The following is a 72,089-nucleotide window of genomic DNA, read 5'->3' as shown; positions in this document are numbered from 1 at the left end:
AATGCCGGAAATTCATATCTGGCTTACAAGTGGCAATCAGCATCCAATTGGTAGTCAACATCAGGTAGTATGAAAGGGGAGGGGTATTGAACATTAACGATCAAATCCCAAGCCCTATTTGTACTCTTTTGGACAACTTTTTTTTGCAATTCATCTAATTTGTTAGGGATTCAAGTGACCTGGAATGTACTGGATCTTGGTTTTTGGGTCTGAAAGTGACGTATATCTTACTCGATCTCGTTATGTAGGTCTACAAGTGACCTGGATCTTACTGGATCACTTTCTGTGGTTCTGGAAGTGAACTGGATTCTCCTGGATCTCGTTTTGCAGATCGAAAACTGACTTATTAATCAATTACTGATCGCTGGAAGGAAAATGCGCTTAAGTCCCTCAATCAATAAAACGAGGAATTTTGTAATTTTTTGGGAAGGAGTGAGGAGGTTGAGATATTGTTACGGCAAAAAATGGACATTTTGTTACTGAGAGGGATCAAAAGTCAATTTTTTGCGATACTTAATAAGTGAATTGCTCCTTGGTACATGACTTTCTTTCATAATATGTCATGCAAAGGATGAATCATCCCCAAAAGACATTAAACTTGTTTGTTTTGCTTTAAATAAAATTTCTCCTTTTGATGAAAAGGATGAAGCGCAAGAAAAAAAAAGGTTTAATCGTCTTTCAATCATTTTTCACGTCTTTCATTTCCTTTTTTAATTTGAAAAAAAGTTCATAAAAATCCATCATCATCGTCATCGCATTTATCTTTTACGCTGTGACATTTTAACTTTTTGCCACCTCATATTCAGCACCATTATACCATCATCTCAATTAAAAATTGTATAGTAAAGCTCACTGACCCGAGAGAATTAATTTAATTAATTGTATCAAAGCTTACCTGGGCATGAAATCATGAACGAGCTTAAAATATTCACTGTATGTGCTCTCAGCATGAAGAGTTGGGTATATTGGCAATAGTTTTGTATAGCTGTACCAATTACAATCCAATCTTGATGATTTATGCTAGTTTGATGAAATTGGAAATTGTTTTTGTTGATTAAGAAATAAAATCTTTAGAGATGGGCATTGTAGTCATCATAACCTCCACAATGCCCATCTCGATTTTGAATTTTAAATTTTTTAATGAAATGCATCATAATTGCATCGACTGGCATTTTTATTTCATTTTAAATTAATATTAATTGGAGCATAATAAATCAATAGATGAATGTGAGGAAAATAACATCCGGAAAGATTGAACAGGAATAAAAAAATTTTATTCCTGCGAACTTCGATAAAATTTTTATATTTTTGGAAGTAACTAGTGTTATTGAAGGACTTGAGCGCATTTATGACCAGGGATCAAAATTTGGCTAGCAAAAAGTATCCAACCTGGTAGGATCCACAGTAGAAATTTCAAGAAAAAAAACGGACAAATTTATTTTGAAAATTAACGGTCAAAAAAAATTCAAATTATTGTCGAGGGGAAAATTTCCAAGCGGTTTTGTAAATAAAGCAGAAAAATCATTAATTAAAGCATTTAGCAATAGTTTTAAGCTAGTAAACCAAGCGATAAGCCAGTAACACGATAATGCTGATCTAATGCTTCAAATCCGAGCTTTCAACGATGTCTGGTTGTTGAGATCTCACATTTTTTCCAGCTATCGGGCCAGCTAGCCCAACCAACCAGCCAGCCAGCCATATAATAAGCCAGACAGTCAGTGAACCAACCAGCCAGTTAGCCGTTCAGTCTGTCAGCTATTCAACCAGTCATTAAAAGTGAAATTATAAGCGCAAATTTAATTCAGAAATTTTTTAAAATTTTTTGCATTTAATCGCATCGAGTTGATTGTAAAATGGATGGAGAGATTAAAAATATGTTATGTTATGACGCAAATTCAGCAACACAAAAGTGAGATTAATTTAATTCACCCACATGAAATTCAATGGAATAAAATTTTCATCAATAAGCCAATATTAAATGAGGTGTAGAATGGACTAAATTGAGAAAATTAATGCAATTGTTGGATGGATGATTTGTGGAAAATATTGATGGTAAAACTAGCTTGAGATGCTCAGGGTATTCAAATGTGAATAAAGTTGAGATCCATAACTCTATCTTCTGAGGCAGTGTTGGGTAACCTGTGTGCTGCGGAACTGTTAGGTGGTAAGTCATGGCATTTCTAAAAAGACCGTGACACACAGTTTGGACAACACTGTTCTAAATCAGTGGTGGGCAACCTGTGTGCCTCGGCACATTGGTGCAGCTGAATTTTTTGGTGATTGCCGTGTGCGACTTCGGTCGAAACTTATCATCAATGTGTGTCGCAGCACACAGGTTGTCCACCTGAGCTGTCCACTGCTCTATCTTCTAAACTATAAAATTCCAATTTCAAGAATTTTCCCACAGATAATAAAATTTCAATCCACAAAATTTTATACTTCAAGTCAAGCAATTCCTTTGTTAAATGGTTCATTAATTTCAATCATCTTCCTCTTATCATTCCATACTTCCCAAAAGTAATAGTTTAAGCTATTTCAGTAAATTCCAAATCAATAAAATGAAAATTTTACAAGAAAATGGATATAGCATACGTAAAAGTTAGTCCGTTTCATTCCGAAAAATGGATCAAAGGCTTCACATGCAATCTTGACTTGAAATCCCCTTTCGATTATAATAATTGAACTGACCATTCACCATTCACCAAATTGCCATCATTTTCAATTACTTTAAACTTTTATTTATTCTTCTCTCTTTCACTTCCTTCCTTTATTATTTCCATCTCTTACTGATAATATAAGAACAACATGAGCGAATATTGCGGATAATGGCTGTCAAAAAGGATATTCTTTCCTTCCTCGATGTCGATAGTGAATGGATAGGATATAAACATTTTATTTATCAGGAATAAAAAGGAAAGAAAAGAAATTTGCACGATTATCCTTTTTTCATTTCCAATTCATGCTTTAGGGGTTGGAGTTAAAATTGCAATTTAAAATTCTGTTTCCGAACGCTTCTGTTTTTTTTTGTACCATTCAATATTTTATACTGTACATCTCGCAAAAGAAGAACACACAAAGAGATGAGGTCGATGGATGCTACGAAATGTTGAATTATCTTTATTTGGGTCAGCACATTGGTAAGAAATTTTTCACGTCGGAGTTGTGCTTTAATGATGTCCAGAATCATTGATTAGGACAACCTTTGAAGTTACAGCTCGGTAGACTCTTGCAGATTGTGGGCAAATGGTTGACAGTTTTTTGTGCCACGGCACATCTTGGTGGTAAGGCTCGACCAAAATTACATATGGCATTGAGTTAATGGCAATTCCAAAAAAATTTGGTGGCATATTTTTGTGCAGCACACAGGTTGCCCACCACTATTCTAGACCGCAAATGACTTTTCTAGACCCATGGACTATTCTAGACCCCAGACCTTAGATTGAAACATCTACCCCAATAGCACAAATCAGTTAATCGATCAAAAATCCGGCTTCAGAAAGACGTGACTCTGACTTCTTGCTAAATTGGATTTAAATGCCAGAGTTAAACAAGTCTGGGGCCAGAGACTTTTAAGCTGACATGGTGTCAGAATTAAACCGAATTCGGCATCAAGTTAGAGTCAAGCCAGTGTGGTTCTGGATTTTAGATCGATTAGTTAACTAGTGATGTTCGGCCTAGCCACACCTGAGTCTACTGCAATTAGTCGATTGTTCTAATAAACGTGTATAACTTGCCATTAAAACCAGACACAAAGTCGACAAATTACAACCTGTTTAACTCGGGTAAGTAACCCCTAACAGGTAAAGAGAGGGTCTTTTAGGTACCGTAGTGGCATTTCTGTCCCATGAAATGATGCTTCATGCCAGTTAGGGAACTCGAATATAACAACATGTTCACTAAAGGTTCGACATATTAACGGTAAGACGCGAAGTTGCCCTATCACTCGGGTAAGTTGCTGACATTTGGCCTAAGGATTGTCTGTCTGAGATATGATAAGGTCAGGACCGGTCAGGAATGAAGTTTGATTGATTTTGAATATTCAAGACAAAAATGACATCAGAGCATTCATCATCATCTATAACTCCAATATTCAATAAACATCATTTATGAACGACCACAACTCTCTTTTGTCTAGTAGAAAATGAAGAATAAAAAAAAAGTTTTGAATGTTGATTTAGGCATTTTGCTTCATCTTTTATTTCAAGCACTCACTTTTGTTAAAATAAAATATAAAAAAAAGTCAAGAACAGGAAAAAACCTTTTTTTTTATCTAAAAGCCATTTGCCTCTATCCAATGTTTTATTGGCCATAAAGTTGAGAATGAGAAATTTGTCGTATCAGTCTACGTATGATATGAAGGAAGATGAATCATATAAAAGGGGGGAGATCAACAAAAGGGCCATAAAGTTAAGGCTTTCTTTCTCCTTTTTTATTGACAATTGAGATATCCAAAAAGTCATTTTCTTTAGTCTGAGAATACATTTCAGTAATTTTTAATTCAGGTACATGCCTCGACATATGATTGTAGATGGATAGATTGGCAAATAATAAAAAAGAAGGATAATGAAGTTACAACTTATGGTTTTGATGGGTTTTAAAAAAGTTTTTTTTTATGTGCATGCTCCATGAAAAGCTACACAGTTCATTATACCATTTCAAATCTGAATAATTTAAGGATGAATGACTTCACAAGTGCTCATTTATCATTTTTTTATAAAGAAGCATAAGAAGCAGAAAATGGCATTTCATCGTTTAATTTAATGAAAACTTTTCTTCTCGATTCTCTTTTACTTCCTCATTTTAAAATGATTTCTTTACACTCCTTAAGTGTGCATACTTAAGGAAATCGCCACATAATGAAAATTATGAGTTTAAAATGAATGAGTAGATTTGAGGATATAACAGAGTTGGTTGTCCTGGTTCTACCGGCCTCCATTGGAAGAGCCTTATTGAGCTTTTTGGAGCTTATGCTCCCATGAAGTGATGAAATGGCATCAGTAGCCTAAATGGTAGAGCGTTGGCCTTACGTTCCAACTTTTTCCAACCTTTTTCCAAGTTTCACCGTTAGGTAGTTGAAGCTCGGTTCGTGTGTTGGGTGCAGTTTTGAGGTCTTTGGCAAATGATGTGTTTATAATGCTAGGTATACAATGATACACTAGTATCTGTATGATTTTCTTTACAAAATCTTGCATTGATGTGGTACATTGCATAGGTCTTATGACGTGTTCGTGTCCTTTCAATGTGCAGAGTTTGCAATTGGTTCGGATCCCACTATAAACTGTAGGTCTAAAGGGTGTGGTACAACAGATTTAAAATCGCAGTGCCTCCAGCTCATAAGGCTGGGCCCTTCAGTCATTATTATTATAGATTGTGGTGCGATTCGTTATGTTAAAGACACACCTATCTATTGGCAATGGTATGCAAAACCCATCACACCACATTACCCCAAGCGACACAAATGAAGAAGGCTCCGAGCCAAATGGACGCCAAACAGAGGCTGCTTCCTTTTTAATAGTAAAAGTCCGTGTATTAGGGTACAGCACCACCGGTTCACCATTGCACCATCAGAGAAATCGACTAGTCTTAGTAAATAAAAGAAGCATGTAAAATTGTTCAAAATAAAGAGCATATTAAGCTGTTCATGGATGTCAACTAGACTCTGAGTTCAACAACTTTTAAAGTTAATATTGTACAATTTTACCTAAATCTTGGATCAAAATTTGAAATGTGTGCTTTTTCAAATCATTCTCCAAAATTGGTTTTGAACGGTATTTTGCCTGAGGCATCCAAAGTATACAAAGATTCATGCAGTCTTCAGAAACTTCTCAAACTCTGACTAAAACAGTATTTTCTTAAATTTTTGTTTCAAAATTGGTTTGAAAAAAAATGAATAAATTCAAGTTTAAATTGAAGAATAGACGATATTAAAATATAATGTGGGTAGGTATACATACATACAAGACATACTGACATAGATATGTCAAGAACAGACAACTTTAATACAAAGCCAGAAAATTTACAATTTCGAAGATTTAATGTTTATCCGAAACTTACACGGCGTAAAAACGACAGAAAATCAAGGCATTGACACACGTTTCATCCGAATGAAAGGATTCTTCATCTCAATAAAAAAAATTCATCCGGATGAAAGCTGATGAAGAATGTCAATGCCTTGGGAAAGGCTCAGAAAAGTTTTCAGCGGTTTGGATTGTTCAGGAATGGCACAGAAAAGTTTTTAGCAGTTTGGATTGTTCAGGAATGGCACAGAAAAGTTTTTAGCAGTTTGGATTGTTCAGGAATGGCACAGAAAAGTTTTTAGCAGTTTGAATTGTTCAGGAATGGCACAGAAAAGTTTTTAGCAGTTTGGATTGTTCAGGAATGGCACAGAAAAGTTTTTAGCAGTTTGGATTGTTCAGGAATGGCACAGAAAAGTTTTTAGCAGTTTGGATTGTTCAGGAATGGCACAGAAAAGTTTTTAGCAGTTTGGATTGTTCAGGAATGGCACAGAAAAGTTTTTAGCAGTTTGGATTGTTCAGGAATGGCACAGAAAATTTTTTAGCGGTTTGGATTGTTCAGGAATGGCATAGAAAAGTTTTTAGCAGTTTGGATTGTTCAGGAATGGCACAGAAAAGTTTTTAGCAGTTTGGATTGTTCAGGAATGGCACAGAAAAGTTTTTAGCAGTTTGGATTGTTCAGGAATGGCACAGAAAAGTTTTTAGCAGTTTGGATTGTTCAGGAATGGCACAGAAAAGTCTTTAGCAGTTTGGATTGTTCAGGAATGGCACAGAAAAGTTTTTAGCAGTTTGGATTGTTCAGGAATGGCACAGAAAAGTTTTTAGCAGTTTGGATTGTTCAGGAATGGCACAGAAAAGTTTTTAGCAGTTTGGATTGTTCAGGAATGGCACAGAAAAGTTTTTAGCGGTTTGGATTGTTCAGGAATGGCACAGAAAAGTTTTTAGCGGTTTGGATTGTTCAGGAATGGCACAGAAAAGTTTTTAGTGGTTTGGATTGTTCAGAAATGGCACAGAAAAGTTTTTAGCGGTTTGGATTGTTCAGGAATGGCACAGAAAAGTTTTTAGTGGTTTGGATTGTTCAGAAATGGCACAGAAAAGTTTTTAGCGGTTTGGATTGTTCAGGAATGGCACAGAAAAGTTTTTAGCGGTTTGGATTGTTCAGGAATGGCACAGAAAAGTTTTTAGCGCTTTGGATTGTTCAGGAATGGCACAGAAAAGTTTTTAGCGGTTTGGATTGTTCAGGAATGGCACAGAAAAGTTTTTAGCAGTTTGGATTGTTCAGGAATGGCACAGAAAAGTTTTTAGCGGTTTGGATTGTTCAGGAATGGCACAGAAAAGTTTTTAGCGTTTTGGATTGTTCAGGAATGGCACAGAAAAGTTTTTAGCATTTTGGATTGTTCAGGAATGGCACAGAAAAGTTTTTAGCGCTTTGGATTGTTCAGGAATGGCACAGAAAAGTTTTTAGCGGTTTGGATTGTTCAGGAATGGCACAGAAAAGTTTTTAGCATTTTGGATTGTTCAGGAATGGCACAGAAAAGTTTTTAGCGTTTTGGATTGTTCAGGAATGGCACAGAAAAGTTTTTAGCATTTTGGATTGTTCAGGAATGGCACAGAAAAGTTTTTAGCGTTTTGGATTGTTCAGGAATGGCACAGAAAAGTTTTTAGCATTTTGGATTGTTCAGGAATGGCACAGAAAAGTTTTTAGCGTTTTGGATTGTTCAGGAATGGCACAGAAAAGTTTTTAGCATTTTGGATTGTTCAGGAATGGCACAGAAAAGTTTTTAGCATTTTGGATTGTTCAGGAATGGCACAGAAAAGTTTTTAGCGCTTTGGATTGTTCAGGAATGGCACAGAAAAGTTTTTAGCGCTTTGGATTGTTCAGGAATGGCACAGAAAAGTTTTTAGCAGTTTGGATTGTTCAGGAATGGCACAGAAAAGTTTTTAGCGGTTTGGATTGTTCAGGAATGGCACAGAAAAGTTTTTAGCAGTTTGGATTGTTCAGGAATGGCACAGAAAAGTTTTTAGCAGTTTGGATTGTTCAGGAATGGCACAGAAAAGTTTTTAGTGGTTTGGATTGTTCAGGAATGGCACAGAAAAGTTTTTAGCGGTTTGGATTGTTCAGGAATGGCACAGAAAAGTTTTTAGAGGTTTGGATTGTTCAGGAATGGCACAGAAAAGTTTTTAGCGGTTTGGATTGTTCAGGAATGGCACAGAAAAGTTTTTAGCGGTTTGGATTGTTCAGGAATGGCACAGAAAAGTTTTTAGCGTTTTGGATTGTTCAGGAATGGCACAGAAAAGTTTTTAGCGGTTTGGATTGTTCAGGAATGGCACAGAAAAGTTTTTAGCGGTTTGGATTGTTCAGGAATGGCACAGAAAAGTTTTTAGCGGTTTGGATTGTTCAGGAATGGCACAGAAAAGTTTTTAGCGGTTTGGATTGTTCAGGAATGGCACAGAAAAGTTTTTAGCGGTTTGGATTGTTCAGGAATGGCACAGAAAAGTTTTTAGCGGTTTGGATTGTTCAGGAATGGCACAGAAAAGTTTTTAGCGGTTTGGATTGTTCAGGAATGGCACAGAAAAGTTTTTAGCGGTTTGGATTGTTCAGGAATGGCACAGAAAAGTTTTTAGCGGTTTGGATTGTTCAGGAATGGCACAGAAAAGTTTTTAGCGTTTTGGATTGTTCAGGAATGGCACAGAAAAGTTTTTAGCAGTTTGGATTGTTCAGGAATGGCACAGAAAAGTTTTTAGCGGTTTGGATTGTTCAGGAATGGCACAGAAAAGTTTTTAGCGGTTTGGATTGTTCAGGAATGGCACAGAAAAGTTTTTAGCGGTTTGGATTGTTCAGGAATGGCACAGAAAAGTTTTTAGCGTTTTGGATTGTTCAGGAATGGCACAGAAAAGTTTTTAGCGGTTTGGATTGTTCAGGAATGGCACAGAAAAGTTTTTAGCAGTTTGGATTGTTCAGGAATGGCACAGAAAAGTTTTTAGCGGTTTGGATTGTTCAGGAATGGCACAGAAAAGTTTTTAGCAGTTTGGATTGTTCAGGAATGGCACAGAAAAGTTTTTAGCGGTTTGGATTGTTCAGGAATGGCACAGAAAAGTTTTTAGCGGTTTGGATTGTTCAAGAATGGCACAGAAAAGTTTTTAGCGGTTTGGATTGTTCAGGAATGGCACAGAAAAGTTTTTAGCGGTTTGGATTGTTCAGAAATGGCACAGAAAAGTTTTTAGCGTTTTGGATTGTTCAGGAATGGCACAGAAAAGTTTTTAGCGGTTTGGATTGTTCAGGAATGGCACAGAAAAGTTTTTAGCAGTTTGGATTGTTCAGGAATGGCACAGAAAAGTTTTTAGCGGTTTGGATTGTTCAGGAATGGCACAGAAAAGTTTTTAGCGTTTTGGATTGTTCAGGAATGGCACAGAAAAGTTTTTAGCGGTTTGGATTGTTCAGGAATGGCACAGAAAAGTTTTTAGCGTTTGGATTGTTCAGGAATGGCACAGAAAAGTTTTTAGCGGTTTGGATTGTTCAGGAATGGCACAGAAAAGTTTTTAGCGTTTTGGATTGTTCAGGAATGGCACAGAAAAGTTTTTAGCGGTTTGGATTGTTCAGGAATGGCACAGAAAAGTTTTTAGCGTTTTGGATTGTTCAGGAATGGCACAGAAAAGTTTTTAGCGGTTTGGATTGTTCAGGAATGGCACAGAAAAGTTTTTAGCGTTTTGGATTGTTCAGGAATGGCACAGAAAAGTTTTTAGCGGTTTGGATTGTTCAGGAATGGCACAGAAAAGTTTTTAGCAGTTTGGATTGTTCAGGAATGGCACAGAAAAGTTTTTAGCGGTTTGGATTGTTCAGGAATGGCACAGAAAAGTTTTTAGCGGTTTGGATTGTTCAGGAATGGCACAGAAAAGTTTTTAGCGTTTTGGATTGTTCAGGAATGGCACAGAAAAGTTTTTAGCGTTTTGGATTGTTCAGGAATGGCACAGAAAAGTTTTTAGCGGTTTGGATTGTTCAGAATGGCAGAGAAAAGTTTTTAGCAGTTTGGATTGTTCAGGAATGGCACAGAAAAGTTTTTAGCGGTTTGGATTGTTCAGGAATTATTATTATTATTATTATTTATTATTTTTCTTCTTTTCTAAGGAAAAAGCCTTCTTATAAGGTACCTAAACTTTATAAGCAGGCATAAAAAACCTTATTCAATTACATATACATAGAATAAGTTAATTAGAAGAGTTTGGATGTTCAATGACCTTTAAGAAATCCCTTCGTTGATTTAAGTACTTAAAAAAGAAATCCTCCTTACTTTCTAACCGCTATTCACAATTTGAATTAATACAGTAATTAAGTTTTTACAATAAACAAATCTATACAAGAATGGCAAAGAAAAGTGTCTTCTCGGTAGTTTTTTTTTTTTACAAACATAAGAAATTTTTAGTGAGAAATTAATGTTATTACTGAGTGATTTTCTGTAGTGAAGTGAGTTACTTAAGGTTCTATTTGGATAACTTGCTGCACATAACATCATCATTATCAATTTTCCGGTAAGTCATTCTCTTTTTTTTTCATTTCTAGACAATTTTTTCTATTTATGTTTGTTCACAATAAAAAAAAATATGCTTTTTAGCTTTTCAGCTATTCTTAAGTATATCTCGCCAGAAAATCTCCACTAAAGCATGTTTCAACCAATTTTTCTTGACAACAATGTTGATTAATAAGTCATTTGTGCCATTCCTGATCAATCTAAACTGCTAAAAAGTTTTTGTGCCATTCCTGAATAATCCAAACCGCTAAAAACTTTTCTGTGCCATTACTGAACAATCCAAAACGCTGAAAAGTTTTTGTGTCATTTGAACAATCCAAACCGCTAAAAACTTTTTGTGCCATTCCTGAATAATCCAAACCGCTAAAAACTTTTCTGTCTTTCAGGAATGGCACAGAAAAGTTTTTAGCGGTTTGGATTGTTCAGGAATGGCACAGAAAAGTTTTTAGCGGTTTGGATTGTTCAGGAATGGCACAGAAAAGTTTTTAGCAGTTTGGATTGTTCAGGAATGGCACAGAAAAGTTTTTAGCGGTTTGGATTGTTCAGGAATGGCACAGAAAAGTTTTTAGCGTTTTGGATTGTTCAGGAATGGCACAGAAAAGTTTTTAGCGGTTTGGATTGTTCAGGAATGGCACAGAAAAGTTTTTAGCAGTTTGGATTGTTCAGGAATGGCACAGAAAAGTTTTTAGCGGTTTGGATTGTTCAGGAATGGCACAGAAAAGTTTTTAGCGTTTTGGATTGTTCAGTAATGGCACAGAAAAGTTTTTAGCGGTTTGGATTGTTCAGGAATGGCACAGAAAAGTTTTTAGCAGTTTGGATTGTTCAGGAATGGCACAGAAAAGTTTTTAGCGGTTTGGATTGTTCAGGAATGGCACAGAAAAGTTTTTAGCGTTTTGGATTGTTCAGGAATGGCACAGAAAAGTTTTTAGCGGTTTGGATTGTTCAGGAATGGCACAGAAAAGTTTTTAGCAGTTTGGATTGTTCAGGAATGGCACAGAAAAGTTTTTAGCGGTTTGGATTGTTCAGGAATGGCACAGAAAAGTTTTTAGCAGTTTGGATTGTTCAGGAATGGCACAGAAAAGTTTTTAGCGTTTTGGATTGTTCAGGAATGGCACAGAAAAGTTTTTAGCGGTTTGGATTGTTCAGGAATGGCACAGAAAAGTTTTTAGCAGTTTGGATTGTTCAGGAATGGCACAGAAAAGTTTTTAGCGGTTTGGATTGTTCAGGAATGGCACAGAAAAGTTTTTAGCATTTTGGATTGTTCAGGAATGGCACAGAAAAGTTTTTAGCGTTTTGGATTGTTCAGGAATGGCACAGAAAAGTTTTTAGCGGTTTGGATTGTTCAGGAATGGCACAGAAAAGTTTTTAGCGGTTTGGATTGTTCAGGAATGGCACAGAAAAGTTTTTAGCGTTTTGGATTGTTCAGGAATGGCACAGAAAAGTTTTTAGCGGTTTGGATTGTTCAGGAATGGCACAGAAAAGTTTTTAGCAGTTTGGATTGTTCAGGAATGGCACAGAAAAGTTTTTAGCGGTTTGGATTGTTCAGGAATGGCACAGAAAAGTTTTTAGCAGTTTGGATTGTTCAGGAATGGCACAGAAAAGTTTTTAGCGGTTTGGATTGTTCAGGAATGGCACAGAAAAGTTTTTAGCGGTTTGGATTGTTCAGGAATGGCACAGAAAAGTTTTTAGCGTTTTGGATTGTTCAGGAATGGCACAGAAAAGTTTTTAGCGGTTTGGATTGTTCAGGAATGGCACAGAAAAGTTTTTAGCGGTTTGGATTGTTCAGGAATGGCACAGAAAAGTTTTTAGCGGTTTGGATTATTCAGGAATGGCACAGAAAAGTTTTTAGCGGTTTGGATTGTTCAGGAATGGCACAGAAAAGTTTTTAGCGGTTTGGATTGTTCAGGAATGGCACAGAAAAGTTTTTAGCGGTTTGGATTGTTCAGGAATGGCACAGAAAAGTTTTTAGCGTTTTGGATTGTTCAGGAATGGCACAGAAAAGTTTTTAGCGGTTTGGATTGTTCAAAAATGGCACAGAAAAGTTTTTAGCGTTTTGGATTGTTCAGGAATGGCACAGAAAAGTTTTTAGCGGTTTGGATTGTTCAGGAATGGCACAGAAAAGTTTTTAGCGTTTTGGATTGTTCAGGAATGGCACAGAAAAGTTTTTAGCGGTTTGGATTGTTCAGGAATGGCACAGAAAAGTTTTTAGCGTTTTGGATTGTTCAGGAATGGCACAGAAAAGTTTTTAGCGGTTTGGATTGTTCAGGAATGGCACAGAAAAGTTTTTAGCGTTTTGGATTGTTCAGGAATGGCACAGAAAAGTTTTTAGCGGTTTGGATTGTTCAGGAATGGCACAGAAAAGTTTTTAGCGTTTTGGATTGTTCAGGAATGGCACAGAAAAGTTTTTAGCGGTTTGGATTGTTCAGGAATGGCACAGAAAAGTTTTTAGCGGTTTGGATTGTTCAGGAATGGCACAGAAAAGTTTTTAGCGGTTTGGATTGTTCAGGAATGGCACAGAAAAGTTTTTAGCGGTTTGGATTATTCAGAAATGGCACAGAAAAGTTTTTAGCGTTTTGGATTGTTCAGGAATGGCACAGAAAAGTTTTTAGCGGTTTGGATTGTTCAGAAATGGCACAGAAAAGTTTTTAGCGGTTTGGATTGTTCAAGAATGGCACAGAAAAGTTTTTAGCGGTTTGGATTGTTCAGGAATGGCACAGAAAAGTTTTTAGCGGTTTGGATTGTTCAGGAATTATTATTATTATTATTATTTATTATTTTTCTTCTTTTCTAAGGAAAAAGCCTTCTTATAAGGTACCTAAACTTTATAAGCAGGCATAAAAAACCTTATTCAATTACATATACATATAATAAGTTAATTAGAAGAGTTTCAATGTCAATGACCTTTAAGAAATCCCTTCGTTGATTTAAGTACTTAAAAAAGAAATCCTCCTTACTTTCTAACCGCTATTCACAATTTGAATTAATACAGTAATTAAGTCTCTACAATAAACAAATCTATACAAGACAACAACAAAAAAAAATGTGTCTTCTCGGTAGTTTTTTTTTTTTTTCAAACATAAGACATTTTTAGTGAGAAATTAATGTTATTACTGAGTGATTTTCTGTAGTGAAGTGAGTTACTTAAGGTTCTATTTGGATAACTTGCTGCACATAACAGTCATCATTATCAATTTTCCGGTAAGTCATTCTCTTTTTTTTTTTCATTTCTAACAATTTTTTCTATTTATGTTTTTCACATAAAAAAAACCATATGCTTTTTTCTCTTTTCAGCTATTCTTAAGTATATCTCGCCAGAAAATCTCCACTAAAGCATGTTTCAACCAATTTTTCTTGACAACAATGTTGATTAATAAGTCATTCTGTGTCATTCCTGAACAATCCAAACCGCTAAAAACTTTTCTGTGCCATTCTTGAATAATCCAAACCGCTAAAAACTTTTCTGTGCCATTCCTGAACAATCCAAACTGCTAAAAACTTTTCTGTGTCATTCCTGAACAATCCAAACCGCTAAAAACTTTTCTGTGCCATTCTTGAATAATCCAAACCGCTAAAAACTTTTCTGTCTTTCAGGAATGACACAGAAAAGTTTTCAGCGGTTTGGATTGTTCAGGAATGGCACAGAAAAGTTTTTAGCGGTTTGGATTGTTCAGGAATGGCACAGAAAAGTTTTTAGCGTTTTGGATTGTTCAGGAATGGCACAGAAAAGTTTTTAGCGGTTTGGATTGTTCAAGAATGGCATAGAAAAGTTTTTAGCGGTTTGGATTGTTCAGGAATGGCACAGAAAAGTTTTTAGCGGTTTGGATTGTTCAAAATGGCACAGAAAAGTTTTTAGCGTTTTGGATTGTTCAGTAATGGCACAGAAAAGTTTTTAGCGGTTTGGATTATTCAGGAATGGCACAGAAAAGTTTTTAGCGGTTTGGATTGATCAGGAATGGCACAGAAAAGTTTTTAGCGGTTTGGATTGTTCAGGAATGGCACAGAAAAGTTTTTAGCGGTTTGGATTATTCAGGAATGGCACAGAAAAGTTTTTAGCGTTTTGGATTGTTCAGGAATGGCACAGAAAAGTTTTTAGCGGTTTGGATTGTTCAGGAATGGCACAGAAAAGTTTTTAGCGTTTTGGATTGTTCAGAAATGGCACAGAAAAGTTTTCAGCGGTTTGGATTGTTCAAGAATGGCACAGAAAAGTTTTTAGCAGTTTGGATTGTTCAGTAATGGCACAGAAAAGTTTTTAGCGGTTTGGATTGTTCAGGAATTATTATTATTATTATTATTTATTATTTTTCTTCTTTTCTAAGGAAAAAGCCTTCTTATAAGGTACCTAAACTTTATAAGCAGGCATAAAAAACCTTATTCAATTACATATACATATAATAAGTTAATTAGAAGAGTTTCAATGTCAATGACCTTTAAGAAATCCCTTCGTTGATTTAAGTACTTAAAAAAGAAATCCTCCTTACTTTCTAACCGCTATTCACAATTTGAATTAATACAGTAATTAAGTCTCTACAATAAACAAATCTATACAAGACAACAACAAAAAAAATGTGTCTTCTCGGTAGTTTTTTTTTTTTTACAAACATAAGACATTTTTAGTGAGAAATTAATGTTATTACTGAGTGATTTTCTGTAGTGAAGTGAGTTACTTAAGGTTCTATTTGGATAACTTGCTGCACATAACATCATCATTATCAATTTTCCGGTAAGTCATTCTCTTTTTTTTTCATTTCTAACAATTTTTTCTATTTATGTTTTTCACATAAAAAAAACCATATGCTTTTTTCTCTTTTCAGCTATTCTTAAGTATATCTCGCCAGAAAATCTCCACTAAAGCATGTTTCAACCAATTTTTCTTGACAACAATGTTGATTAATAAGTCATTCTGTGCCATTCCTGATCAATCTAAACTGCTAAAAACTTTTCTGTGCCATTCCTGAATAATCCAAACCGCTAAAAACTTTTTCTGTGCCATTACTGAACAATCCAAACCGCTAAAAACTTTTCTGTGCCATTCTTGAACAATCCAAACCGCTAAAAACTTTTCTGTGCCATTCCTGAACAATCCAAACCGCTAAAAACTTTTCTGTGCCATTCCTGAATAATCCAAACCGCTAAAAACTTTTCTGTCTTTCAGGAATGACACAGAAAAGTTTTTAGCGGTTTGGATTGTTCAAGAATGGCACAGAAAAGTTTTTAGCGGTTTGGATTGTTCAGGAATGGCACAGAAAAGTTTTTAGCAGTTTGGATTGTTCAGGAATGGCACAGAAAAGTTTTTAGCGGTTTGGATTGTTCAGGAATGGCACAGAAAAGTTTTTAGCGTTTTGGATTGTTCAGTAATGGCACAGAAAAGTTTTTAGCGGTTTGGATTATTCAGGAATGGCACAGAAAAGTTTTTAGCGGTTTGGATTGTTCAGGAATGGCACAGAAAAGTTTTTAGCGGTTTGGATTGTTCAGGAATGGCACAGAAAAGTTTTTAGCGGTTTGGATTGTTCAGTAATGGCACAGAAAAGTTTTTAGCGGTTTGGATTATTCAGGAATGGCACAGAAAAGTTTTTAGCGGTTTGGATTGTTCAGGAATGGCACAGAAAAGTTTTTAGCGGTTTGGATTATTCAGGAATGGCACAGAAAAGTTTTTAGCGGTTTGGATTGTTCAGTAATGGCACAGAAAAGTTTTTAGCGGTTTGGATTATTCAGGAATGGCACAGAAAAGTTTTTAGCAGTTTGGATTATTCAGGAATGGCACAGAAAAGTTTTTAGCAGTTTGGATTATTCAGGAATGGCACAGAAAAGTTTTTAGCAGTTTGGATTGTTCAGGAATGGCACAGAAAAGTTTTTAGCGGTTTGGATTGTTCAGGAATGGCACAGAAAAGTTTTTAGCGGTTTGGATTATTCAGGAATGGCACAGAAAAGTTTTTAGCAGTTTGGATTATTCAGGAATGGCACAGAAAAGTTTTTAGCAGTTTGGATTATTCAGGAATGGCACAGAAAAGTTTTTAGCAGTTTGGATTGTTCAGGAATGGCACAGAAAAGTTTTTAGCGGTTTGGATTGTTCAGGAATGGCACAGAAAAGTTTTTAGCGGTTTGGATTATTCAGGAATGGCACAGAAAAGTTTTTAGCGGTTTGAAGTGTTCAGGAATGGCACAGAAAAGTTTTTAGCGGTTTGGATTGTTCAGGAATGGCACAGAAAAGTTTTTAGCAGTTTGGATATGATCTGACCTGAGGAGGAGGACCTGAAGTGGAGTCCTGAGAACTCTAGTGCAGAATTAACCTCTGATACTAGCTTTAACTGTAATTTTTATGTAATTATCCTCATAATATGAAATTCATTACTGCTTGTAGCTTCCTTTATAAGCTTATTCAAAAATTTCTTTACAAATTGTATTATCCTTCAAGTAAGCCATTAATAACTTAAGTAAACTTGTCAATCTACTTAAGAAAGTTTATCCAACACTCAAAATCATAACAGTTCATCAGACAAATTAACACCATAATTGGACTTGAGTGACACTTTACAAATCACTGCATTCACACTTAGCATTTAAGTATACCAACCACAACATCTGCAGTTTTAAAAAAAATGCGCTAAAACGAATATCCACTCCTTTTCAATAAATTTTAACACTAATTTCTCGTCATATCTCATTTCGTTCCATTTGACTCCTTGCAGTATTATTTCAACTGCAACGATAAAGAATTAATTTCCATTTAATTATGCATGAATGAAAAGAAAAACAAGAAAAAAATGAATGAAAAAGAAAAGAAAAAATTAATTATGAATATTTCTGCATAGTTCGTTGCTTCTTTCAAGACACAAAAAAATGAGGGGGGACGTATCAAAAGAAGAAGAAGGAAAAAGAGCATTTAAAAAATGCACAAGTGATTAAATTGAAAAGAAGCTCGAAGAAAAATTTCTTTTATTTTTCCTCAAAAGCATGAAAAACAACAGAAAAATGAAAAGTTCTTGTTATCAAACAAACAACAAGAAGCCAAAGAAGTAGAATACATTAAAAAAGTACTTGTGACATAACGAGTGACTTAAGCGCATTTTTTCCCATCAATCAGTATTCGATTGGGTTCAGGTCATGTCTTGGCTTACAATAGAAGATCCAAGTCACTTCCCAGACATAAAAAACACAATCCAGTAAAATCCAAGTCACTTCTCCGAGCTGAAAACACGCTCCAGTAAGGTCCAAGTCACTTCCGGGACTTACAATTAAAGATGCAGTAAGAATGTAATCATCATGCATCAAATTTATAAGTTTCTAAATTTTACGGATGTTTAAAATTCAAACCATCTAACGGTTGTGACAAATTCAAACTTTGTTCATGAAACACTGTAAAAAAACATTGAAAAACAAAGAAAAACATTATAAAACAATGAAACATTTAATTTATGATGATATATTTACAGAAAACACTTTAAAACATTGAAAAACATTGTGAAACACTGTCAAAACACTGTTGTTTTAGCGTATTGAGTTTCGTGTCAGCCGAACGACCAAACATTATGCATCATTAAGCTACCCCTTTGAAATAAATCTCAAAAAATGCGCTAAATATTTTAATTTTTTAATTCATCTTTCCCCATTTTTTAAAATTTTATTTTCTGTCATAACAAGACATTAATGTTTGAAGTGAATCTCAAGATGCTGCCAAATGCGATAAAAAGTATAAATACATTCTTTTTTGTTCTGCATGTAATCCACTATGCATAGAGGGGTTCGCATTTGTTTAATTGAAAAACATTACGTCTGAATGATCTCATGAGACTCTTGTTGCCGATAAGCATGATTGCTATCATCATTTTTTTCGACTAAATTCATTCATAGTCATAATTATAAAATTCATTTACATTTTACGGTGCATTGCACTTAGCTAAATTGAAATAATGGAATAAGAAATGAGAATAGAAAGTGATAGGCATAATTTCACATATCTCAAAGAGGAAATTAAAGCGTGAAACGACGACAGTGTGAAAATGAAATTCTTTCAGCATCTAGGATGGAAAAACGGAAGGAAGAAAGGAAGAGGGGTTAATGCCTTTAAAGTGTTAAACAATGAGATAAGGGTCAAATGTGCATCTCATTTGTTATTTTAATGAGTCTCTTTAAATTAAACTGACTGTATCTTCTGGCACTTACTGTTTAGCTTATTTGTACACGGTTAATTATGGAAATTGATAGTGTTGTGAATCGGGATGGGGCTGTTTTATTGCAACAGTTCCTCAAGTAAAATTGAAAAATTAGCGTTTACTAGGCATACAAATTTCGTCTATAAATAAATGAAGATAATAGGTACCGATTTCTCCGGTAGCAATACGGCATTGAAAAGACACACCTCTGGTGCGGTACAAAGAAAAGAAGCCCTGGTGCTCCAAAAACAATATGTGTAACAAAATTGCGGGAATATCAATTAGATGTGAAAACAGAGAATTTGTACAAACTCTCTGATGTGGCCAGCAATAGAGTCAAATAGAAAAGAATTTTGTAAAAACCTATACTCAAATTACTTCGGGAGCGTTGTATACCAATCCTATCATATTGGTACACTGGTGGTACGGTATAGTTGTTTCACTATTACTACGACATAGATAGAACTTGTCATATCAGGTGTCCCATTGTCCTGATGTAACTATAACGTACCGATCCACCACCGGTGAAATCGGCCTCATGCGCATAACCAGAAATTTTTAAAGAGGAAGAAGGAGAGAAGGAGAGTGTATGATATCAAGGGTTGGGGATGGGGGGTTCAGACTGGTTTTAGATTTTTTCTCGAAAAACCCTAAAAATTGAAGAATTTTGCCCTTACCTCCTCCCATTGAATGCACTCTTAATAGATACATCCCTGCCACCCATCTACATGACACCAATATGAAAACAGATCATGTATTAATGCAACTGATTGCATATTAAATTAATTAGGTATGACAAAGGGAATTTATTTCTTTGACAGAAATTAGCACTAAAATAAAATTATAAATCATGTCACTCGCGTGTGCCCACACCAAGCATTTTTATAAATCAGCATAAAATCCTCTTAGTGCTCACCACATAAAAGCACATCAATGCATCTAAATCTAAACTACAAAAAAAATTTCAATGTCAGAGCAAATATTTCAGCATATGAATTATGATGACACGTCATGATAAATATTCCCATAAGTGAAATTTATGCAAATTAATGTTGATGCGGCATAACTCACCGTTGCCGCCACACTCGATGCCTTAGGATCATTGAATCTACATAAATGTACTTTTACCAGTCTCCCATGAATGTGAAACCATGAAACATAAAAATTTATGCGAGCTAAACAGAATTTTTGATGAATTTTGACGACTGTGAGGCTGATTTTAGGGAATAAAATTCATAAAATATACAGCACAGAGAGAATATTTTATTTGAAAACTTTTGACGAGTTGTGGAGCAAGTGGAGAGATGAATATGTATGCATATACTTTTAAAAGCTGTACGCTAATGCATTTTATGTGTAATTAATTTTCAAGAGCTTTCTTTCCTATTTTTCCTCACTATTCCATATAATATTTATCACTTATTCCCATGAGTATGCTCCATATGAGCACTTTCACAATTAAATATGTACACAAAATGCTTGCATTCTATGTTTAATTTATATCACTATCGTTAAATCAACAGCTGCTTTTTACGAAAGCTTTTTTAGGCGAATTTTTGTTATTTTGTGAGTGAAATGAGATTGATGGTAATTTTGTGAGTGTTAGTGCATGGATTGGATTATTGAAGATTGGTTCGGTAGTGATGTAGTAACGAAATGATATGCAGGTGAAGAGAGTGTTCTCAATAACAGATAAATCTAAGAACAACCAGCGCTCACGAGCATGCTCATCTAGTATGATTAACGTGAAGAAGCTCTCAAAAACATGCTCTTTGCTTGTTAGGAAGTATGAACTTCCTTACTGTTATTTCTACGAACTCTTGGTGACTGAAGTATCACGGCATGAAGCGTCCGATTACTCTGAAACTTTGTCAGAAAAAAGTCCATATTGTGTCGATTTGCGTCCATTAAAAAAATATTTTTGTCGTTCTTCCAGTTCCTTGATATAGCATGTTGAAGTTTTGGTGATTTATGAAGTGGTACTTCAGTCACACAACTCTTGCCTTGAAGTAATCATTTTTCAATTTAAAGTTCATACATTGAATTGAATTCACAGTTTATAACCCGAGCGATGCAAGAGAAGAAGGCATATTACGACTCCGTTAGGGCTCCGGCACATTTATTATTGCCAAATGGCATTCGCTATTGTTTGACAGCCATTTGAAAGTTTGTCGTTATTAAAATGGAACTTGTGTCACTAAGTCTCAAACCAGACCTAAAATAAGTTATCAAGTTCCAAACAGCATCACAATTCCAATTACTCATCTTATTTACAGAAAGGTATTAACAAGAATTGGTACTTAAAAAGTTTCATTAAAGACTAGATATCTTAAAATTGTACCTTAATATTGAAGAATTTTTCACTTTAAATTTTTGTGTACTAGATACAGCAGAGAGTAATGCTTTTCTGTGGTGATAAATGACTGTCACTAAAGCTATTGTATAAATTTATTCATCTTTGTAGACATAAATTTTCATGGAAATTTTGCCTTACGCAAAAGCAGGTAGAAGAGAATTATTGTTTAATTATCATACCAAAGAACTTCGCTACCTCTAAAAGAGCCTTTTGGGGGTCGTACAGATGTTATGATAAGTTAAAATGGAAGTAATTCTCTTTTTGGATCAGAATTTATGTGGGAAGTTCTGAAACTTTGTAACGTAAATAGATCAAGAGCTGCACAAAGACGATTCTCTGCTAGTAATTGTTCAATGAATAAGGATTCTCCAGATCTGTACACTCAGTAGCCCCTACAATTTAAATTGGAGATCAGAATCACTGATTGATTACATTACTGCCTGTGGCCTGCAAATGTAGGCTGTAAGCCATGATTCCTTTACAAATGATTTGAGAAAAGACAAGTGAACAATTTCTACTATGGAGTCTACCACTAGGTTAGTATCACAATAATTAAATACAGAAGGACTAAACAATTCCGCCACCAAGCCACTTCGACTAACTATTTATACCATAGCGTAACGTAACATCTAAATTACCCCTTCTCATGCAGTCTAATTTTCGTTACAATTAATTAAAATTAATTACTGTAAAAGGCGCAATTTAAATCTACATTTAATTATTTCAGAGCGAGAAATTCTCTCACTTCCTTTTTAACTTTAAAGCAGTGCTGTCCAACCTTTTTTGTGCCATGTCACACTTTGGTGGAAAGTCGCAACTGAAATCACAAAAGACATGCGTTTCATGGGAGACATTAGATAAATTAGTGTGCCGCAGCACACAGTTTGAACAGCACTGCTTTAAAACATTCAAGATTCCATTATGGAGTTGTTCACAATAGAAAAAGTGATGAATAATGTAAAATTACAGTTTATATTAACTTCAAAGGCAAGCATTATGTAACTTTTGCGAACTAATTATGTAGATAAATCATGACTCAGTGACGTGCTACATTCTTCTTTTTTTGTCTAAAATGCATAAAGATAAAGCAGTTTTTATGTCTCAATATTTAGCATGTCGCACCTTTTTCTGTGTTCGGTTCAGAAAAGAAATAATAATCGAGGTAGGTGCTTAGTCTCAATATTGACGCCACAATATTCATACATACCTAAATGTTGAATAAATTAAATTTTATTTTTCATTAAATTTTAATAAATTTTCTTTAATTGGAAAAGCCGTAAAGGAGAGAAAAATAATGAAAATTTTTGTAAGTAGGAAGGAAATTTTAATTTATTAATTATGGATATTCTTTGAAGTATTTACCATAAATTGTTATTGAATAATTAATTTTTCATACAAATTATAGATTTTTATTTTCTGTATCAAAGTTACCATTGGTTTCTACGCAGGTGAGTCTCTTTTCATTCATTCAAATTGGATATTTGCTTGTGCCATTGAGTCAAGGGTGCTGCTGTGTAAAAAATTCTCTCTTTTTACTTCTCAATGATCCTTGACATTCATCAAAATTAATGATTCGTGAAATTTTTGTTTGGTAAGGATTTATAAAATATATTTTATGATCCTTGAAGGGACTTGAATAATGTCATTTGCAATCTATCAATTTCTTGTTACCATAAGTGTTAATATTTTATGTCTTTGATATATGCCGCGCTGCAATGTGGTAGTGAAGTTTGATTAGAAAATAAATTTGATGCAGTTAAGATTTTTATGACAGAAAACGTTTTTAGATTCTGACTTTAACTTTGCAAATACAGTTTTGCTGGTAATATTGTGTAGCGCAGGAGTGGGCAACCTTTCATTTCTCGCGGTAATCTTTGGTGGAAGTTTTAACTGAAAATACATACGGTTCATAATGTGCCGTGGCACACAGGTTGACAACCACTGATATTGCGACTATTCCATGTTATTGGAGTCCGAAAGAAGAATCGTTTATTTAATACGTGACGTTCTTAATGAGGTAAATTTGATGAAATCGTATGAAATCGTATAGTTACGAAGCATGGTTAGTGTGTTCCGTGCAGTTTTGGGGTGTTTAGCACATATGTTGTCTCCACTTCTAGGGATATTTACTTACTTATTTCAAAATTAAATTGGCTCTATCGCTGGATGTCTTTTTCCAATACCAAGTACTGCACTGTGTCTATCAACAGCCTTCTTCCAAGAATTCTTTGGCCGCTCTCGTACATTTATATTGCTAGGAGTATTAACCGAATTTAGTCATCAAGGCAAATTCTTATCATTATACGACAACGTATTGGTGCCTAAGTGACAAAGTTGTGTTCAAGGGTTTTAGGAGTCTAAAGCATTCCCCAAAAAAGGTTTTGACTACGCCCCTACCTAGCGAACACGGTATGCTCCATATTCTTGAGTACATTAACTTCAAATTTCTAAGCAATTGAGTCATTATTGTATCATCAACATTCACAATTTCAAGATTACAGCACTTCTAATCCGATACTAATATTCAACACAAATTCTTATCAACTATGGTCATTAAAGCATAACATACATTACGTATTTCAATTTTAGTTCTGTGAAAATGTCTTAATATTTCTGCGACATTGATTATGTAATCAACTAACTTCCGCTACCAACCCATATAGCATGTGCGCATTGTTGTAATATTTACAATTTATTTAATGTGTGACTAAGTCATTAGGTATGATGTAAATCTATTTACGTTTCCATTAATTTCCATGTAATTTCTATGACTCTTTAGAAATGAAAATGCAATTTTCGACAAATTTTCTTGTTCCTTAAAATTCCTTAATTCAAATGCTAGCACAAAAGAGACTGAAATGTGTGTAATGTAAAGGGGATAAATAATGGATGAATATTTGGTAAAAATCCATTAAAATTCACATCAACTCCTCATTTTTATTAAATTGCTGGCATGTGATTCATGTTGACGAAAGGCATTGACTCAAATTTTCATTTCAATGCGCATCGAAATTTCATAAAATTTAAATTTTTTTGACTGGATGTCAATAATTTATGTCGAAATTCTCTTGTTCCTGCTTTTTGTATTTGAATATAAAAACCTATTGTGTATGTGAATAAGAACAACAAGAAGTCACAAGTGGAAGCAGCACAAAAAGTCTCAATCTCGACTGGCTCGTAAATATTCCCCAATTTATGTGATTTTCATCATGTGCATGCATGTTGTATATTTGTAACATAATGTTGACGCTGTGTTGTGAAAAGTACTTTTTGTGCAATAATGATGACAGCAATAGAAGGATGAAGACAATTTCCTTACAATATGCAGCACGCAGGATTCTTTGGGAGAAAGTCGACGATAATGCGATTTTTATTCAATTCTTTTCTTTCCCTTCAAAATATGTTAAGGAGGAACAGCAACAAAAAAGATAAATATTTTCATGTATATCGACATAAACAGCAGCAGTAACAATGACAGCAACTTGCTTCCCTTCAATTTTGAGGAAAATTTTAAGCAGCAAAAAAAAACTTTTTTCATGTTAAAAGCAATCACAAAATTTTCTCTCATGTCCGCCTTTGCTGCTCCTCCTTTTTGTCATAAAATTTCCATTCAATCTTCTTCTTTCACTTCCTTCATTACTGTTATGTCTAAGATGCAGCATGTAATGTATTTTTCTTTTTTTCTGTATCTATCCATAAGTTCACTTACGATGCGATCTGATTGAAACTATAATCGCATTAGAATCAGATTATTTTCGCATTATTTCCTTACTCACACATTTTCGTCGTTCCTTTATTTTTCTTACTGATTAAATTGATTTTTTTTATGTGTCTATCAGCTAACAAATTCCTTTAATGTTTGAGAATTGCAAGGATTTATTTATTGCTTTTCATGTTTTCATTCTCATTCCCATTCTGTGTAATGTGCTGTCGTGTCTTCTACTTTGTCAGTCATGAAATAAGTTGTAAGTCACACATTTATCTCATGAGTCATTAATGATAATTATTGACACAATTTGTTTTCATTAGGTAGCCTTTCAGTATCCAATAATCCAAATTACAATCAAACGCTCTTTTGGAATGGGCAAGGACCGAACTATGGAGGACAGATTCCACCGACATTTAATGGTCAGACACCAAATGATGGTGGACAGTATCCAACGAATTATAATGGTCAAATGCCAAGTTGGAATAGACAAAAACCTCCAAGCTCGAACGGACAGAATCCTACAAATTGGAACGGACAGAATCCTACAGACTGGAATGGTCAGAATCCTCCAAATTGGAACGACAAGCAGCCTCTATTTTGGAACCAGATGCCACCAATTAACACTCCGAAGCCTCCAAGTGGAATAGGACAGAGACCTCCAATTTGGAATGGTCCGATTCCAAATTACAACAGTGATTATCCACAGCCATCAGTTCTAAATGATCAAAATGTTCCAAACGTGAATACACAAAATCCACAAGAAGTCGACACGATTCCGCAAAACCCACGTGATTTCATTGAAAATCAAGATCCAAATGACATAGAACTTTTCTACGAAATTGGTTCACCAATATCAAGGATTAAACGTGACATAAAATTTCCCGATGATGACGAATATGTCAATAGTCAACAAGAACTGCCAAATATTGATGTCAATAACAACACAATCGGTGATGTGTTGGTTGTATCGAATATTACGAATGAAGGACGTGCAGCAAAGCAAATGATGCAAAGCGTTACGAAAATTGATGTTGGTCCACAATCGCAATTATTTGTGCCACCAGGAACAACATCAGTGATTTATTTTGAAGTGACAAATTTAAGAAATGAACCAACTTATCATAGCTTTAATGTCCAAGACGAGAAGAGATATTTGCGACAAATGGAACCGAGATTGTAAGTTTGAGATTTTATTTAATTAAATCCAAGAAATAAATTTATTTAGCACTTCCATTTCTCATCTTATTGTTAAATTTCCCTAGTTTCTGGTTGCAGCCACATCAGAAGGAATCAGTCCGAGTAACAATAATGATACCACAAGGAACTGAGCTTGGTATAAAAGATAAAATCACGTTGACATCACAGAGTATTGTTCAGACACAACAATCAGTTGTTGTGACTGTCACAACTAATGGAGTAGTTGATTCATGGCAACCCCGTCTTTGGTATACATACAGTACGAGATGTGATTGGCGTTGGAATTGTGTCGGTGGAATTTGGTCGGTTGAAGTTGTAGCACGAGACTATGAGACAGGAATGTTAAGTATACGATCAAATCCTGAAGGATTATTGTTACGTGCTCCATTTACAGCTGGAACGACTGAAGAGGTTCATGCTACATTCTCAGCATCATGCTGTGAGCCAAAAGTCTCAATCACTGCTTATGACTTAAATAGAAATCAAAGAACAATTCAACTAGACGTTGATTGGCCATGGTTGAGTGAATATGGAATAGCAACAGTAGTCCTTGGCTGCCTTTTCTTCATCCTCTTGATAATCCTCATCGTTATTTGGGTCAGATGGTGCATTAAACGACGACGAGAGAGAAATGATTATAATTTGGATGGGCCGATACATTAAGATTGATTACCTGACCCAGACATCAAGACTTGCCTTCATAATGACAAATATCCTTCCTCATCACAACGACACAATGAATTGTACAAACGCATATACACACATAAATTTATTTTATTAATATCGTACTAATATATATTTATTGCTCAATAAATTATTCCATCATGGACACAACAACAAAATAGTGGAAATAGCAACTAGCATGGCATAAATATTGCTTTTTGATAAATGCCATGTCATTATGATGGAAATTTTCCTAAGGATGTCCATCTTCAAGATGACTAATGATTATGACAAATGAAACGTAAGAAGACATGTAGACATAGCAGCACATAATGCAGTAGAAGGCAAAAAAAATTGAAAATTCATTATTTGATACTTTTATACTTAATTGAATCTAATAAAGTCATGGAAGTGGAGATAAAGATCTTTAATTTAGCTATAAAAATTCAACAAACAATTCAGTATGGTCCATAAAATAAGATATTACCATGTCACTTAAGTAACTATTTAATTTCATAGTCCATACAGCACATAACTCTATAGTTATTACAAGCCATAACCCGAAAACATTCTCTACATTCTAAGTATATGCGGTCGTATAGTCAGTGAAGTTTGAGTCACATTTCCCACAAGATATATCAACAGAAAATAATTCAAGAGCTAATGGAACTTTATCTCTCCTAACTCTCTAGTGCAGGGGTGGGCAACCTTTGTGCCGCGGCACTCTAGTGTTTTGGGAGTGGCTTGAACTGCATCCCGTGTGTGGAGTTGCTCGTGGCTTATGACAATGTTGTGCCGTGGCATCAAAAAGGTTGCGCACCACTGCATTAGCATGTATAACTTATTTTTGTGTTTTTCGTCGTAGCATCAGCAAGATTTTTCCACTTATATCGCAATTCGTATTCAACTCACATAAATGATGACACAACATACACTACATTGTAGCTAATTTTTGTGCATTAAGTATATAAAATAGACTAAGAAGAAGAAGATGGATAGAAATAAGAGGAACATAAAAGGGAATGGAAGTATAAATGAAAAAAAAGGAAGATAATATTTCATTCTGAACATGACATATCATCACGAGAAGATAATTCAATTATTCTATTTATAACAATATCTACATCTGCATTCCTGAATATGGAACATGTCCATTATTTATACAACTATTCGTTTGACGGTAGAATGTTGTGGGCAATTCATTAATTTTTCTCGAGTTTGATGATCATTAAGGATAAAAAAGTGGAGTTGGGATTATAATGGGATGTTGTTAAGGACTATCCGTAATGAAAGAAAGAAGACAATTGAGTGCATTATTAACAGATATATGACCATAAAATGTGAAGATGTGGGGATGTAATTAATGAAATTTTTCTATTATTCAGATCACATTCACAGATATTAAATACGATTCTGAGTATGGTTTTAATATTTCCAGGATCTAAAGCATATTCAGCTTTCTAAAGCAGACTCCTTGGAGCAGTGGTGGGTATCCACTCATTTTTTGCAGCACACCTTGATGATAAGTCTTGGTTGAAACTGCACACGGCATACGATTCATGGCATTTAAATCAAGTTTTGGTGGCATACTAGTGAACCGTGGCATACAGGTTGCGCATCAATGCCTGAGAGTATGAAGAAAATGTCAAAATACATCAATACAAATCAGTTGAATTGCTTCATTTATAACAGTCAGAGTTGACAAAACAGGGTTTTGACGCTTACCAGTCTACCTACAGTAGATGACCCCTTCCACAGATCAGCTATTGGCAACCATCTGATTTTACAAATGAGCCGTGATTTGGCGGACTTTTGCCGATTATTTCTATCTGCATGCTAATCCCGAAAACAGTGGTGGGCAATCTTTTTTGTGTCGCGAAACTAGATCATTGTAAGCTCTTTCAAAGCCTAATTCGGGTGGATTTCGCCGAAAAATTCTATCTGCAAACCAATCCTGAGAACAGTCGTGGACAACTTTTTGTTTTGTCACGACACTCCTTCGAGGTAAGCTACGATAAAAATCACACACGGGGGTTTTTATGGTTTAGGAAATTTTTGGCACATTTTAATGTAAATATCTAGCAAACTGAAGAGTTTTTTTCGACCCCCAAGCATCCCCCTCTTGAATATACCCCTTCCAGTATCAATTATAGAATCAGCATCCTATAAAATCTTCAATAAGATGCACAGATCTAACTCATTAATATTAAAAATTCAAAACATCCTAAAATATCACAAAACAGATGACATTTTACCATTCCTGAACAAAAATTCCAAACGACATTTAAATAATCACATTCAATCTTAGATCAACAGTCATTTTACATTTTCATGGATCAATATCATTGAAAGTGATATGAATATGATATATGAAAGGGTTAATATGATAAACAGCATTTGGCTAAATAGCAATTTTATGCACAAATTGTACTCATAATAGTAATATAATAATGATATGCAAATTATGATATAAAGTCTGTTCTGTTGTTGTTGTGGTATGGTGCTGCTGCTGCCTGCCTGCGAGTGCTAGAGAATGAGTGGATGCTTATCTAATATCAATAAAACATTAATTTAACTTTCAATAGATAAACAATAATGTAACAATATAATAATAATTTTAGACAGAGAGAAATAAGCTCTAACAATTGCCAATAATGATTCTCTGGTTCCATTCGAGCATTAGATCGTTTATGTATGTATGTATGTATCAGTATGTATATACGTATGTATATTATTATTATAATTTCACTAGTAAAACTTTGTTGTTTCTGTCGTTATGAGAACATTAAGTACAGCATACATAATACTCGGTGTGCGGATAGTAAGCTAATTTAGAGGAAAATATTGAGAAACCTCATCGCATTCAGATATTTATTCATAATTAAACAACAGAACCGCATATACATATATAACATGAAGCAGTTGGTTTTCGTGTTTTGTGCTGTATTTCAACATTTTCACTAATTATAATGTTAATTACACAAAAAAGTCTGAAATATCATTGATTAAGAGACGAAAAATGTATTAAATAATGTTATGTGGATGCATACATGCATAAATAATAATGATGAAATAATGTTGTTGTTTTTCGATTTTGCGCTAATCGTCAATCATTTGAGCTTTTTTTTGAAGGGTTTGGGGTGCAATTTTTGAATGTTTTTGAGGCTTTTAATGGGGGTTTAATTGTTATGGTCAGTAACTTTTTTGCATCTGCATGTTTGGTCTACACTGAACACACAAAGAGGATGCACAAGAGTATACTCACAAAATTGGGCATGTTCAATCATATTGATTGAGTATACTCACGAACTGGTTCGGATTCCAAATATGCAAAAGTATAAACTGTAGGTTTAGGTTTGAGCGAGAGATCTTGCAAATCCTCAATCGTCAGACTATCAATAAGCATGAAACACATATAAACGCGCAGATATGGATCGTAAGGTCTGAACAGCTAATGTTTATTTCATTTTTTATAATCACGAGCATACTTACTTACTTACTTTAGATCCATGGCCTCCCTCAGATGGCGCCAAAGTTAGAAATATTTCAAAAATTTTGAAAAAAGTCGCATGTCGCTTTTCATTTTCATAAACTAGGATGAAATACCCCTCAAAAAAGCCGCCAAGCCAATCTAAGCTTGACTTATCCACTGAGCTTAATCCTTCGAATATGTGCTAAACTAAGCTTGGTCTACTCGTTCAGGTTTATCCCTTAAATATGTGTTTTAGACTTAAAACTAAAAATTGGGCAACGTGAGATGTTGAAACGGGTCATGAATAATGTAGTTAACAGACGAGAAAGATACGATAGTCGTAAATTCACCCACATGTAAAGGTGAAAGTGAAAACTACATGAGCGTATTCAGGGGTTTCTGGGGACCCCTTTATGGAGAATAATTCTACAATATACAAGATTTTTTCGTGAAAATGTCCATGATCCCTAAAAATTTTTGGGATTTGTAGCAGACCCGCCTGGTTCTTTGAAATGATATATGTATGGCTACTGTAATCTGTACTAGAGCTCGAAGCCGATATGGTTAAAGTCGTATCGAGTCGACTCGACTTGACTCAATTGTACTCGACTTCAAGTCGACTCAAGTCGATTTGGTTTTTTTTTGTTGAGACGACTCAAATCGACTCGACTCGACTTCGAGCTCTGATCTGTACTACTAGTCTCTGCGCTCCTAGCTCCTGTGCAAGTATCATTCATATTCCTCACATTATAATAAGATATATTTTAAAAAAACCTTCAAAAGTGTTCCTTAAATACACACAATATATGTAATTACTACCATAAAATATTAACATTGAAGAATAATAAACATACTCAAATTATCAAACTTTCGCACCATAATGATGTAAAAGAAGTTACAACAAAAGACACATAGTTAAGTGATGTCATTAAATTAATATATAAATTAAGCATGTTCACCACATTTAATTATGATTTTTCATCAAAACTTTTTCCTTCCGTTGATTCCATTCATTTAACTTTTTCGAAAATTTTTGTCGTTCCTCTCTCCCTCTCATTTTCGGAGCACGTCGTGAGAGAGAGTTCCGCTCACTCTCATTTTTATCATGTTCGAAACATGCAGTATATGATGTTTAATGAAAAAAAATCTTTATGTTAAGAGGAGTTTCAGTTGTTTATAGGATTCTAACAAGAGTAGATTGTGAGCATAAATCGTGCACCGGATATTTTTACTATTTTCACTACAACAGAGTGTAGAGACTGTGTGTGCTTGCTTTTTTTTGATAGTGTATATACCTTGCAAAATATATTAGAACAATAAATAAGGATAAATAAAATTGAAAAATATTCTCGCCAGACGCAACGAAAATATATCGTTGTAGGAGCAAGGCAGGAGAGTTGGGTGCAAAAATATCGATTGCTGGCACTTTTCATGAAAAGTAGTGGAAATTACTTTCGAGTTGCATTAAATCATTCAGTGCGAAAAAAAAATTTTAAAGCTAGAACAACTCTTTTGTTTAATGTTGAACGCGGATATTCAGTACATAAAAATTAATGCTCATTTCTTTCATGTGGAAGTAAAAAAAAAATGAAAATTTTTGCTATAGCATATAAAAAATAACATAAAAAGCACATAATAAAGAGTTCATGCTGATAATGAAAAACCAAAAAAATAAAGAGAAAATTCACATTAAAAAAGGAAAATGAAATTTAGTGTTTGTGTATCCCTTTTTATCAATTGAGGGGTTTCGAGTGAGGAGCAAAAAGCAAGCAGAAAGTGAAGAAATTTTCCTGCTGGCTTATGAGTGAGTGTAAAGAGGAAATGACAAAAAGTCCAGGATCAATTGAAAGTTTTCCACCCCAAAAAGTTTTCTTTAAAATTTATCCCCGGTTCTTTTTTTCTATTAAAGCGACTGACTCTATAGCAAGCAACAACAAGAACAAGTTTCTATTAAGTGAAATTGAAATTATGCTGCTTGCAAATTCCTTTTGTGGTTAAAAATTCAAAGAAAAAAGTAAATTTTTAAAGGAATTGAAAGATTCATGAATTTGGATAGACTGCATTGGATAAAATGTTAAAGTGAACTTCCAACATCGTCTCGACATTTCTCATTTTTATGTTCCATTCCTCTTTACTCAGTGTTTGTAGATATGAAGGAGTGATTCATAGAAATTTCCAAGTTATGTATGTGTTTAGTGATGTAAAAAAGTTTTATGGAACATCCACAAAATTGATCAAGTGACGAGTGAATTAATGGAACATCATTTATATCTAAAAAAATATTCCTATCTCCCCTAACTTGATATTATTTTAATGTGCCGATTGATTGGAAAATATCGGAGATGAAAAATTCACAAAATTACCTCATATGGTCAACATTTGGCACAAATAGTAGAATGGAATAACTTTTACTGCCAAAAAAAAAGTCAGTGAAAGTGTGAACAATCATCAAGTGTAGAGATTTATCGCCAAATTCCTGTGGATAAATGAATTAATTAGTTCGAATGAGCCTGGACGGTGAAAAAGACTCAAAAAATTCAAGTATGGTGGACATCAACTCAATTATTGAAGGAACTGTCAAGTTTCGTGATGGAAAAAAGGTAAGTTGTAATCATAAATGTGCAGATGTGGCACTTGAAGTGAATTAAAAGACATCATGAATCGACTGCGGCATCATCACCTCTTGATATTAAAATTCAATATGATATCCATTTCTATGCTGCAGATTATACTTAGGGGGAAATATTCTATCCACAAAGATTCTCATTATTTTACTATACTCAAGTTACGTCACTCAAAACGCAAACTCAACATCAAATTCTTCACTTTACTGACATTCCATCCAGAGATTCATCCCCCAACAACAAAAGCAACCTGAATTAATGTTTCAGAATATCAAAATCAACAACCCTCCTGTATATCTGTATCCTCGTCGACGTTCATTGCTCCCCGCATTATTACAACAATCTCTTGTGTTGTATCTCTATGTGTTATGTCCCTTTCTCTTTATTCAGTTCCTATTTGCTATTTTTATTCATTCATAAAATATGTGTACCTTCCTTATTCCTTATTTCTTCCTTATTTATTAAAATACATTTTTTAAATATGCGGAACCGAAAGAATCGGAGCAACATTCGAAAGAATGAAAAAAGTCATGAATTGTTGATGTAAATCCTCTCCATCGTTATGCATCATCTAACGTGATCCTGTTAATGTTCTGAAATTAAATAATTGTCATTTTGTTTGCTGTCATCCTGCCTGCTTTGTTTCTGTTTTCATCCCCAATAACGTGACAATTAAAATTTTTAAATTGCTGCATGTGTGTACAAGCGTACATCCAGTCGATTTCCCTTCGATGAATTTTTTAAAGCTCCAAAATCATTTCCATATTTTAATTAAATTTTTCTCAGCTGGATGGGCAAATTCTTTGCATGAAAATGAATGCAGAATGTAGGCAAGGACGGTCCAATAATTTTACTTACGATGTGTTTGGTATTGATTTGTTGTTGCTTTATATCTTTTACGCAATTCTGCTTTAATTTTCATATTCATCACATGGAAGTGATGATAATGAAGAAGTTTTTGGGAATTTAAAGCTACAAAATGTTGGAGATGTGATTTAAATGCTCCAAAAAGTCGTCTTAACTGCTAAACCTGAATTAAGTAAGGAATCGAGGTAAAAAATGGAAATATGAAGCCATTCAGCCATTAGACAAATTGAAAAAATAAAATAATCCAATTGCTTCCCTAAGGAATCCCATTCAGCATCCATTTCACAATTTCCTTTTATCTTTTATTTCGCACTGAATTTTTATACAAATTTCCAGCACATAACAATGTTCTCAGATCTCGTTCTGCTTCTGTTCTGTTTGAATATCTCATTATCATCAATTTCTTATCGATTTTCCATTTTCTTTTGATGCTGCAAAGAAGCATTTCCGCATTTTATTCTCGAATGTGCATTATAATGCACAAGTATCTATCACATTAGATTAGCTATGAATGGCAACAATGAAGAATGTTTTGCATATACTTTTTATGCAGCATCAATCACTTCCTTTATTCTGTAAATCAAAAAAAGTTTCCTTTTTCATTTAAATAAGGAATGGAATGGATTGTGGCAGGAGTTGAGGATGAATATGAAAAGAAATCGGAATTAAAAATGTATATAGGAACATGCGTTTTATTCTAAAAATATTGTAGGTATGTATGTTCTGTGTTCTACTTCCTCAAGCGATATTTATTATTAAAGCAACAACAACGACAATAGGAATATACAGCATCGTATCTCCATCCACAAGTCACTCATTCAGTCAGTAAATAAGCAGCAACGAAAAATAATAAAGATAGAATATTTTTGTGTCTGTATGCTGTTTGTTATGCTGCGTTAAGTCTTTCTGACTGAAAAAAGAGAAGAAAATAACAAAAATAAGGAATCACTTGTGTTTTGTGCTGCTCATAGAGTAAGCAGTAAAAAAGGATAAATGGAAGAAGTTGAACATGCTGGATGAAAATAAAAACTGCTTAAAATGAGACATCGAGGAATGAAAGGAAGCCGTAAATTTAACGGAAAGGAAAATCGGCAGACGAACTGTGCCAAAATTATAGCTTTTGTCTCGCTGCCACTGCCTTGTATTTTGTGTATGCTCAAAAATTGTATCGTTGACTGGAACACAGAAATGAAATTACTTAAGAATCAAGGAATCAGCATATAACTTGCTAGACATAAGTCAGCGACTGACTTCATATATTTGTTTTTAATTATCGAGGCTTCCCAGAAATAAGAAGAAGATGTAAATAAATTACGTGGATGGAAAATGTGTGAACATGAAAATTGTCGTGTGACACGATCTTCTATAAATAAACAGCAACAAATCAGCTTCCATGACAGCCGAAAGAAACTTATTCTTAATTGTTTTCAAACATGTCTTTGAAACTATTTTTCGACTGCTTAAAATTGATGATGGAAGTGATTATTAATGTGGAAATAATATCTCGAGTAGATCCAGATGGAATTGGATGTCTCTAAACTTTTATGCTTATATGATTTCTCAAAATTGTTCCTTCATGTCCACAAGAAAAAGTGCTGAACGAAGCATAAAAGTGGACAAATCTTGGTTCCATTTATATCCTTTGTCATCGTCCAAAATAAAAGCAGAAGCACTTAACGCACAAAAGTACAAAATTTTTTTGGGTCAAAATTCGATGAATGAAAATGGAAAGAGATTCTTTATTAACAATAATAACAATAGAATTACTGCTCATGTTGCTCCTCATTCCAATTTCTATTATTCTGCCATTATTTGCGTGTGTCTATGTGTTTTTATAAGGAAAATGAAGGAATGATAAATGATTTTCATCACTTACTGTAACAATAATAATTCACGCAATATCATCGGCACTAATACACATTAAATTCTATTCTTATTGATTTTATTATTGGAATCAAATTTGAATTATGAAGATATGTCTGATCCGAGTGGCAAAAATTAATTCTGATCCGTGCGGCTCCATCATGGAACTTTTAAGGCTCTGTTAAACCTCTTTTATCAACACCAAATGAAAGCTGCTTCCGTTTGACGTCGAAATGGCTGCCAAAAATAGGCGGCTTCCATTTGGTACTCACTTTAAATATACTAGATGAACATTCTCATGAGTGTTATTCTGCTTTTCGCTCTGAGCATGCTCTTTGCCTGTTAGGGTTCTTGATAGAGACTTCCTCATTTGTGCCACTCGGGTGAATCCATCGCGTGCTGAATGATTGTTGTGTCTTAATGTTGTGTCTTATTACAAAGCAAATTGGAACAAGACCAAATTCTGCAGTTCCTTAATGGAGAAAGTTTAAAAATTTACCTCTAAGCAGTCGCAGCCATACTGCATAAATTGTATAAGCATTCCTAATAATTTAATAAATTAAAGACAACCCCAAAGGAAGTTCCATTAACAAAGAAATAATATTTTCATTGCAAGTTCCTTTTTTTATTATTTTCCTTCTAAGAAAGCTTGCATTGGAGTTAGGAAGGAAGTAAAATTGTGCCAGAAGGATGAAAAAGAAAATAATTCTTTATTTTTGATTTATCGAATAAGCAAAACTTCGATGTTCCTTCACATCCGCTAATTTTCTTCATCTTCCATTCCTTATTTCTTTATCCTTAGAGGATAAACTTCAAGTTTTCATAAAAGTGCTTATGTGCTTATAGTTCTTCTAGCATTTTAGACATGCAATGTACTCATATGTAGAGGAAATGGTGGAAAGATGAAAGAAATAAAAAAAGTTATACGATCGTTGAACTCACAAAAATTGCTCTTTCTTCCCCGTTGCTGCATTTAAAAATTTAATTCCTAGAAAGAACCATCAAACATTGCGCAAAAGGATGCTATAGATTCGTAAAAAGACAAATACATGATGAAGGGGGTCTTTTAGATGTTAGGTGTCATTTTAATGGTCTTTTTGATAGGTTGAACCTCACTGGCTTACTGTCAACTTATGATTGTGATCTCGGTATATGTTCTGCTCGATTTCAGGAAGGGCCAATCTTCAATAATTTCACTTTGATTGTCGGACTGGGTACGGCGTGAAATCTCAGCAACCAGGAATCGTTGAGAGGTCGGATTTGAAGCATTAGCTCAGTACTATCGAGTTGCAGGCTTATTGCTTGGTTTGCTAGCCTAAAAGTATTGCTAAATGCTTTAATTAATGATTTTTCTGCTTTATTTCCAAAACCACGTGGAAATTTTCCCCTCGACAACAATTTGAAATTTTTATGACCGTTAATTTTCAAAAAAAAAAATTTGACCGTTATTTTTCATGAAATTTTTATTGTGGATTCTACTGATTAGATACTTTTTACTAACCAAATACCTTTGGCAGGACAAAAATGCCCTCACCAGAACTTTAAATAATTTTTTGTAGGCCTGTCACTTCCACCTGTACTTAATAATCTAATTAACTTCATACTCCTTTTCATATGACATAACTTCCAAATAAACCCAAAAAAACTTTTGGAAGGGAGAAAAAGTCTTTAAATATTTATGACATTCATAAAAGGATGCTGCTACGACTAATGCTCTATGTATCGCTATTAGTCCAACCTCGCTTATCATCAACGGAAGCATAAAAAAATTTTTGACATAAAAAGTTATGCATGAGGAACATGTGAGATGACGATAAGTCGACATGGAATATGAAAATCAATAATTACCCTTGAGTCACAAAACAGTCGACGAGACGATAACTTCTTCTTTTATTTAATCGACATTTATAGAATATCCAAAAAGGACTCTTCAGTTTCCTGCTGCTTTTACACATTAAATGGTCTATGCTGTGTGCATTTTCTATTCTTCTTTTGCTTTGCCTTCATATCTCATGTGTACATACGCTCAAGAGACTTTATATGTTTGTATAAGATTGTGCAATATTTGCTTGTTAGAATGAAGAAGAAGGAATAGACAAGACTTGAATACTAAATCACTTCCTGAGATGCAGTCGAGAAGCGATGATGAATAATAATGACCGAAATCACTTTGACTCAAAATTCTCTTTTTTTATGTCAAATTTTTCATTTTGTCAGAACTGCTGGAAAAAAAAAACATTTTTGGCAGATAGAAAATTTGACATGATTGACTTCATTTCGTTGCTGATAACATTTTTCACTTCTTTTTTTATATTAGAGTGGAGATGGGAAGCAGATGCCTTGTTCCTCCAAAATTAACTCATTTGTATTCATTAGATGATCTCACTTCCCCATAAAATAAAATAAGAAGGAAAAACATTTCTTCTTCTTCCTTAAAACATTGCTAGATGTGCTGCGTTTATCTGAGATTTTTTCCTAGTTTATTTCTTTTCTTTTTGGTTCCTAATATTTTATCATACAAATGTGTTGCTTTTAAATTTTTGGATACTTACATACTTATTTCCTGGAACTATGCTTTGATGTATAGGCTAGATTACTACAAAAGACTTTCTATCTTACTCTGTTGCTGGCCTAATCACAAAGTTTGTACAAATTATCCGTTTTGGACTCTTTTTAGCTGACATTCTCTTAGAATCGTCTTATGCCATGTTGCTTTTGTAGCTCCAAAACGTCATTTCCTTTGTGTATTCTAACGAGGTTGTGTTTCTGCTCCAGCAATGACCCGCAACTATTGCTGGCTTTGTCACTTAGTTTGTACTAATTCTTTATCATCGACACCTTGATAAGACATTTTCTATGAACGTTCCATTCGTCACAGTAGGTCCTCAGGAGGATGTCATTATTCGACTGTAGGTCTAGTTACTAATTAGAACAGTCGTGTGCAACCTGAGTGAAGTAGCAAACTATTGTAAAAAATTTACGTAATATCATGAACTATATGCCATATCCAGTTGCAGTCAAGGCTTACCACCAAGATATAACGCATAAAATAAAAAGTTTTCCACCTCTGAATTAGGCACTATGTCAAGTTGTCCATTCGGATGTGTAACTTTTATAAGACTATATAGCCATAACTTGCAGCCACGAAATTCCAAAACATCACAAGTGAACGACCCCAACCATAAAATCTCTTTTAGTGCTTCACGTTTGTAAAATCTCGCACAAAATTTCCATAAACATTTTAAGCTTCATGTTCAGCTATGAAATGTTCAAAATTCCTTTCAGATTTTCATGTAAAAAAATTACTTTTAATTGGAAATTAAATCACAAAGAGGAATTAAAAACTTTCTCGCCTCATCGACATCACGCAAATTCACAATTAACAATCTGATATAATTTTCTCTAATGCGGGCTTAAAGGTTCAAAGGATGAAAGAATTTATATTCATGCTGAACGTGCATTTTGCGTTTAATGTAAACTATTGTAATTTCCGTGTTTGAAGAAGTAATTAAGAATGAAGTTTTGCATTAAAAGTTGCTCATACCTTTTAAGGTGGATAAGTGGAAATGAATTTGTGAACAGGATTAGAGAAGGTGATGTCTGAGCGGAGTGGAATCTGAAAGTATTGAGACATATTTAAGAGAATCTGCCAGATTAAGAATAAGACTTCTATGGCTGAGTGGCTAGGCAACAGACCGGAAATATGAATCTCAATCTAGAGAGTTCGTGGGTTCGATTCCTATCAGATCCAATCTCCCAATCTATTATATTGAGTGCTGTCGATATGGCAAGAATTGGCACAATGTCCAGGATAAATCTGGATGTGAATTGAAACCAGTTACGATGGAACTTAATACTGAAGTGATGAATTCAACTTCATGTTAGAGTCGCTGACCTAGTAACTTAAAATGTCGCTTTTTTCATGCCTCATGTCTTTCGGGTTACTTTGTCAACTTAAATTTCATCTTATTCAGTCCCATGCTTTTTATGGAACCATTCCAATTTTGAAACAGTTCCAATTTTTTGAAGCAATAAACTTGAAATTAAACTTTTTCAACTACGACATTATCCTGCACTAAGAACTTACCCACTTACAAATTTATTACCACGATCAGACTATTGTTTACTGCAAGAAATCTCCAGACATTGATTTATCTTGCCAAACTTACATCCCATATTACTATATTAAAAAATTCAAGACTATTTCATATCTGATAGCACAATAATTTCTAAATTGTACCTCCTAAATCATCTTCGCTTCCATAAAGTTTTTGGCATAGACCAAAAAAAAATATGTACCAATATTTTAATCTCAGAAGGAAGGAAAGAAAAAAATAATTTTTTTGGACTCCCAAACAGCCATAAATTGCGACACCACAAGCCGAGAAAAACTTTCGCATTGTCGAGCGATTTTTCATTCTCATTCAGCATGGATGTGCCTAATCATGACATTTTCATTTGGGTAAACACGGCATGAAAATTTGATTGTGTCATAATTTTTTTTTTCCATTCTATTCTTCGGGATAGAGTCTAGATATGAGAAATTGGATATGAATATATTGCGGAAGATGAAGAATGTGGAAGTGGAGTTCTGAATGAGACAAGATAAAAGAATGTTATTGATTTTTCATGCAAAAATTCATTTCATCTCTTCACGTTATCAGCATAAACAGCACAAACTTCTTTTGTGATGATAAATATTTTAGGTCTCTTTTTAGCATAGAAATAGCTTAACGTGTTATGCAATTTATGGTTAAATACACTATATCAGTGGTGGGCAACCTGTGTGTCGCGGTACACCGTAGTTGTAAACCTCGACCGAATCTGGTCGCGACATACTTTTTATGGAATTTTTAATAAAATTTACCGCGGCACACAGGTTGCCCACCCCTGGACTATATACAAAAGACATATTTCTCTCCGTTCATCATATTCATGAGGGATACAGAATATCTTGAATAAACATTTGTCATGTGTTATGAGTAAACAATTTAAGGCAAATGGATAGAAAATGTTCTTTTATTTTAAAAAACTATAGAAAGGCATTGATGCGATGTCAAAAAACATCAAAATGATTAATTGCCTTAACGAATTATCATCCCATTCATATTATAATTTTCTCATACGATACATATAGAAATGACATTGATGATGTGCTGTCAATAAAATGTATTCATTTTCTCTCGATGCTGATCTTTTTTGGGGGTTCAAAAGTTGTAGTTTATGTTCTGGGAATTATATGTAGTGATTTAAGGTTTTTAGAATTTTTTGGGGACCTGGACACGCTTTTTAGTCATCAGAACCACAAAATTTTGGCCAAAAGTTGACTTATTGTTTTAAAGCTTACCTTCTTATTTCCCTGTTCGTCCAGATATATTGTGATCAATGGCCTCACTCGCATGATCCCTAAACAAGGTTTTATTCTAGACAGCTAAAAAGCAGCAATGGCGTATTGTCGGTCAAGCGACTCTAACGACCTGGGTTCGATCCCATGGAAAATCTAGTCGGATTCGGATGCTTTGTTGCTGTTTTTAGTCAAATTAACTCAGTATGTGTATTCTCGACATTTAAATTGTGGCTAATTGCGTTGGATTGCTAGGGTATTGGCATACCCTGGTCCATGCAACTGCTTAAAGTTATAAAAAAGAAAAACGACATTAATAAAAAATTAGCTGGCTCCCCAAAATTCCCTAAGCCAATTTTCAATACCAAGTGCGCAATACTATTTCTATCGACAGCTTCCTTGCTTTAGTCCAAGAGTTCTTGTTGTGAAGTATTAGATCAATTGTCACAGATTAAGATGCTTCAACAATACATATTGTTTGATCAGCCTGTCCTCAATCCAATTCATCATTTTAAACTATTTAATTGTGGCTTTTAAATATTCTATAACTTTGTTCTCGTCTCAAATTACAATATTCCAAAACCCTAAAGTAAATTCAAAAGCGTGTCAATAAAATAGAACCTCTAATATTCTACCAAATACCCTCATAATGACTTTATGTTTCACTAAATATATTATGTATTAAATGGAAACAAAATTGAGACATGTGTTTTAATTGCATGACAGAAATAACTCTGCTATTGAATAGGAGGTGACAATTGTACGCCTAGAGATGAACAAAAATGCATCATAATTGCACAAAAAATACCAACAACAAAAAAATATGAAATGTAAAGCTTCAAAAAATAAATTAACAATTTTATTTGCAATACGTAGGAAGCAAAATCATCAATATTCGATAAATCGCCTCATAAATAAATACACACTGCATATATTGCATGACGAAGGGGCTAAAAAATCAATAAAAATGTCCCTCAGGCATCTCACAGCTAGTAACAATAACTGTTCAGCCATCCGGAGAGTTGTATAGATATATGAAATTTTTATAAATTGAACCCTCAAATAATGTTTTCAACTTTATATTATTCCAGTGGTGGGCAACCTTTGTGTCACGACACGCCTTGGTTGAAAGCCTTGTTCGAAACCACAAATGGTATGCAATTCTCGGCATTTCTATAAATGTTTGACGGTACCCTAGTGTGCCGCATCGCACAGGTTACGCACCACTGTATTATTCGTATCCTACAACACATACACCACATGCAGTGCCCAGAAGTTTCGCAATAATTTCTAATTTTTTTGTTCCTTCTTCTCTACCATGAAACCGCTCTTGAGTTTTTATTCTGCTCCTTTTTTTGCTAGTCGGGTGCAAAAATAACAAATCGAATGAATGTAACTACTGAAATGTGTAGAAATGGAAAGTTTCATTGATTTATTTGTTTTCATGTTCACGACCAAAAAGTTGCTGTTTTTTCGTATTTTTAAAGGAAACAAATTTATTTTTCGTCACGCTCGACTTCTATAAAAGTGTTGTAATAATGATTATTATCTTCTCTATTGTTCTGTCTCTCCTTGTGCTGTTTGTTGTCGTCATTAAATAAATTTTCAATTTATAGGTCTTAATATTGCGATAACATGTGAATTTTATGAAAACAAATGTTTGATTTCAATTAAATTTGTGCAATCAAATGAATTCATATAAATTATTATAATGGTTCAAGGCTTGGATGATGGAAGAGATGATTTTGATGTTTTTATTAATATATGACAATGTTTTAGCTTTGATTCAAGATATTTATGTACTCTCTCAGATACAGAGTGGGGTGTCTTAGTGAAGTGGAATCTAGGGTATTGGGTCATGTATAGACGAATCTGCTAGTACGAGAGTAAACTCTCTGTGGCCGAGTGATTAGGCAACAGACTTAAAATCTTTGACACACTTGTGTGAGGACACAGGTTCGATTCCCATCAGAGACCGACCTCACAATCATTATATAAGAGTGCTGACGATATGACAAGAATTCGTTTCAATGCTCGAACGACACAAATGGAGAAGAGTCTATTTGACATCCACATGTCTGCCAAATATAAACAGCTTCCGTTTACATCCTTCGAAACCTTCTGCCAGTTCGGGATATTAAGAACTCTAGAGTGATTCTAGCGTCTTGCCATCCACAAAGTTACTTTAAGAACTGGGGCATCACTTGGCCTTCTGTATACATGGCCTGCCAACCTTAAGCGATTATCACGTAGAACTGTGTCTATAACTGTATCTTGGAATCATTATTATGTCCACTTCGGTATTCTTCTCTTGCATTTGAAACAGCTTCCAATGGGTGTTCATAAAAAAGGTTTAGCGGAGCCTTTAAAGTTCGGCGGCTGAGCCATCGTATTCCAAGAATCACCTCCTCAAATTTTCAGTAATTTCTGGCTGATCTAGCAGAAAACAACGAAATTTGACATAAAACATCAAAAACAAAACTTTCCAAAAATTTGTGAATCTCCAATGAAGATACTTCCTAAACACAAATAATGATCCCACACATCGAACCAGACATCTTTGTCATGTCAAAAACATCAAAACTTTCTACGAAAAGGGAATCACTGGAAAAAATATTTCAATCTGTCCATAACTTGACATTATTTCCATTATATCAAGCATATCATTCGACACTGTATGAGGGGAGAGAGCAGCAAGAGATCGAGAAGAAGAGAAAAAAACTTCTTAACATTAATAAAGTTCTTCCTGCCAAAAATTGCGAATTCATTCACATGTGAATGCAGATTAAGATACTGTAGTAGATTTATGACATGACTCTTTTGCCAGTTCTGTTTCATTATATTGAAAAAAAAATTATTTTCTAGCATGACAATGATGAGGGTAACAGCATCATGTCAAGATTGCGTTATTTATTGAAAAAATTAAAGATTCCGTCATCAGTTCACTTGTACAGCAATATCCTTTTTAATGGAAATACAAAAAAAGAGACTCAGCATAAACATAAAAGAACATTTTATGTTAATGCCCTCAAGTCACAGCTGTATTATTGTATAATATAGTCAGTTAAAAACAAGTGCCTCTTCCATGCTTCTTTTTTTTGTATTTTAAAAAAATTGAATACAAAAGGTGTATTAGAATAACAATGACGGCAGGAAGACAGGTTGTCATTCCACATACATTCAATTTTCTTAGTGATTTTATGAACTCACTTAAACGAGAGGAGGTCTTCAAGTTATGATAATCCAGTCATTGACTTATTCATGATGTAGGAAGAATGATTTGTCATTTTTTTTACTGCATGTACTTTATGAACATCCTGCATGTACATGTACTGTGTTTCGATTATCATGTGATTACTTTTAAACTATATAGTTATGACTGTCAGACTCGATTGAAGTGTTTTTTATGAGTTAGGGAATTAGTAAGCAATCAAATTTTACTGCTTCACTAAAATGAGTTGAAATTTTTGAGAAGAAACAAGCTACTGTTTGCTATATATGGATATAGCAGGGGTGGGCAACCTTTATTTTTAATGGCACACCTTCTACCCAAACCACACATGCCATACGGTTCATGACATTTTCAAAAATTCTTTGTAGCACAAAAGCGGGCCGTGGCTCGAAAGTTGCCCACCACTGAAATATAACAATAAACATTTGATGTATTTCATTGGATTTTCAATTTCCCCCTTAAGTCATTAAGATTCAAAACTAGATAATGAGGAAAATCATTCGACAAAAATCAAGCAAACAAACTCATTGTTTGATTTATTTCGGGAATTGAGTAAGTAGCTGTAAAAAAGTCATGACAATTAAGACTGATAATGAGTTTTTCTGATGATATTTATGAATGGAATCTTAACGACTTAGATATCTTTGAGATATTTTGTTGACACAATTTTTCGTGTGAATTTATAAATAGATACTCCTTTGTAGCTTTTAATACTTTAATGCCTCAAAGTGTAATACTTAAAGGTAGGAAAATTCAGGAAAGGATTATAAAATAAATTAAATTTTAAGTCAATGCTTCTCAAAAGATGTAGCTTTGAAAGACTGGGATTTCTTCGATTATACCCTATTAAGTCACAAAACTGTTGAGAATAAACCAACCGTCGTTTTATTTTCAAATTTTATTTGCAACTAAAATCAGTTGTTTTCCCCTTGTTATAGTTGTAGGCCCCTTCATGTAAATATTTAGTCTGTTTTCAATTTTCAAACAATAAATATCATATTGCTTTTTATTCTCGTCTAATTATATATTTGCCCGATATAGACTTATAAGTTCCTTCATTTACAAGTTATTCCTGTGACTTCAACAAATTCAATTTCCTTGAATTCAAGATATTTATGTCAATAAATATACCTAGCAATTAAAAAGATTAACAAGATCCAGTGTTAATATTAATGCGATTAACTCTTTCAAATAGACATCAATTGATTCCTCAATGAACTGCCTATTTACATTAGATCTCAATCTATTTTCAAATACGAATTAATCAATGCCTTTATCTCAATTCATTGTGCCAGTATAATCTCATTAAAATAACAAAATAAAATAGACAGCTAAGCATCTTTTTCCATTTCCTGTTCTCGTACTCGTAGGCTCATCGACATAAATCAACCCTTAAATCTCAATTTAATTGATTTATGATGAGAATAAATAAAGATTCCAATTTTCCCACAAAATTATATTTTTTTATGCTTCCACAAATTGATTTTTCCAATGAATTCAGCTTTTTTGCCTCAATTCCCACATAGATCAGAGTCGAATATCACTCAAACTAATTCTCCAATTTTAACTTTAAGCACATAATCTCATTCAACATTGGAATAAGGAAGAGAAAATAGATGTGAAACTTTATTTTGTGCTGCATGATTCCTAACTTCACTCCTCTACACAAAAGACTAATATAAGAGTTTGTGTAAAGCTTTCGTCAAAGGAGAATTTCCTCTTTTATCAAAAAAGTTAGTCACATTCAACATCTGTCTAAGTGCTTATATTCAGTCGCTGATTCATTCATTCGTTCTTGACTTGGATGTGCTTTGATAAAATAGCGCACTTTTTTCTACTAATATAAATATTTGAGTTTGTGCTTTTTGAGAAACGGAACATATATAATAAAAAGAAGGAATGTGAAAATCTTTTATGTATGTTGCCATACATCATAAGCATACAAGTTAATTACGACAGTACAACAGCAGTAACAACAGCGAAAGATAAATATTGAGATAATATTTGTAGGGATTTTAAGGATTCGGGAAATTAGAGTTTGATGTAGCATATTGAACTTCATATAAGTTCAGGATAACTCCGAAATAACCCGAGTTGATCCGACGTAACCCGAGTTGACCCGACGTGATCCGACTTAACTCGTCACTCTTTCCATTTCGACCCCGTCTCGAGCACCCTTAATTCCAACAAGAATCCCTATGATGGAAACGATGCTCAGATGTGCGGAAATCTTGATATCATTTCGAAAACTGCTTCTTTGACTGAACACACAGCACCCGCATAATTAACCAACATTTTTGTGCGTTTGCGTTGTCGCAAGTGAAAATATTTAATCAGTCAAGTGTATGCAGGAGAGGCAGGAATTTTTATTTTATTACACATGATTCCCTTTTTTTTTACTCGGTAATAGAAGTAAATATTTTATAAGGTAGACACAAGGAACTTAAAGCTCATTTAAATTCAGAGAACAAGGCAACGTGCATATTTATGCTCAATAATAAAATTGAGATGGAGACTGAAGATTTATGTGAATTTGAATTCGAATGATATCACGTTAAGCATATTTGAAGATTCTCAATCGACTTTTTTCTCTCTTTTTTATTGTTTTTATTTGCTTTTCCAGCTACGGTTTTTTCGTCTTCCTTTATTGTTCTTTCCACTTTGTTACTCATTTCTGCAATTTTCCTTATTTTCCCTCCACAACAGAAAAATTTGCATTTAAATCTAATTTTTTAGCGCAATTTTTGAAAATATGCAGCTTAATAATGCAATTTGTCTGGTTGGTCGACTGCTGGTTTTGAGTTATTGGCGCATTACATAGTCTTCAATCTTGTAATCATTCCTAAATTCGATAATTGATGATTTAATTTCATTCATAATTAATTTACCATTCCTGAAGTTGGCAGCGATTGACAAATTTTACACGGAAATTTGAATTTCGAATGACCGTTACAAATGTTAATTTCTGTATTTTAACAACTTTTTAAGAAAAAAAAATTCAAATTTTCCAAATCCGTTAGAAAATTTGAATTTTAAAAAACCGTTAAATAATCAACTTTTGATCCTTGGGACGAAAATGCGCTGAAGTCACTGAATAGGAACGAGCACTTTTCTAATTTTTTCCTTATTTTCTTTTCCTTTTGTTATTTTTATGAGAAGAGAAAGGAAAAAATTTATTTCAATCTCAATTTCACCTGAAAGAATTATGCAGACACAAGATGTTGTTGTTTGAGTTTTAGAGGAATGAGATTCATGCTCAGGCAAATATTTTGTAATTCGGTAGGGGTCAAAAAAGATTAAACAAATATAAAAAAATTTTTGTATGTAATTAAAAACATTATATACAACATCAACCGCAAACAAATGAATATGGATACAAGACAAGCATATGAATAAAATATACTTTGAGTGAATTGGGATGTTTGAATAAAATTATAGAAATTTTATGAAAAATTTTAATGCGGTGAACATGACGCATTTATACACAAATGTCATGAGGATTTCAAATTTGAATTTATTTTGTTTGAGGTTAGGTTTGAACCAGATTTGAATTTTAAAAAAACATTTTAAGCTGTCTTTGAGCTATACACGAGCTATATTAATCATCTGCATTTTATGTTGACAAATCATATGAATATGCTGATGAAGCTTGAAATTTATGGTAAAAAAGTTGTTTCTTTCATGAAATTTCAAATAAATCTCGATCGACAGTGACTGTCTTTGAAGATTTATTGCTTTAATGAGCGTTCTTTAAACGTTTTCTCATATCCTTTAGTGCTACGTCAATTTTAAACAATATAGGATATAAAGTTATTAAAGAGTGCCCAAAAAACCATTAAAACTAGCATTAACTTGCCATTATAGGAAGTAAGTTGGATTTGCTGAAGGCTCGGTCTTGTCGAATTTTAGAGATCGAGACTGAAAAAACTGGGAAATCTTAGTCTCGGTCCCAAGAACATGTAAGTGAACACAAAGTACAGAACAAATGTGATTCATGACCTTCCAGAGATGTCGCCTGAAGTTGGCTCTATCGCTGCTTCACTTGCCAACACTATCTCTATCAACAGCTTTCTTCCCAATATCCTAAAGTAAACCTGACATTTATCAGGTATAACCTCAAAATAGCTTTATTTCAAAAGACAATCTGTGACTACAATCAGTTCAAACTACTACAAAATCTGGTTCCTTAAGCAAAGCTTTACTTGATTGACCAAACAAAAGATGTAAACATGTGTGAAATTGCTTAACCTAGCCTCGAGTGCCAAGCATTCTGTATTTCAATTATATTTACATTTAATGCTCTGTATTCTTTTTACAAACAGTTCATAAAAATCATTTTTTAAAGCGCCATGCAGCAGAGGGAAACTCATTCAAGCAAGAAATATATAAATTCTGTCAATTTTTATAAAAACAAAAATGAAGATAAAAATTTTTCCGATAAAAATAAAATTCTGCATTGCGAACGATAGTAAATTGGTATTGAGGAATGGGGAATCACAGCCAAATGTCACCATTTCCTGCCTGTCTTGCAAATGAGAAAAAATTGCACAATTTTTCGGGACGGAAAAAGAAGAAAAATATTTTTTATTTCCATTGTTTTTCCACTGTCTGGTTGGTTAAATTCTATTTAAAAATGCTTGCAGCGTGTTTACTTTAAATTAAAAAACCCGACAACCTCAGAGCGATGTTTATTTGCTGCTGTCGTTTACTATTTTATTTTACTTTACTTCTTTTTTTCATTTCTTCTTTGTTTCTTTACTTCTAAACTTACTCATCTGCTGATTTTCACACAAAAATTTATTTTCCGTGTATTCTACGTATGAGAGAAATGAAGTTATGGAGTTGAACAACAAGATGCAGCATGTTGAACGATTCATGAAGTGAAAAAGAATAAATAATAATGCAATAAATAAAAAAGAAAATTTTCTAAAATTTTTCCCATTTTTTCTTCTTTTCTTTTCAGTGGAAATCACGATGGTGTGTGATGAGAAAGTTATCACCCGTTGCAGGTAAATTCTACTTTTATTTTCATACTATTAACATTACAAATTTACGGTATGCTATTCTTATTTCCCATTTTTACTGCATTTTTGGAAGAATTGAAGTTTATAATCTCACTTCGTGATTGTCTGTCTGGATGAGACATAAGATCTCAGCAACCAGACATCGTTGAGAGCTCGGATTTGAAGTATTAGCTTCGTACTATCGAGTTACTGACTTATCGCTTAGGTTACTAGCTTATAACTGTTGCCAAATGCTTCGATTAATGATTTTCCTGCTTTATTAACAAAACCCTTCGAAAATTTTCCCCTCGAAAAAAATTTGAAATTTTGTTGACCGTTAAATTTCAAAATAATTTTGACCGTTATTTTTGATGAAATTTTTGTTATAAAATCTCCTGATTAATTCCTTTTTGCTATCCAAATACTGATGAGTGTGAAAAATGCGCTCAAGTCTCTCAATCAACAACAAAAGGATTTTCAACATTTTTTAAATTCCTCATCTCAACAATCTGGGGATGTAATTTTTAAAGTACAAAATCTGCTTCAATTTTTCAAGATTTTTCACTAAATGTTATTCTGTGAGATTTTCTTTAAAATAAAGACTGAGGATGTGAAGTTTTTACATCAAGTATATTTTTTGTCTGTATCTTAAAGTTTAAAAGAGAAACTTTTGAAATATAAATTTTTCATAAGGATTTTACAAAGGATCATAGACATCAATGGCATTTCTTTACCTATGAATTTTGAGTTTTAAGGAGTATTAAAGTCCATTATTTCGATACAATGTAGTGAGTAAGATCCAAAAAATTTACTAAAAGTTAGAAAACATTCTTGGATTCAGAGTTGATCCTTAGTAACTGTCTTGCTGCAATTTTAGGTCAAATACAGGTTCTCTTTGCTAATGCAAACCTTTGCTAGATCATAGTCAAAATCTGATCATAGACACCTTTGTATCAACTCTGCTTGAAACCATGACTAGTAATGCCCCATATTCATCCAACCCCATACTCATAAATTCAAAGTAGAAATTATATTTATGTATTAAACAAAACAGTCGGGCATTCTTGAATTAGTCTTGGGACTTCAAAAACCTCTTGTGACTTTACTTCTCTTCAGTATTTATTTTGCTCTGAATTCTAATGACTTCCTTCAATTTATAGCTCCCTTTACTAATAAATTTGTCTTCCTGAGTATTGAAATATATTGACTACGAATATAATTGAAATTCCTTAGATACGTAGGCTTAGAAATAAGAATAAGTAAAGAAATTGTCAAAGATTTAAGTATTTTTTGGGGATCCTGAGATGTTTTCTGGAGGGGACACTGCTGAGGAGACAGTGGCCGAAAGTCTGGATCCAAGTGAGCGTGATTCAGGCTTCAGAAAAGATTCAATGTAATCTGGTTTTGAGTTAGAATCAAGTTGGCCTGGAGCCGGATTTTAAACCAATTCTTCACCATGTGCTCTTTACGGATTTGTTGTCCGAAAGGATTCAAGAGCCAATTCTTATACCCACCTTCATCCTTGTCCTGATCCTTCATGAACATGCTACGTAATACATAAACAGCTACTTTGTCTAAATGTTACCCTGAATGTCACTCAAAGACAACTAATATAAAAATTACGACTCAACACTTTTGAACATAACTTGACAGTTCCACGAACTCTTAACAAACTTAACCCTAGCACGAAATTTCAATACAATAACGTATGTACGTTACTGTATAACAATCAATTCAGAGAGCAATGAATACTTTCGCATTCAGCAAGAGGAAATTAACTTTGAAATCTGATATATCCTTGCATGCATATCTGACATTTCAAGTATATTTAATTCAAGCAAACAGCACTAATTTGAATATTGCATTTCTTATAATCATTAAATCCATTTAAATGCGACATAAAACAAATTTTTATTGCTTTGCAACACATTTTAATTCCATTTCGGCACATAATAAATAACATTTGTTGTCGCATTTCTCATATTGTTATGGATAAGGTAATGTAGGCAATACCATAGTCGAATATCAAAGTAAGGGGAAATGAATTGGAAAAAGAAGGTAAAATATAAATCATAATTAGACGTGAAGTCTTATGAATGAATGAATTTTGAACCCTAGGCGTAATTTGGAATTCTTAAAGGTAATTTTCATGAATGTTCAGGATGAGGGGGAGATTTTTATTAATTAGTCTTTGGAACTGAAATATTTCATATAATTTTCAGTTCTCTTATCGAAGATATTGCTATTGAGTTTGAGATAGCAATTTTGGAATTATGAAGAAAATTGTCTGCGTTATCAGAAATGAGGAATTTTATTGATGAAGTTTTTTGAACTTTCTTTGGGATTTAATCGTAACTTACGTCTAACTTTAAGTTAGGACTGACTTCAACGCATTTTTGTCCCCAGAGATCAGAAATTGAAAAATCAACGGTTTTTACTATTAAATTTTCTAACGGTTATTCAAAATTCAAATTTTTGAGTAAAATTTCTCATTCGTAGCCAACTTCACGGATGTTTGCAAATGAAATATGAATGACATTAAAATCATTAATTATCGAATTTATGAATGATTTTTAAGATTTAAGATTTTATGTTACAAGCATCAACATTATGTTAAGAAACAGTTGGTCTCTCTTATTTGGTCCAATCAGACAAAATGATTTATTAAGGTGTCTTTCTTCAATAATCCCATAAAAATCAATTTAAAGTTCAAATATCCTTCTGGGAAAATTCCAAACTTAATCTTTGACAGAAACTTTACAGACCATTTTATTACGCCTTATTGACTTCAATTTAATAAATTTTTCAAGTCACAGTTACCTTAGTAATTTTTTTAGATATTAATGACTTTTGGCCTATTAATCGACATCATTGTATTCTGTTCATTCACCTTTACTTTCCTAATATAGACTTAATCTCATCTCAATCTCTCACCCACATAAAGTTGATTTTAATTACAGAACAACTCTCAAAAAACTTACTCTGATGTTTCTTTTTTTGCCTTTTGATTTTATGGTTGAAACTATCTGGGAAGAAGAATTACTCGTTTTTTAAAATGTACAGAAAAAATTCTTAATTAACGTAAAGTTTGCAATGAGTTTCTCTAGTTTTCATTTACTTTGACAAGTCTTCCGACATGAAATTTCTCCTAATTATATTCCTGCATTTGGTACACAGAAAATGAATTTTTATTCCCGAGAGATACAAATGAAGAAGGCGCAGAGCTTCTTTTATCAAGTGGAAGCAGCCTCCGTTTGGCGTCCATATGGTTGCCAAAGATTGCCACAGACTCAATCGGCACAAATTATACGTTGATTGCCAAATAGATTGCCAATTTTAATCTAAACTGCCATTAAAATTGCCACTGAAAGGCGATTTCCATTTGGTTGCCATGCTGCTGATCGGGATAGCCTTAAATCTCCGTGGCAGAGCATCCTTCATTTATGTCACTCGGGAATTTACATTCAACTGCATGAAAATTGTAAAAGGAACGGAAAGACAAATTAATATGAATGCAAATTGTCATTAATCCTCAGGAAAACAAAAGAAGCATAAAAAAAAGTTTTTCATGAAAAAAGCAATTGCATTTTATGAAGACACATAAAAGAGCATTTCATAGTAAAACTCATAACATCACGCAACCATTATCCTCATCCCATCCCACTTTCATTAATCAACATAAATTACAATAATAATTTTATGCCGAGCTCCTAAAAATGAGGAGAATATTCCGGCTGTATTGTACAATGAAATTCTTTTTTTTGTTACGCGGGGACCATGAAAATTTATGAAAAATATGGATATTTTATTCTATGCAATGGAAAAGCAGTTTTACAGTTTCATTAGCAGTTAAAAAATTACATTCCATAATCATAAAAAAAGAACATCGGTCTATGGACATACAATGCAATGACAAAAATTAATAGAGAGATTTGAATGCGGGGATGAGGAACTTTGTTGACTAAAAAGATGTTTTTTTGGATGTGATCAAATTGATGATCTGAGAAGGAATATAGGAAGATATGCACTAGAGTCAATTTGTTGTAGAATTAAAATTGTCTTTAGCTACATAAGTGCTTACTAGGTTCTTACAAATTATGAATCTGGAACGGATCTTTTAAAACAGTTATGGGTAACCTTTGTGCCACGACAGTCAGTTAAAGATGTCAGCTTGCTAGGCCAAAATAAAAGTTATCCAATCTTGTAGTTAACCAGAGCACTCATTCATCTGCCCATCACTATGATGGTTTAATTAATGGTCTCTACCGAGAGAGGATGAGGTTGGTACATGCTGGAGTTAACGATTTAAGAGAGACGATAAGGTCACATGGTGGAGTTATTGAGCATTCACATCACCTTTAAGAAACCAGAAGACACAATGACGAAGAAATGACCAAAAATCCTGGTTCAGGCCAGCGTGACTATGTTCCTAGGCCAGAATCCAGCCTAGAATTAAATCCTGACACAGGAAGTAGTCAACTCGAATGGACAAAAATACATTTTAACTAATTGTTGGCAAGCTAATATCCAGTTGATGACTAGTTCTAACATATTTTTGTCTCCTCAGGCAAGTTAACGTGTGGTCTAATACTACGCCATGTGCATTCCAGAACTGTTGCTATTCATCAAATCCCTTATCCTTTGAAGTTCAAAACTAAAACTGTTTACATTTAAGCAACACGAAATGAACAGCACATTCCAATTAAGAGAAACTTCAAAATTCTCACTTCCAACTCAGCCTCTATCCCTTTCAGACCCGACATGATGAATAATTTTATTTTATTTTATTTACGTAACAAAAAACCACTTACATCCCAAAGATATTTTTTATGCACAGAAAAAAATATGAGACATATTGAAGTGGCAGGAGATGGGACTGTAAAAATGCTATCATAGAAACGTGTTAGAATAAAAAAACATAGAGACAGAAAATTACAATTGCCAGATGTGCTAAGATTTTTTTTAGTCTCGACAATCTCGTCTTCTTCTTTTTAGTCTTACTCAAGTTCTCCTGTTCATTGAGATTGCCCTAGAAACTCATAAATTATCTTCACTCATTGCCTCATATTAAAAATATTTTTGTATTTATACTTAATGCTGTTTCGGACCAATGCTGATGATTGAAGAGGATTTCTTCTTTCATTTCATTCCCATGATAATCAATTCTATTTCATAGTCCGTACCCACACCATTGTGAGGAAGTTTTCAAACTGATAATAATAATGTTAGAGCGTCACGCAATTGATCATAGAATCATATTTCATGTTCAAAATTAAGACAATTTCATTTATGATGTGATAAATGATTTTATGATAAAATTGAACAGACTTCTGTTAGGCATTTTGTCGTTTTAATTTTATTGGATAATATTGTGTCTTGATAATTGCTTTTTTTGATGTCTGTTTGAGGATTTAGTGGTAAATTTTAGAGTTTTGAATTATTGGAATGAAAATACCGAGAAACAATTGAGTCTAAGTGGTTCGGTGGGTGACTCGGTAGTCAACGTGAATCGGTAGTGGAATGGTTTAGCCGTCGGTACCCAATTGTTGCAATACTTACCATGTGATCTTGGGTTCGAAAATGGGCAAGAGAAATTGCTCACTTGTCCTTTTCTGAATCGCATATAGAGGAATCAGGGCTCAACTGTCTTCCTTTGTAGACTCCATGCAGTAATGTAATCAAAGGAGTGGTTCTAATCTGGTATTCCGCTGCCCTCTCACTCGTTAGCTAGATATATACAAGTAAATTACCAACTTAATCAATTTCATATCTCAAAGCCTACCCAGTTTTTTATGAAAAAGTCGACTCATGTTTCTTTGACGTCGACGTAGTTTACTTCGATCACTGGTCAATTGTTTACAATCATGATGAAACAAAACTCATGTTTACAAATTCCCTTTTTCATTGAACAACTCTGCCTTAATCTATATAACTCATAATGAATGCTATCAAATTCGATTTCAATAAACTTCCTTTCTCGCAAGTCAAAAACAGTCACGAACATCCTGATCTCTTTTTTGTTTGCATTAAATTTTTATCAATAATCTTGTGGCAATAAAAGTCAGCAAATATCAACATCATTAAATGAGTGACATATAATCTTGATAAAGTTCATGCCCTTCCTTAATTAGAACACAATCATCTTCCTTTCATCTTGGTTAGCCAATATAAACAACAGAAAGCAGTCAACAACATGAATATACATAATGTATAATCCATGAAATCTAATATCTCTTAACATATGTTTATTATGCTCTGAACCTGATTCTTATTATTTGTTTCTGTTCTCTCCAGATTGTCTACATCTACAATTTTATAAAGATTCAAAGGAACGATATAAGAATGGCCCAACAAAGGCTTCATTATCTCTTGAACATTTCCTTGGAATTGAATCTGGATTTACATTGGATAAGGAGAGCAATACAATAGCAATTCTATGTCAAGATGTGATTGTTATTTTGGCATTTGATACGAGAGAGATTCTGATGCAATGGCAAGTGAAGATTTCATGTAATCTTGGAGATGATATTCAATATTTAGTGCTTGTGGCATCAGCAGCAACAAAAGTTAAAATTCCACCAGGACCAGCACGACTTCACATTCAAAATCATCGATTTTGTATTACAACAGGCATTCCCCCAAGACTCTCGGGTTTATGGAGTCTAGCACACTTGAGGTAAGTTGTTGAATTGACATAAATTATCATTGAAAAAAGGCTCTTATTGTTATCTCCATCTCTTTATCAAATTAATAATTTAGACGTTACGGCGTTGTTGATAATCGATTTTGCTTTGAGGGCGGCTCATCGAGTGGCAAGTGTGAAGGATTTGTGGTTTTAATTACCGACTATGGAGATGAAATATCTAATTGCTTTAAGTTAGCATCACAGGGAAAATTAAATAGTCATAATCGATACACGAAACCAATTGATAGTCCGAGAAAGATGAAGGATACTCAAAGTATAAAGTGTGATTGTTCGTCGTCTTCATTTTGGCCATCACAAGAATCACGGGGATTGGAAAGTTTTATTGGTTGTGATTCTTCGTCGATTCTTGACGATATTGATTCTAGTGATGAAGTTAGTCACTTTTCAAGGTAAGAAATTAACTTAATAACTGTCATTTCAAATTTGAATTATTCTGCGTCATTGATGCAAAAAATTTCGCATCATGTGCTTTTGTTTACATTTAAATAATTCTAAATTTTATTTCCATCATTTTTAAAACACAGGAAACGACTAATGGCAATGGAGAGATGTATGAGTTGCAGTTCAAAACGTAGTTTAGTACCGACAATGTCAAGAAGCTCCACAATAACGGAATCTAATCAGGAAATTTGTTTTGGTTCGTCATCATACAGAAGTACGTCATCGATTGATACACATCATCAGAGGATTTGTGGTAGTAAGCCAACACTTGATCGAATATCGATGAAATCTCAGGAAAGTTGTGGTAATTTCTCAGAATATTCAATACCAAGACAATTTCCATTTCATCCTGGTCATTCACATGAAGCATCATCAGTTCGATCATTTTCTGTGCCACGTCATGAACCGACAAAAAGTTTTGTTGGCTCTTATGATAACTATGACTCACCAAAAATTTTATCTCCATCAAATGAGAATCAAATGGAAAATTACGATAAGCCAAAGAGTGTAAAAATGTACCTTGAACAGAATGCAGGTGGTAGACATACAATATTTAATGGCGATCATGGTAATTACGATATGCCAAACATACACTGCTGTGCAAACGGACAAAATCGATTAATGAATGATGATATGAAGACAGATTGTACGTGTCATCGTGTCATGTCATGGGCAGATAATTGGATGCCATGTCGACGAGGAACGGGAATTGAAAATACAGGAATACCTGTATCGAGACTCGTTCCAAACACGCCAACACCCACATCCCATAAAGTTATTGCTCAAGAACCTGCCAAATGTAAATTAAATGATTTTTCGAATGCCGATAAAAATGGACTATATGCAATCGTTGATCCAGCAAAGAAGCAACCAAAAAGACTGAATGAAGAACCATCTATAACAGCATCATTTCCAAGAGCACAATCTCAAACGCCGAATGCCAATTATGCAAATTTAGAGTTTGCAAACTCATTAGAAATTTATGAAAACTCACGGGAGGTACTGAAGCGTGAAAAAGTGCTCACATCCAATGATAATAATAATAAAATATGTAGTAACGGCAATGCAAAAGAGAATTTATTAAATCATAATAAGGAAAATGAGAATTACTTAGTTATGGATGTAAATGAAAGATCAAAAACTTTCCCCGGATATATTTCAATGCATCCGAAGAATTCTATAAAGCCAATGACACCCGTAGTTGTAGAAGAACAGATAGAAGAAGTGGTAGCAGTGCCACCAAGACCAAATAATAAACTTATTTCGAGTAAAATTTTGTTAAATTTAGATGAAAAGTCTCATAGTAATCCTGATCTTAACCGTCCATCATTAATGTTAGATGAGAAGCATGAAATAAGCTCAACAACAAAACTAGTATTTAAGAAATCATCATCTGTAGATTCATTTAGGTTTATAGAGAATGAATCGCTTAATGCCGAAGACGAAACGTCAACGTCAACATCAACATATCAGGATACGACAAAAGCTGATTCCATCATAAATAATTCAAAGCCAAATGAGCACATTAAGGTTGTGAATGTACGATATGCAGAGAATGGCTCAAAACAACCAAATCGCGATTCATCAAGCTCAAATGATTCTGGTGTGTCAACAGCATCAACAATCATACCTAAACATTATAATGAATTCGAGTTACCATTAATAAATCAAATCAAAAAACGTAGGCAATTAAATCAAACGAAATCATGTGTGCATGCATCGCTTATTCGACGCTCTAAATCATTCGATCCATTTGGTGATTTAAGTTTTCAATTTGCAACACGTAAAGTTATCGGAAATGGACATTCAATTGTACAGAATAAAGCTGGAAAGTGTCCAAGTTTAGGTGCAATAATGACGAGTCATATTGATTCAAATAGTACCAGTAGTGGAACATCCGATATGTCTGATTATATTGAAACACTTTCATTATCGAGCAGCTCTTCAGATGCTGAAGCATTAAAGTAATTAAATACTTATTTAACTTTATCAAGTATCGCTCTTAAAATATTGAAATTATATTTTATAGAAACAAGAATAATGGAACTCATATGATCAACACGATGCGTCCACGTTCCGGAAAGGAATACGAGAAGATTGATAGATCTGCAATAAGTGGTCTGGTGCAGGCATCAAGTCACACTAATTCAATTTCACCCATTTCATCGTCAACAACATCCTCATCAAATCCAAATTACGTTAATATCACACCTGTTCCCGAGAATTCCGAATCACCAAGTCCTGGCTACCAAAGCTCTTCATCGTTACAAGAGGAATTTGCTGTGATAAAAGTAAGCTTTGCTTTTGATTAATTGATATTTTATAAACAGTAATGCTTTGTGATCCGGAAGGCACATGGTGAAGTAATGATCATAAATCTGGCGCTAGGCATGTGTGACTCTGGGGTCAGAACAGAGTCAAGTCAGTCACGGATCGAATTGTTGGCCATTTCTATACCATTTCCTCCGCGGAAAGCTGAAAAAGCTAGAGTTGTGAAAGGTCACTAATTAAAAAAATTTGATTTTATCTCATTCCAGGAACCAGATGTTGTGGTAGAATAGAAGAAGAATTAGGTTAACAATTAAGTAGCATGAAGGAGTTTGCAAATTGAAACTCAACAATTTTTTATAATCAAACGTCTTCGAAGTTTTAACAGTTTAAAGTATTATCTCAACGAAATGTCATGTAAATAAAGTCTACAAAATGTATTGTCAAGTCCAGTCCATAAATGATATTCTTATTTTGTTCAAAGGTATAATTTCCCTAGCAGACAAGTAGCATGCTCATGAGTATAAGCTTGAAGTCAATTTGAATTTTGTATGGAATTGTCAAGTTGACTTGACTCCATTCAAAAGTCAAGTTGACTTCAAGCAACAAAATTAAGAACATTCAATTATATTGATGTATGCTCACTGTCTGTTAGGGTTTATGAATTTATTGTTTATGCTTCTTAGCCAGCAAGACACAAAAAACAAATTCTAATTTCTAAATAAAGGTTAAAAAGACAGTAAATCAAAAGAATCAGCAAGCAATAGAAAATCGGATCATTTTGCTTCCATATATGATGTACAAAACGTAATTATTGCTTAAAAGAAACTTAAATGTTAGCTAGCAACGAAATATTTTTTCAGTTCTCATCATTTTTATTGCAGTTCCATTGCAATTAATCCTATTGTGATTTCTTAAATTCTTTTTTAAAAAAAATATCAAAAAAAGTTATTAATTAATGATCTATTAAAAATTCATATCCATAACAGGCAAAGAGCATGCTTTCATGGTACAGCAAAAACCACTGCGGTCTCTTTGCCTGTTAGGGTATGCTAGCATTAAGGTTATTAAATTAAATTGAAATTCAATAAATAATAAATAATTGAATAAAAAAGAAGTAGTCACTAGATTGTAAGAGACATACAAAAAAAATGGAATATTTGATACGTGCAAGATGATAATTTTAAGAAGAAATGGAAATGAAAAGGAAATCAATGCAGAATTAATAAAGATATTTAACATTTACATCAATTTTAACTTTTTAACCCATTATAATATTAATACAGTTTATATAACGCATTAATATACCTTTTAAACTGGAAGATCAAGATGTTGGAGAGTTGAATTTAAATTAGGTTTTTGGTATGTTCGGAAGTACATCTATATATATTTTTCGAAATTTTAAAAATGTCCGTTCACTTATTAAATCAGAACTTGAACGTCATAAATGAACGGCCCCAAATTTAATGCTTATTTAGCGATCAATCTCTATTACGAATTGAATAAACGTTCTCATGCAGGAAGTGGTAAGATGTCTAACCTTTTAGGGTCCTATTCAGAAAATTTATGAAGGGAGAGACAGCAAAAATTTAGGGGAATTATGAGATTTCGTTCAAAAGATTTTTTTCCCAAACAGAAGAGGGTTTTGGCCCCTAAAACCCCTCTTCCTCCCCTGATTAAGCCCCAGCAAACTGTTATCAGTTCCAAAACCATAGATAATTTTTACTAAATTCATTGTTCAGATTATTCAATTTTACAGCAAAAACACATAAATGAGAATAAAAGATCAAAACAATAATTTTAAAACAACAAAACTCATAATACTACAAATATGATCATTAGTCATTAAATTTGAAAGCCTTATTCACATCTAAACGAACAAAACAATGAGTCACATACATTATGTCATGTAGTCTCAGTTATTTGTAAAATATACAATGTCAATGTCATACTTTTCCAGAAATTGAATATATGATAAATTTAAATGCTGTGGTGTTTGTGCGATTTATTGATGCATAACAACAGCGATCTGAGCTTATTCTCTTGAATACACCTAAAATTATAGAAAGTCAAATATTAACGGAAAATTTAAATTTGAATAATTTAAAAAAAAATTCGAATTTCAAAAATACGTTAAAATTTAAAATCACAACAACCTTCAAGAACATAAAATTCTCTCATTTCCAGCATAATTCATGTACGAATTAATGCACCATTAAACTTAAAACAAAAATTTACACTCCAACATCTTAATCTTCCCATTTTTTTAAAGAATAACATTGAACATAATTGAAAATCATAATGAAAAAACTCTCACAGGATTTTATTTTTCCATAAAGTAAGCAGCATAAGTACATGAAGACAACTTACCGAAAAAAAAAATCAAGCAATAAAATATATTTATATTCCGAAAATATTTCTTGACATCCTGTTTTGTAGTCACTTTTTTAAGAAAAAGAGGAAGAAAAAGTATTCGTAAATAAAAATTGTAGACACAGAAAAATTATTGATAACTAAAATAAATTGCATTATTCCTTGCCATTATCCTTAATGTTGCACCTTTGCATAGAAACTGTTTCAGCTTGCATCATTGTTTGGGTCTTCATACCTGAGTAGATTTAAGAAGGCTGCAGAAAAAGTAAATGGAAATTTGCAATGTTGAACAGATTGTTTGGCGCTTAAAATGGATTTAAGGCAGATTGCAGTGAAAATGTTGAGTCACAATCTGATGACGCTTAGAGAGAAATTGGACAAATGAGCATCTGAAGAGGTATCACTTCCATGACATCTATGCTTCATAATCTTAAGCATCTTAAGACAAAAAGTTGACAGACTAGCATCTGATGTAGACTGAAAGTGTCACACTTGAAATTGATAATTGGCAAGCAAGCAGTAGCCAGCTTAAAGCGCCGACTGGAGGAGACCATGGATCACACTTGATTTGTACGACCAGCGAAGTAAGACTATCATCTGAAGAAGTGTCACTTCCTTGACATCGTTGTTCCATAATCATGAGCATCTTATTGGATCACTAAAAAGAATGTATTGTAAAAATCTCTGAAACAGCATAACTAATTAGATTAATTCCAACAGTAAACAATTTTTTTTCAGCTCTCTTGTTCTTTATTCAAAAAAATCATCGGTTCACAAGTGTTACAAAGTTTTTTGCTTACTTAATTACATTTTATTCACCTTTCCCTGAACTTTTTCTAAAAAAATTTCAAAGTTTCGCGCGTGTTCTATATATTTTTAAGAGCTTGTTTCGTTCTTTATCAAAAAAAGGTTTGTTGTGTTTTTTTGCTTCAAAAGTATTTTTTTCTTCTTTTTACGCTTTTTTTTCTAGATTTTTTTAAAGATTTTTTTATTCTCAATATAATCATTTATCCTTTAAAAATGTATGTAGTTATTTAGAAATTTTTTATAATGGATATAAAAGATTTTTTTTTCATCATAGTTCATAATATAATTTTTTATATAATCGGTTTTTTTTTGTATTATAATAGTAGTAATAATAATGTTGGATGTATCAGGCAAACGATTAAAAAAAAAGATTAATATAAAGTGTAAAAATTTCCTGCGATTATTTTATATTTCATCCTATAAAAATCGATAACATAAAAAATCCTGTTTCCATCTAAATCGTTTTGATACCGTTTTTAAAAAAAACTATAGTTAGTTAGTAATCAAAAAATGAAATTTGCGGTTTTCGATCAAAAGGTTTTTAGAGAGAAAAAATAATTTGATTTTAGGTAAGGAAAATGTCTAACGAACAAAAAAAAAAGTCTTCAAAAAAGAAACAATAACACGGAATCGTTTTTTCTCTCCTAATAATGTTGCTACCGTGCATTTTTCAAAATAACTTAAAGAAAAAAGATATTGTTTCACAAATTCTTTTGGAACAGTTTCCTATTTTTTGAGATTTTTTTCCTCAATTTGATTTTTCGATTTTTTTGTTGATTTTTTTAATATTTGAAAGTTTTTTTTTTTTTCTTTTTTTTCTCATTTACTACAAAGGTTTTTCTTTTGTTGTATATTTTTTTTTAGTCGCGTATGTAACCGTTTCAAATTTTCTCTTCATTTTTCATTTTTTATGTTGAAATATTTTGTATTTTTAAATTTTTTTATATTTTTTTTTCATTAGGATTTTTTATAAATTTTACTCTTTTTTTGGATTTTTTAATATTTTTTATATACTTGCTTGTTTTTTTTATTATGTTTTTCTCTTCATTCTTCAATAGATTTCTTTCGCTTTGATTTCTTCGTTTATGTTTTTCATTTGTATTGCATTACAGCGTGTAAGAGATAATGACGAAGACGACGGCGATGACATTTTAATAAGCTTATTCAATCTTGGGATTTTGTTTGCTTTGATGGACATGCAAGACAGCAACAGCTTCTTCAACCTTGGACTTCAATGATTCATTATGTTCAAGCATGTGCAACAATTCAGAGTTGTCAATTTCCAACAACATTCCAGTAATTTTACCAGCTAAGGCTGGATACATTTGTTCAATCAATGGGAACAAACGTTCGCCAAGCATTTGCTTTTGTTCAGCAGGTTGGGCAGCAGCCAACATACTTGCAGTTAATGGCTCTTGTCCTTTAACAACGACAGCTTGTTGAGCTGTTGGTTGAACTGCCATTGGAACAGCTTGTGGGGCATTGCGCATGTTTGGTGTGTATTTGTAGCTTGCTGGAGCTCCACGTTGAGCAACTGGTGCATTCATTGCACGTCCTTGTTGAATTTGAGCTGCAGCTTGTTGTCCAGTAATTGGACGAGCTGAGTTGCGTAATGCAGCATTTTGGGCTGATTGATTTTGGGCATTGCCTTGGACTGGTTGTCTAGCAACATTTGCAGCACCACCTGGACGATATGGAGTAGCACTAACGGCTGCCATATTTGGATATGCGGCAGCGGCAGTTTGTGGTTGACGAACTTGTGGTTGACTTGCCCATCTTGGTGTAGTACGTAATTGAGTGACTGCTGGACCATAGAAACGTTGTGGTTGTGGAATGGTTGGAACGAAATATCCACCGGCACCGCCTGGTTGGAAGATTTGTCCCATTTGTTGCATACGCATATTTGTCATACGTTGCATATATTGAGAAGTCAAATGTGCTTTGCGTTCTTCCTTCTTTTGAGCCAAAGCAACATACAATGGTTTTGATCCAACAATACGTCCATTCATTTCAGTAACTGCTTTTGTGGCTTCTTCAGCAGCTGAGAAACAAACGAAACCAAATCCTTTTGATCGTCCATCTTCCATCATTACTTTTGCGCTTGTAATTGTTCCGAATGGAGTAAATTCTTTACGTAAGCGCTCGTCATCAATTGAATCGTCCAAATTCTTAACATACAAGTTAACTCCTTGGTAGCGTGACATGCGTTCAATCTTAATTTGTTCAAATTTACGCTTCAATTCCATTTGACGTTCGAATTTCTTTTGTGCACGACCAACATACAATGTCTTATCATCATTCAATTTCTTACCGTCTAAAGCTTTAACGGCATCTTCGGCAGCATCAGCCGATTCAAAGGCAACAAATCCAAATCCGCGAGACTTTCCGTCTTTAATCATGACGCGGTGTGAAGTAACTTTTCCATAAGGTTCAAACATCGCAAGTAATGTTTCGTCATTCAACTCGTCACCAAAGTTCTTAACATACACATTTGTGTACAATTTTGCCTTTTCTCCTAATTCCTTCTCACGTTCCTTGCGTGGAATGAAACGTCCAACGTAAACTTTCTTCTCATTCAACAACATTCCTAAAAAAATTTACTCCCATTAGTAAAGACATGATCGATAAACAGATATTTAACAAAAATTCTTACCATTTACACGTTCAATTGAATTATTTGCAGCTTCTTCTGTGTCAAAATGTACGAATCCGTATCCCTTTGATTGTCCAGTTTCATCAGTGGCTACTTTACAACTCAAAATACTTCCAAAGGCTGAGAATGTGTCATACATAGCCTTGTTATCAATTGTCTTGTCTAAATTCTTGATAAATACGTTTCCAACACCCGATTTACGGAGTGATGGGTCACGTTGAGACCACATAATGCGAATTGGACGTCCTTTAATTGTATCAAAATTCATTGTATCAAGAACACGTTCAGCTGAAAAGAAAATATTACGTTGTTAAATTTGTTAATGTAATTTACTGCGTGTAAGAGGTAAATGCACTCGTTATTTTTTCATGTTTTTACTTCAGATTGACTAATTGGATCAAAAATGTTGCTTTTATGGTGCAACAAAGACATTCCATATTGAATTCTTCAATTAATAAAGAAAAAAATTCATTTCCCCCAATTTAAGCATAATAAGAGCGCCTAATCATGGATTTATGATGGCGATATAAGTAAATTGACAAAATGAAATATGAATGCAAGCAAGTAACTTTCACTTTGCGAAAAAAAAATCATTTATAAACCGTAAAAATATTTCATGGAAATAATATAATAACTATATAGTCACCAATACATGAACAAAATTTATAAACAACCAAGAGATTGTGAAATTCCAAAACGATCGATCGAAATAGGCCTTGAGCCACAAAACTTAAACAAAAGGAATGAAGTTACAGTAAAAAAAAAAATATTTAAAAATGTTTGGAATGTAAAGTCATCATATGATGGGAAATTTCTATTTGTAATGAATGATGCATCACTATGCAAGTTTATGGTTGTGCGATAAGAGAATGAACATTATAACACAGAAGAGAAGAAAAGAGAGCACATGTTTACTGGATGTTTCTTCTTCGTTGTATGAATAATAATAAAGTTTTAAAAAAATTCTTTTAGAACTTACCATCTGCGGGTTGCTGGAAGTTAACATAAGCATAGCCGAGCGATCGACGAGAAATGACATCACGACAAACACGAATCGAGAGAACTGGTCCTACTGTTGAAAACTTTTCAAAAAGCATCGCCTCAGTCACATCAGCATGCAAATCTCCTACATATAATGAAGCCATTTTTGTGTGCTAAAGTTGAAGAAAGTTATTAGTTATATAGTTCTATGTTAAATCATGTATGCCAACTCACTCACTTTTCTTGCTGTCCGTCGATTTTCTGTCTCACTTCAAAAAATCTTTCTTTCTTGACACGTTTTCAATGAAAAACAAAAAAACTAAAAATCAGCGTGTATTTTTGGATTTTTCACTTGTTTTATGTATTTTTTTAATATTTTTTAATGTTTTTTAATTTTTTTTGGATTTTTTAGTATTTTTTTGCATGAAAGAAATTAAAAGTGTGCTTTTTTTGGGGAGAAAATTTCTCTCCTTTCTAATTTCTTTGAAGTTTTTTACGCGACTGAAGTTAATATGGCGATTTCGACACTTTTCGACATAAAATGTTCGGCACTGCCTGAGATTTGAAGTTCTAACGACCGTTATGCTTTGTTATTCCTTTTATTACTATTATTAAGTTTTTTATTAGCGATTTTATGAATTTTAAACAAGAGAGATCTTTTGTGTTGAAGAGATCGATTGATACTGAATCCGTTAAATTTTTAATCCACCATTTTAATATTTTATAGGCAATTTAATTTCATAAACTTATCAAAAACAACAACATATTGAAACTTCTGACCTGCTCTGATTGTTAGTTACTTTGCTGAATATTAGAAATCAAGATGAAAATTTTAGAAAATAGTAGGCTAAATGTAATAAAATTAAGAATTTGTGTTTTAATTCTGTGAAAAAATGACGTTTCAACTGACATTGGATTAAATTTTTGAATTCAAATTTTAAAACTTCGTTAGCTTCATTTCAACTTTTAATTTATTTCTTAGAAATTCTTTAATTAAACTACCTGTTTTTATTGTTTCCGCCTTAAATATTCTAAATAATAAAATTTAGTACCTAAATAATATTTTTTTGGGCTGAAAATAATGCAACGAAAAATTAAAATAACAATTTAAGGCAAATTAATAATATTTCCCACGTTTAGGTACCAATATTAGAGAAAGTCATGCTAGCAACCTGCATATCATATTAAGTCATAACACATTCAATTTAAAAACTACACATCACTAACAGCATAATTTTCACTTGAGACAATTTCCCCTATTTCTCCCCTCCATAATATTTTTGATCCCTAACCATATATTCTCAACGAATTTTATTTTAATACCAGTGTTTCTAGTGAACAGACGTATAAAATAAATTTTCCTTCAATTTCTTCAAGTGAAAAAAAGCGGTAAAGTTATTTAATTAATTAATTAGTATTAATATTAAAATTTTAAGTATTAGATAATTATTTAAATCGATAATACTGAAAAAATTTGCAAGAAAAACGTGGTGCGTTATAGAAAATTTTCGAGATAATCGACTTTTTTTGTGTCGCCCATATAAATTTTCTTCAAGCCAAGCCATTTTGTATTGAAAAGAACGCTTGCTTTATATGTTTGGCTTCTCTTCTGTTCCATCCATTCGTTCACGTATACAAAATATATTCATTTTGTTTACATTTTTTTTCTTTTCTCTTATTCAATTCGAATCAGAATATTGAGGGAAGGCGCGGGGCTATATTCAGTATTATCAGAAGTAGTTGAATTAAATTTTAAAAAAATCCCAGACTAATTTTTACTATTTTCACTATCATTTTTTCACAAAAATAGAACAAAATAAAAATGGCAGACAAACCAAAGCGTCCTCTTTCCGCATATATGATTTGGCTTAATTCAGCTAGAGAGTCAATCAAAAGAGAGAATCCAGATTTCAAAGTCACAGAAGTCGCAAAGAAGGGAGGTGAATTGTGGCGTGGATTGAAAGACAAGAGTGAATGGGAGGCAAAAGCAGCAACTGCCAAACAAAACTATATCAGAGCTCTTCAAGAATATGAGCGCAACGGTGGCGGTGGAGATGATAAGGGCAAGAAACGCAAAGGAGCCGCACCAAAGAAAGGAGGCAAGAAGAGCAAAAAGGGAGCCAACTCAGATGATGACGGTGACTCTGAGTAAATGCCATAGTTAAAATTCGTTTTACTCGCGCCCCAAAAATAACTAGCTATGATCACCCTTTTTTCGATCACATGCTAGCATTTTTTCACCAAATTATCGCATCCGATTAAACCTCAAACAAATAATCTCTCTCATTAATATGCATTTCTTTTCTTTATTATTTAATAGTTTTAAGATATCTTAAATCGTAAGACAAATAATAATTATTGTTTGATGAAAAGGCATAACAAATTAACGTAAATTAAAAAAAAATTATATTATAATTATTAATCGTAATTATTAGATGATAATTACAAAAGGATTTTTTTTTTTTGTTTTCTTAAATTAGTAGAAATTTTGTAAGATGTGACGCTTTTCATTGTCGTAGGAAAATTTGAATAATAAAAAAACTGACAAAATGTACAAATTATAGCATAAAAATATGTCTTTATTGATTCCAAAACAATCTTTCAGCATAACATTTCAGATAAACAGAAGAAGCACCAAAATGTATGGTGATCCATTAATTGATCCAGAAATGAACATTAGCAAAAAAGTTCGTTATGGTGACATATTTAAGCATAATTGCATAACTATATAAAAATAAATTAAGCCAAGTACCCGTAAGAGATTCCTCAAGTCCTTTACAGCAATTGTTCCAAACATATGTGAACAATAGATAAAAACCGTTAGAAAAAGAAATGAGAGTGTTACCTAGAGAGTACATACAAAAATTAGTATGAAATTTTGCTTATAAGCTTCTTTTATTGATTTCTCGACTTCATTTTGTTTTTTTTCCCTCTTGACGTATACAAAAAAATCTCAAATGCGTAGTAAGATACAAATTAGTATGATCTGATGAAGTATTTTGTCGAGCGCCATCAGCCAAACCAGAAAATGATTGCTTCTATATAGCTCCATACATTTGTTCACAGCCATACATTTTGTTCTTACTCGAAGCGAAGAGTCTAGCAAGAGCGAAAAGAAAAAAAAATTTTTTCATACTAAGGCATCCATATTTTTATAAAATCGAAAAATTTCAATTAAAATGGAATGTGTCGCCATTGAAATGTATGGCAAAGTTTAAGCTTGCTATTAATGCTACTACTTTCGCGAAGGAATTTGGTGTTGACATTCGAAATTTTAGAACAAACTTGACGAAAAATCTTTAAGCGCTATAGGAAAAACCATTACGAACAAATTGTATGAATAAAGTTTATTTTTCAGTACAAAATATTGTATATGGAAGCCAAAGTAGCATTTTTATATTGAGTTCAGTACAGTCCTACAAAAATACTAGACGCTCATACATGTGTTAGTGACGAGTGTGTTACACGTTCGTGTCTTTATATGCTCGTGTATTTTATATGCTTGTGTATACAAGGCGGATAAATTAACGGATTTTCTCTCCAATTCGACACTTTGGATGCATTATTTCTGAATAAAATTGTCAATTTATGTAAAATGCAGTATACAGATTCAATCTTTGATATGGCAAAGGCATTCGTGCATCATCAATTTGATCAACTTTCGATGAAAGTTTATGTAGAATTTTGGAAAATCGATTTGTATGGAAATAAGCATATTCTTCGAGGTACTATTTCATTGGTCAATCATAAATGATGTCACCACCTATGTTTACTATTAAAAATTCATTATAAATCATTAGAAATTGTCTAAAAAATGATTTAAAACAAGCTTGAAAAAATGCCGATTTATATAATTTGTGACGTCATTTAGACGGGGATAGTGACAGCATTACAAACTTTGCTGTCATATTGAGACAAGTTATAAAGTCTAAATTTAAACATTCATGAACGACTAAAAGGCACTTTCCATTCACATAATTACATCTCAACACGTTTCCAACACGCGGTCAAAATTTTGCTCAAAACGGCCTAAAAAAATTTGAAAAAATTCCAAGAAAAATTCAAAACAACCTTTGTAAATCATGCATCTTTATTGTTATTTTTATTTGTCATTTTTCGTACTATAACTAAATAAATTACACATGTAATAACATTTTTTACACTAATTAAAGATTGTTAAATGCTATAAAATTAAGAAAATATGTCCTGTTATTTGGGAAATAGTAATACACGTGTTGTCGGACAGGCGGACAGATTGTGACAAAAGACATGATGAGGCGAAAAAAGTGCATGAGTAAAAAAATACATTTTGAGCGGTTTTTTGTCGAGCAAGAGCTTCATTCTTCAAGCAACAGTGCATTTAAGCAGACTACAATTAATAAAAGTAGCTTAAAAAATAAAGTAATTAATAAGGATAATTTGTGCATCAAAAGTTTATCTAAAAGTATAGTATTTTCCGTGAAAAACTAGTAAAAAGCAAGGCGGCACACATTTTTTTATAGAAAAATTCATTTTCAAAAGGTAAGTTTTACTGAATAAATGTATAGTCAGTCACTAACACATAGATGTAGCTTCTCTCTATATTCCCAAACCGATATTTTTTCTTCATTCTTTTATTCACTTTGTGTGAACGACTCGAAAAGAACATTTTGCTTGAAAAGAGCTCAAAAGCAGAGGAAAAAAAGTTAGTGTGTGGAACATTAGAGTACTTGAGGCAAATTTTTGTATGTGAAGCATACATATAGTGTATAATGGATTATTGAAAGTATCTAATTGTAATTTTTATCAATTTTTTCTCTCGATTTCGGGCATTTTTCAGAAAGTTCATTAAGAGAAAAAAACAAGAAAAAAATTAAAATGGCAGAAAAACCAAAGCGTCCTCTTTCCGCATACATGTTATGGCTCAACTCAGCTAGAGAATCAATCAAGAAAGAAAATCCAGACTTCAAAGTAACGGAAATCGCAAAGAAGGGTGGTGAATTATGGCGTGGAATGAAGGATAAGAGTGAATGGGAGGCTAAAGCCGCCAAAATGAAGGAAGAATATGAGAAGGCAATGAAAGAATTTGAACGTAATGGTGGAGATAAGAGCAGCGGCGCTAGTACAAAGAAGCGTGGCAAGGCAGCAGAGAAGAAAAAGCCCGCCAAAAAGAGCAAGAAGAAGGATTCAGAGGATGATGAGGAGGAAGACGAATCAGATTAAACTGGATCTCACCAATTCATTCATTCGCCCCAATAAGAAGCATATATCATTGCTTTTTTATCCCCCTCCCCAATCGTCCTTCCCAACAACCTTACATTATTTTTAATAATATTATTTCTATTACCTCTTGATTAAAAATAATTATTGTTCCCGATCCTACATTTTCTGTAATTCCTTCCTTAAATTGTAAATCCCTCTGATACAAACATGATGATGATTATAAATATATTTCTTTTAAACATAAAAATACATACATAAACGTAAAAAAAATTATACAAAAAAAACCCAACAAAAAGAGCAGTTTAAGATTCCTTTTTCCTTATACATATATTTGTAATAATAATAATGACATAATCGAATCGAAGAGCCGTTTTTTGTTTTCTTTATTTCCTCATAAATTACATACTCTAAACAAAAAATTAATTAAAGTATAAATTTGTAGAAAAAAAAAATGTAACTTAAATGCTGAAAAAAACACAAAAATGATGATTTTTTTTGTATTAATTCTAATTTTTGTTTAAAGTATGACAAATTTTTGTGTATGATTTAAAAGAGAAGATGCAACTTCCAGATTTTGAAGAGTTTGGAAATTGTTTTAAGAAAGAAAAAAAAGGAAAACAAAATGATAAAATTATTAATTCTATAGTTGTAAACGGAAAAAATTTAACACACAACACATTAAATAAAATACAATTAATTTTTAATAAAAATAAAAAAAAAATTCGATTCTAAATGAAATATTCTTTATCATTGCATTACATTTCCTACCTACCTGCACGCAAAGACATAAACAAGCATAAGATGTACTATAATATAACGATCGAAGCACATTTTACGATCTCTGTTTTTTTCCTCTCCACTCGTTCTGTGTGTTCTGTATGCTTTATTTAAGGGTGAAAGAAAAATCATCACAATGCATTTTCTGTTCCTGCATACATATTTCAGTATATTTATTTCATGAAGGGTTCTTTCGCTTGCAAATGCTTCAAATGTTCGTTACTATACGTTGTAACATATTCATTTTAATTATGTTAATATGCTATGTATATTTTTTTGTTGCTGTATGTACACCTTTACATTTCTTGTTACAATTCTGTCGTGAAAGAATTTTATTATGAAGCTTTTCAGGGTGATTATGTTACAATTTTAATTCATAATGTAAAATGCTCAGTTTTTAACGGTAAAATGAAGTTTAAATCTGATTTATTATGACTCATAAAAATGCTCCAAAACCATACAACAGCTATGTTTTTTTTATCTAAAAATCAACAAATTCGCTCTTTCCTCCCCACATCTGTTTTAAAATTTAATGTATTACCTTCTATGGTGAAATATCATCCTAATTGTTTTATTTACATTAAGTATCAAATGAAAATAGGCTTGGAATTTAAGATATTAATTTCATGATGAAAAACGCTGAATTCAGCGTTTTTTGCTGAATAATGCTGAATTGAAGATTTTACATTTTGAGCCCTTAATTACGAAATTACGTTAATTAAACAGCATTTAATCATCCAATTTGACCAATAAAACGTATTGATAGCAAAATATTTCCAAGGTCACTGTGATGATAATTGAAACATTTATTCAGTGAAAACCACTTTTTCCTTCAATATGTATGGGAAGAAATGTGTAAAT

The 72,089-nt window shown here is 33.3% G+C and overlaps 5 protein-coding genes across 8 annotated transcripts; 4 read left to right on the top strand and 1 right to left on the bottom strand.

The window, feature by feature from the left end:
* The first annotated feature begins 22,295 nt into the window (after window positions 1–22,295).
* Window positions 22,296–26,989, top strand: LOC139097905 (uncharacterized). Its single transcript, XM_070649869.1, has 4 exons — window positions 22,296–22,352; window positions 22,452–22,494; window positions 25,076–25,931; window positions 26,018–26,989. Exons 1-4 carry the CDS (start codon window positions 22,341–22,343, stop codon window positions 26,613–26,615), a joined length of 1,509 nt encoding a protein of 502 aa, XP_070505970.1. The 5' UTR covers window positions 22,296–22,340; the 3' UTR covers window positions 26,616–26,989.
* A 5,521-nt stretch (window positions 26,990–32,510) lies between these two features.
* LOC139097888 (uncharacterized) lies at window positions 32,511–58,957 on the top strand. The gene is made up of 7 exons (XM_070649843.1): window positions 32,511–32,687; window positions 48,981–49,026; window positions 55,315–55,696; window positions 55,780–56,115; window positions 56,251–58,131; window positions 58,197–58,458; window positions 58,705–58,957. Exons 1-7 carry the CDS (start codon window positions 32,592–32,594, stop codon window positions 58,726–58,728), a joined length of 3,027 nt encoding a protein of 1,008 aa, XP_070505944.1. The 5' UTR covers window positions 32,511–32,591; the 3' UTR covers window positions 58,729–58,957.
* Window positions 58,958–61,535: 2,578 nt separating this feature from the next.
* On the bottom strand, window positions 61,536–65,767 carry pAbp (poly(A) binding protein). 2 transcript variants are annotated; one of them, XM_070649806.1, is made up of 4 exons: window positions 65,484–65,767; window positions 65,248–65,422; window positions 64,269–64,556; window positions 61,536–64,202 (listed from the first exon to the last, which is right to left on the bottom strand). In XM_070649806.1, exons 2-4 carry the CDS (start codon window positions 65,411–65,413, stop codon window positions 62,776–62,778), a joined length of 1,881 nt encoding a protein of 626 aa, XP_070505907.1. In that variant the 5' UTR covers window positions 65,414–65,422; window positions 65,484–65,767; the 3' UTR covers window positions 61,536–62,775. The 2 variants fall into 2 exon arrangements, with proteins under 2 accessions (XP_070505907.1, XP_070505908.1); XM_070649807.1 differs by having other exon boundaries at window positions 65,488–65,767.
* Window positions 65,768–66,531: 764 nt separating this feature from the next.
* LOC139097871 (mobility group protein 1B) lies at window positions 66,532–67,821 on the top strand. The gene is made up of 2 exons (XM_070649827.1): window positions 66,532–66,638; window positions 67,060–67,821. Exon 2 carries the CDS (start codon window positions 67,072–67,074, stop codon window positions 67,399–67,401), a length of 330 nt encoding a protein of 109 aa, XP_070505928.1. The 5' UTR covers window positions 66,532–66,638; window positions 67,060–67,071; the 3' UTR covers window positions 67,402–67,821.
* A 1,735-nt stretch (window positions 67,822–69,556) lies between these two features.
* On the top strand, window positions 69,557–70,810 carry LOC139097861 (mobility group protein 1A). Of its 3 annotated transcripts, none has more exons than XM_070649817.1 (2): window positions 69,557–69,770; window positions 70,069–70,810. In XM_070649817.1, the coding sequence occupies exon 2, from the start codon at window positions 70,107–70,109 to the stop codon at window positions 70,449–70,451; it is 345 nt and encodes a 114-aa protein (XP_070505918.1). In that variant the 5' UTR covers window positions 69,557–69,770; window positions 70,069–70,106; the 3' UTR covers window positions 70,452–70,810. The 3 variants fall into 3 exon arrangements, with proteins under 3 accessions (XP_070505918.1, XP_070505917.1, XP_070505919.1); XM_070649816.1 differs by lacking the exon at window positions 69,557–69,770 and adding an exon at window positions 69,821–69,973; XM_070649818.1 differs by lacking the exon at window positions 69,557–69,770 and adding an exon at window positions 69,879–69,933.
* Window positions 70,811–72,089: the final 1,279 nt, after the last annotated feature.

Source organism: Chironomus tepperi, unplaced genomic scaffold (assembly GCF_022539635.2).
Source record: "Chironomus tepperi strain 1889 unplaced genomic scaffold, CSIRO-AGI_Ctep_v1 contig_441, whole genome shotgun sequence".
Taxonomy (NCBI): Eukaryota; Metazoa; Arthropoda; class Insecta; order Diptera; family Chironomidae; genus Chironomus; species Chironomus tepperi.
Note: the sequence above shows the minus strand (reverse complement) of the source record. Positions and strands in the feature narration are given on the sequence as shown.

Excerpts from the sequence above, each read along its gene's own strand:
- LOC139097905 (XM_070649869.1), top strand. Across the intron at positions 22,495-25,075 it reads TACCATTGGTTTCTACGCAG|GTAGCCTTTCAGTATCCAAT; the intron begins GTGAGTCTCTTT and ends TGTTTTCATTAG. Across the intron at positions 25,932-26,017 it reads CGACAAATGGAACCGAGATT|TTTCTGGTTGCAGCCACATC; the intron begins GTAAGTTTGAGA and ends AAATTTCCCTAG.
- LOC139097888 (XM_070649843.1), top strand. The coding sequence starts at position 32,592 with ATGAGCCTGGACGGTGAAAAAGACTCAAAAAATTCAAGTATGGTGGAC. Across the intron at positions 49,027-55,314 it reads AAAGTTATCACCCGTTGCAG|ATTGTCTACATCTACAATTT; the intron begins GTAAATTCTACT and ends TGTTCTCTCCAG. Across the intron at positions 58,459-58,704 it reads AGGAATTTGCTGTGATAAAA|GAACCAGATGTTGTGGTAGA; the intron begins GTAAGCTTTGCT and ends ATCTCATTCCAG.
- pAbp (XM_070649806.1), bottom strand. The coding sequence starts at position 65,413 with ATGGCTTCATTATATGTAGGAGATTTGCATGCTGATGTGACTGAGGCG. Across the intron at positions 64,557-65,247 it reads CTTCCAGCAACCCGCAGATG|CTGAACGTGTTCTTGATACA; the intron begins GTAAGTTCTAAA and ends TTTTCTTTTCAG. Across the intron at positions 64,203-64,268 it reads TTCAATTGAACGTGTAAATG|GAATGTTGTTGAATGAGAAG; the intron begins GTAAGAATTTTT and ends AAATTTTTTTAG.
- LOC139097871 (XM_070649827.1), top strand. The coding sequence starts at position 67,072 with ATGGCAGACAAACCAAAGCGTCCTCTTTCCGCATATATGATTTGGCTT.
- LOC139097861 (XM_070649817.1), top strand. The coding sequence starts at position 70,107 with ATGGCAGAAAAACCAAAGCGTCCTCTTTCCGCATACATGTTATGGCTC.